Source organism: Xenopus laevis, chromosome 8S (genome assembly GCF_017654675.1).
Source record: "Xenopus laevis strain J_2021 chromosome 8S, Xenopus_laevis_v10.1, whole genome shotgun sequence".
NCBI lineage: Eukaryota > Metazoa > Chordata > Amphibia > Anura > Pipidae > Xenopus > Xenopus laevis.
Window position 1 is genome coordinate 21,621,149 of NC_054386.1, and position 72,089 is coordinate 21,693,237.

At 38.4% G+C, this 72,089-nt stretch overlaps 1 protein-coding gene across 1 annotated transcript; it reads right to left on the bottom strand.

Moving 5' to 3' along the window:
• Nucleotides 1-15,402: 15,402 nt before the first annotated feature.
• On the bottom strand, nucleotides 15,403-55,251 carry kcnk13.S (potassium channel, two pore domain subfamily K, member 13 S homeolog). Its single transcript, XM_018232432.2, has 2 exons — nucleotides 53,700-55,251; nucleotides 15,403-18,544 (listed from the first exon to the last, which is right to left on the bottom strand). The coding sequence occupies exons 1-2, from the start codon at nucleotides 54,034-54,036 to the stop codon at nucleotides 17,652-17,654; spliced, it is 1,230 nt and encodes a 409-aa protein (XP_018087921.1). The 5' UTR covers nucleotides 54,037-55,251; the 3' UTR covers nucleotides 15,403-17,651.
• Nucleotides 55,252-72,089: the final 16,838 nt, after the last annotated feature.

Sequence of the window (72,089 nt, forward strand, 5' to 3'; positions counted from 1 at the left end):
CACTGGCGAAAGAGACCGTCGCTAGCGTTCGTTCGCACTCTACTGCCAGGTGACTTTCGCTCTATTGAAAGGTCGTTTCTCTGTAAATTCACTAAAGTGTGTATTTTACTGGACGTTACCTCTTTCGCCAGAGCTGACTTCACCACCTTAGACCAGGTGAAGTGCTAAAAAGAAGCTACATCTTCCTCAATCTTCTGTCACTTACATCATGTCCTAAGTGCCGAAAATGCATCTAAGTTTCAAAAATGCTGGCGACTTTTTCTTTTTTGAAGCAGGATTGCCTGCAAACGTCCTAACAAACTGGTTTCATACATTTCATAACATATGGAACATTAATTTTACAGTGGGCTCACGTGTAGGGCATTATATTAACTCTTTTGTCTTCATTAAGGTTCCCTGGACATTTGTAATAAAAAGTGGTAACTTCAAGCATTTGCATTTGCACCAACATTTATAATAAAGACCTTCATACAACTTTTAAATGATCTGCCCTTTGCAAATTGACAAATTGACAAGTGCAAGATCACATCACATCTTCAGTAAGAAATGCTCGCACTGCCGAAGTAACGCTAGTGAAAAGTTGCCAGCGTTCGACGCCCAGGAAGAAACTCTGCATATAAGTGAATTGGCGTAGTCGAAGTGCATTTGTGCCTGGCAAACTGGTGTGAGCTGTGCAAAGCTGACGCTGTGAAAATTCGCCTGTCAGCGAAACTACCCTTTGATCCTTCTTACATAAACCTAGTTTATACGTGATCTCTCTGCCCCCCCATCCATAACACTATCCCTATGTTCTTCAATTCCCATGTTTCAAGTTTTGAGGAGCTTACTGCAAAAGCATCAATCAAAGCCTTTATTTTCCAACTTCGTTGACAGTCCCGTCACCTTGCTCGGACACTTACTTAGGTGGGTTTCAGCTTCCCAGAAAAGCTTCTTCAGATTGAGTAGCAGGCCTTAGTGGGTCAGCAGGTCTGGGTTGAGACATGGGTCTGCATCTGATCCCAGACAGCAGGAGGCTGCCTTTGGTAACTAAGAGCTAAATTTACTTTTTTTTGCACTTCTTTTGCAAAGAGTTTATTGTGGCCTCAGTTCTCGTTGTACCCAATACAAAATTGATAAGTATGGGAGGGAATTGAGGCATTGGAAATGCTGGAGGTTGCAGCAGAGCACCCCTGTTAGAGTTTTTTCATATCCTGTCAACCAATGACAGACCTGATGCTCATACACATTTACCCCAAATTGGGAAACTTGCAATGGTTTGCTAAGGTTCTCATTTGAGAGACTCTCATTTGAGACCTCCTGCATATTCAATTAACCACTTATCAAGGAGCACAGCTCTTTGACAAAGTTTAACATTAGCAATACAAAAGTGGTAATCTTTAAAATGGAATAAGAAACTGAAAAAAACTCACATAAAAAATAACCCAAACATTTCTTTCAAGAATGAAAGTGTATACCGTCATCTCTGTGTCAGGCTGCCTTGGCAGCTAAAGTGCTTGTAAACAGACTAGTTCAGTGGTTATTGTACAATTAAGTGAAATAAGTTGGTGCAGTATAATAGCATGCACTAATATGAGTTCTCCTGTGTGATTCTAAAAAATGTAAATAAATGTTTATAAATTCTAGACATCTGTATTAATTATTGTATTTATGTTCATGTGTCCATGTGTTTTTGGATATTGCCAAAATGTAATTGCCCAATAATTTTATAGAGTACATCATTCATTCTGAAAATAGAATTTATTTAGTGACTAAGGCATCAATGTTCCTCTATTTTCATGCAGTTGGAATGAGTTACATTTGTCATTAGTGATAGCTTCTTATTCCATAATGTATTGCAATCACAGGCTGGCAGGCCAGACTATAATTTCCATTTCAATCAGCCACTTTCATCTTGAAGAAATCCACCAAGAGGCCAGATGGTTTCTCGTTGCTCGTCTGCAGTTTATAATTACGGAAGGTGGGGTCCTCAGTATTACTTCTCAGTGAGGCCGAGTCTTTGCACACTTGAAGCATCTTTAAGTCAGTCTAAGTGGAAGAATTAATGAGAGGCCAATCCATAAATATACATCAGCACTCCACCAACAGAGTAAGACAGTCAGGAAGAAAAAATGGAAGTCAAACCAAATGAACCTTGTCATCAGTAACAAGCAGACTCCAGTTGTCACGACTTCAGTTTTATGTGATTACAAGATGAATCATAATGCAGAATGAAGTTCAGCTGAAGTTGTGAATACACAATAAACACAATGCAAAAAATATCTTTTGAAGAGCTAATCATTTCTTTAACTGAACATATAATCCTGCAAAGAAAGATCCTCGGATATCAGGAACATTGTCTCTTTCCCTGACAAAGAGGAAAATGGATAAAACCAATTCTGAGTGTAATGTATAATGTGGCTATGGATATATGCAATATATATAAAAGAATGGTGAGATTTATTAAAGGCTGAATTAGGATTCCTATCTTATATCAGATTCCAGTTTAACTATGATTACCACTTAAAATCCACAGTTCTTTGTAGATCTACTCCTTGATGTCTTAAAGATTGATAGCATACTTTATAATTCCACAATCTGCAATCTCCTCCTCCTTCCTGTCAAGTCAGAATGAAAAATTCATAAAAAAAAAGGAAATCTATTTGGAGGTTAATAAAGAAGAATAGTTCAAACACAGTTAATTTTAATTGTGCTGGTTGGGACTTCAACACATCCGTAGAGAGTACGCTGAGATCTGTAGTTTAGCAACATATGGAAAACAGCACAGATTACAGATCTCTGTAATATATTCCTGAGTAGGGATTTCGCCTTGTTTCGCCAAAAAATGCCGTCTATAGACTTGTGCGTCAAAAAAAAAAAACCAAAAAAACTATTTTGCTGCGCGGCGAAAATTTTTTGACGCCTATAGACTTTAATGGCCGTCTGCGATATATCGCCGGTGGCTAATTTTTGGCTAAACAGAACGGGTCAAATTCAGCCATCCCCCTGAGTATCTGTATAGTATAGATGTATAGAATCTAATTATGTTAAATATATTTGAGCATTGTTTATATGTGTATATATATGTGTATATATATATATATATATATATTGAAGCAATAGAATTCTTAATGAATCAGATAAAATTGAGCATAGGACTGGCCAGATATGGGATGACTTTGACGTAGTTGGCCAGCTTAAATATATTGCAATATATGGACAAACAATCCCTGTTTTGTTTAAAGGGTAAGTCATTTTTTAGTAGCAGTATGCACAAAATGTCGCTGTCTTAAATATATTGATAATGGGTTGAGTGCAGAGGACTCTTGGATTTGACTATATGTATTTTGTGGTCACAGCCTCATTGCACCCCCGCCTAATGGTATTAAAAAATAGTGGTGAGCACAACTTTCCCTTGTTTGTTATAGTTTATACAGGAGCAGTGACCAGCTCCATGTTGTAGCTCCCACCCTTCCCAGCTATAGTCAGGTGATCCCACTGGTGTCTAATAAAAGGGCAGCCAAGTATGGAGGTTTACTTTGAAAGCAGCAAGTTAAGTTGCAGGTAATACCTAGTCCCTTTGTAAAATGTATAATGAAGCAATAGAATTCTTAATGAATCAGATAAAATTGAGCATAGGACTGGCCAGATATGGGATGACTTTGACGTAGTTGGCCAGCTTAAATATATTGCAATATATGGACAAACAATCGCTGTTTTGTTTAAAGGGTAAGTCATTTTTTAGTAGCAGTATGCACAAAATGTCGCTGTCTTAAATATATTGATAATGGGTTGAGTGCAGAGGACTCTTGGATTTGACTATATGTATTTTGTGGTCACAGCCTCATTGCACCCCCGCCTAATGGTATTAAAAAATAGTGGTGAGCACAACTTTCCCTTGTTTGTTATAGTTTATACAGGAGCAGTGACCAGCTCCATGTTGTAGCTCCCACCCTTCCCAGCTATAGTCAGGTGATCCCACTGGTGTCTAATAAAAGGGCAGCCAAGTATGGAGGTTTACTTTGAAAGCAGCAAGTTAAGTTGCAGGTAATACCTAGTCCCTTTGTAAAATGTATAATGAAGCAATAGAATTCTTAATGAATCAGATAAAATTGAGCATAGGACTGGCCAGATATGGGATGACTTTGACGTAGTTGGCCAGCTTAAATATATTGCAATATATGGACAAACAATCCCTGTTTTGTTTAAAGGGTAAGTCATTTTTTAGTAGCAGTATGCACAAAATGTCGCTGTCTTAAATATATTGATAATGGGTTGAGTGCAGAGGACTCTTGGATTTGACTATATGTATTTTGTGGTCACAGCCTCATTGCACCCCCGCCTAATGGTATTAAAAAATAGTGGTGAGCACAACTTTCCCTTGTTTGTTATAGTTTATACAGGAGCAGTGACCAGCTCCATGTTGTAGCTCCCACCCTTCCCAGCTATAGTCAGGTGATCCCACTGGTGTCTAATAAAAGGGCAGCCAAGTATGGAGGTTTACTTTGAAAGCAGCAAGTTAAGTTGCAGGTAATACCTAGTCCCTTTGTAAAATGTATAATGAAGCAATAGAATTCTTAATGAATCAGATAAAATTGAGCATAGGACTGGCCAGATATGGGATGACTTTGACGTAGTTGGCCAGCTTAAATATATTGCAATATATGGACAAACAATCCCTGTTTTGTTTAAAGGGTAAGTCATTTTTTAGTAGCAGTATGCACAAAATGTCGCTGTCTTAAATATATTGATAATGGGTTGAGTGCAGAGGACTCTTGGATTTGACTATATATATATATATATATATATATATATATATATATATATATATATATATATATATATATATATATATATAGAGAGAGTTGGGGTTGGTTTGGTTACCCTGTTGATATTTGTGATTATATACTGAGCAATTATTTATATAGAAGTTGTGTTTGGCTTTTGTTGTTTTGAAAACAATTGCTCTCGTGTGTGAGATGGTTGGTTCAACTGGAGTTGTTTTGCAAAACCAATAAAATGATAGAGAATAAAATTCTGTGTATGCACATTCCCCCTTGAGCCCCCATGACATTCATGGATTCTGTTCTCAAGCTAGCCTTGGTCACTAGTACTGTGGCCTTGAGGGCAGAGCCACCTGCTTGTAGGACAGTTCTTTTTTGTTTTTTCTTTTTCTGTGCTGTCAAGCAATATCTCTATGGTCTCCGATGGTACCTCCTTTTTTACATAAAAACTCTGGGGCAAATTTACTTAGGTCCGAATTTTCGCTTTGGAAATCTTCGCTATACTTCCCACAGCTACGTGTATTCATCAAAAACGCTGGTGTGTTTTCACTAGCGAAAATTTGTCAGCATGAAAGTTTCTTAGCAAATTTTCTGTAGTGTTATTTTCTTCCTATCGAAATTTTGTTAACATACTTATGTCAATTGAAATATGGCAGGTACATACAGGTTATATTTATGTCTTTATTAGAGATGGTGAAATTGCTGGAAGTGGCCATTTATTATAAAAAATGTTCAAGGAAGCAAAAAAAACAAAAAAAACAAACAAAAGAGATCCTCTTTTGTCCTAAAAATGAGCCTACCCTAATACAAATGTGGCATGAACTTCAAATGTTTAAAAAAAGTGTAAATAACATGTATTTAGCATACAACTTTTAAAGATTAAAATATAAAAAAGCCTGCATTTTTTCATTGTTTAAATACGTTTTTTGAATACGGGATATGATGTCACTGACATAGTAATGTTGAGGATGTAGCTTCATCTTAACAATTCACCGGGTAGAACCTAGTGACGTATTGGAAAGTTTATACTTTGATACAGTAACGATCATTTGTCTGAGCAAAAATTCAGCTGTGAAACTGAATATGTTGATCTTTTTTGCTAGCAAATTGTCTTCGTAATTTTTTAGCAAATTGGTGAATTTGTTGCAAATTCTTGCCAAAAAAACCCCACAATTCGCCCTTTAGTAAATGTGCCCCTTTGATTCCTTTGTTTTGGGTTCTGACTTTTTATGAGTTCAGAATCCATGGAATTTGCATCTAATAAATCTTTTACCTCAAGTAGTCCCCGGTAACTGAATTCCTACAACAAAATTTTTTTACCATTGTCATGATCATTCAGCCACTTGGAGTCTGTAGATGAGATTTTAGTCTGCTTTATATTTGTTAACATATTTCTGTTTAACATTATCCAGACAATGACTAATATTATTTCTGCAATTCAGGTTAGAGAATGATCAAACATGTAACTAATAGCTCTATTGAAATAGCAACATTAAAATTCCCTAAATTGTGCACTTACATGTTTCATGTTTATTAGCTTACCATAGTCCACAGATACAGCACTTTCACGTTCTGCAAAAAAAAGCTTCTTTATGTTATATTGTTTGATTTATTATTGTTCCAGTATTTTACCACTGTTGGATGTCTAAACCAATCTCATATGCTCCCTAATGCACTGTTTTTTTAACCTAAAACAGAATATCTGTTATATATTATCCTCTAGTCGTGGGGAGTGTGAAACTCCCTTGTAATCTTAGGTAAGAAGAAGGATGAGGGCTCTAAGAGGCATTTTGTGAAGCAGTTGTAGATGTAGGTTAGATGTCTCTGAATGGAACAGGACAGGAATTAGTGTAGAGGAATAGGGGAATTGTGATAAAAAGCATCCTCATAAGTATAAAGAACTCAGGGTAGGCTTCCCAGATGCAGATAAACATTTAAAAAATGTATCCTAGATTAGATTAGATTAAAGTTATTTCTTTAATGTTAATTCCAGTGACTTGGTCCTAACAATAATCATTTATTTTAACATACTCAAACTAATAAAGACTCCTTATTTTACAACTTTCCTTTAATAAATATAAAAATAGCAGATTTTATATATACATATATAATCCCTTTTTTGTTTTATAATTTACAAACCATTGTCACAGGCTGCCAAATTCATTCAAATGTCACAAACATTCAGCCAATGGATAAAGAAAAAAATAGTACATTCCATGTTGCTCCAATGGATTACATCTTATTGCTTTCAGTTTCACATAACCAATTAATTAGTAGTCATGGCAATATTAGAAATTATGTCAGACCTGGTACCTGCACAATGTTATGAAAAGAATACACAAGTTGAGACAAACTAGCGGTTCTCCTGCTCCTTTAGCAGTGTAAATAGATTATTTTATCCTTTATTTGTAGCTATAAATTCTTTGGATGTTTGGAGAAATAATATTTCATTGCCTGCTGAGACCACTCATAGATTCAAAGACATGGGGAGGCAGATTTAGCAAAATTCTAATTTTTGATCCCAATTCCTTTAAAATGTAAAAAGATACTAGAATGTAGTGAAATCACACTCCGCCCTCCATTTTCGAGTGTGATGAATTTGAAATTGTTCTTAATATTATTATTAAATTTTGAAGATGCAACTGACTTCTACAGTAACTCGCTAGCTTTTAGCTGCCAAGTCTTTTCAAGTGTTACGTTTTCAAGCTTTTTTGCGCTTCATAATTCTTAAATATTCAAGTTTCAGAAACTCAAATTCAGAAATCGTTGTGATCATTAAATATTTTTGAATTTGATTTGAATTTAAATGGCAGCAAATCGACCCCCATAATGTGTGTATTTTGCATTAGTTTAACAGAGGCTGTATATATCACTTCTTCTGTGAATGTTTTCTTTCATCCAGGTTATGGTTATACAGTATCTAATAGAGATCAGTCTAAAGCAACTGGACTTGTTAAGCAATCTTAAAAACATTTAGCTATTCTTCAGTTGACCCAAAAAGGCCACTCAGATGAATGGTGAAATGTCTTCAAGATTGCTTGGTAAGTCCAGTTATGACTACTACATATTATATGTGTATTTGTCCAACAAAAAACAAAATGCAAATGACTCAGATTGATTTATTCTGTAGAAAAGGTAAGACAATAAGTTTGCTGCTCATACAGACCTTGCACTCTTGCAGATTCACATACCCTGTATAATTATCAGTTGAGAACCATCATATTTTAAGTGAGAAGTGGCTTTAAACTTAAACATTGGGGTAATAGTTATACAAAAAGTGATGAATATTTTTTTTTTACAAAAAAGTCACCCAGATTTTCACATTTCAAGAGAAGCAAATGCTCTTGCAAATAACCATTTAGAGATAATGTTAAAACCTTAAGGACATTTGCCTTAATATGTTATTTACCATTATATGTTCTGTGGGGTTATCATTTGATAATGAAGGCCACACACAGATGATTTTGTTTATAATCTTGCATACAAGATTCCAATAAAAATGCCAAGTAAATTAGGCAGACAAAAATTGAAGCCCCCCACCTTGCTGTGCAGTTCTGGAAGTAAGACAGTGGGACAGCTAAGCGGTGCAGTTGGGGTGGTGGCCAGGAGGCTAGTGCACTGGGGCCAAAGGCAAAAACTTGAGGTAGCTTGGAAGGTTGATTACTTGGCCTCTTTGCTACTGATAGTTGATAGCGTTAGCTCTTTACCAGTATCTGGACACCAATAGAAAAAGTTATTCTAATAATATATAAAAGGAACAGTTCTTGTATTAACAAAAAGTCGTAAGTGGAGTATGTAATACATTTTGCTAGTATAAAATAGTTTTGCAGTGCTGCAGCCTTCCCCCCCTCCCCCAATTTATATAGGTAACATTGTCTTGTGGTTATTTGCACTTTGTCTGAATGAAATCTTGAAAATAAATCTTGAGATTGTACTTTAAAAAACAATTTTTTGCAATTCACAAAATGTATAGCTAGATATTTTTGATTAAGCAATCAATACACATATATGGCTAGCTGACACAGGTCGGTTTGTTAATGTCTTGGATAGTGTCTCCAATGAGCAAATCGATGCAGAGGGGAAAAGAAATTGATCAAAAAAAGAAATTCTGTCTTTCAGGTCCATCAGTGCATCATATATATAATATATAAGTTGTATCAGCAGTAAATATTAGGGGTCATTTATTACCTGGGCAGTGTGCAAATTGCATGGGGGAATCATAAATGATCCCTATAATATAATTCCTATTATCTCTAATAAATGATCCCTATTATCCCTATTAAATAATACCTATTAAATGATCCATATTATCCCTATTAAATGATCCCTATTAAATAATCCCTATTATCCCTATTAAATGATCCATATTATCCCTATTAAATGATCTCTATTATCCCTATTAAATAATTCCTATTATCCCTATTAAATAATTCCTATTATCCCTATTAAATGATCCCTATGATCCCTATTAAATAATCCCTATTATCCCTAATAAATGATCCATATTATCCCTATTAAATAATCCCTATTCTCCCTATTAAATAATCCAGATTATCCCTATTAAATGATCCATATTATCGTTATTAAATGATCCCTATTATCCCTATTAAATAATCCCTATTATCCCTATTAAATAATCCCTATTATCCCTATTAAATGATCCCCCTCGGGGTCCGCCGGAGACCACAACACAACAAATGTGGTTAGGAAACCTCACATCTGGAGGGGTTTTGGAAGAGGGTAGTTATATTACTGCATTACTACTGAGTTGGTGCACACCTCTGTCTCCAGAGATGCCATTGAGATTAGGCTGTAAAGTCAAAGCTGTAGCAAACAAGGGAACATTGTGACAACATTCAATTGTTTGCTATAGTTTACACAGGAGTTCCATGCTGTAGCTCCCATCAATCAAGTAATTCCAACGGTTGCCAATATAAAGCGCAACCATATTTAGGAGTTTTAACCTTGGAAAACTAGTTGCAGGTAAAACTTAGTCAATGTGCAAAATGTATAGTGAGGCATTAGAATTTGTAATGAATCAGATGAAAGTGAGTGTAGGACTGGCAAGACCAGGAATGACTTTGACATATACAAATACAAGTTGCTGGAGGGCACTCCCAGTATTGGAAATGGAGAAAAATCTCTTTTTTAAGAAATATGAGGTGAAAATGACAGGGATAACCCCACAGTCAGTTACCCCAAACCATATATAAGAATAGAAAGGGAATGCACACTCAATGAAGGAAATAATACTTTGTAAACAAAGCATAAATATATACATACCACCAAGTTACAAGATCAAGACAAACCACAGGGAGCAGATACACTTGCCAATAATGAGAACACCCCAAAGTTTCGGCACTATAGCCTTCCCCTATAAAATTCCCCTTGACAAAGGCTATAGTGCCGAAACGTTGCTTTCTTCAGATGTCACCTCTTTGAAGAGTTACAATGTGCCGTTGTGATAGGATTAGTGGAAGAGTTTATATGCCAAGAACTTCCCACTAGTGATGGGCGAATTTGCGTGATAAATTTGCGAAACGGCGCCGGCGCCCGTTTTTGACGCTGGCGCCCGTTTTTTTTAACGCCAGCGCCCGTTTTTGACGCCGGCGTCAGTTTTTTCGGAAATTTTTTTTTGATGCCGGCGAATTTTTGACGCAAATTTTCACGGGCGTTTTGCGAATTTATTCGCTGGCGGCGAATCGCGCAAATTCGCCGCGAATTCGCCCATCACTACTTCCCACACCAGTCAGTTGAACTGAAGAAGCTGCTCGGATGAGTAGTGAAACGTCTTCATTGATTACTCAACAAGTCCAGTTGTTTTAAATTTACCTATACTAGATATACCATGACCTGGATGAATGAAAATCTTCAAAGTCATTATTGGCAAGTGTATCTGCTCCCTGTGAACTTTGGGGTGTTCTCATTATTGGCAAGTGTATCTGCTCCCTGTGGTTTGTTCCTTTTTGCCTTGATCTTGTAACTTGGTGGTATGCAGGGCCGGAACTAGGGGTAGGCAGAGTAGGCACGTGCCTAGGGCGCAAAGCTGAGGGGGCGCCAGGCACGTACCTGCTCTGTCGCCTACCCCGTGTCCGGTCCCGTCTCTCCTCGGCTGCCACTGGCATCTTCCGCGAAAATGTGCTTTTGCGCATGCGCGCACACATTTCCCGCATGCGCACTGGAGCGCACTTTCGCGCATGCGCAGTTGAGCGTGCACAGAGCCGGCGCCTTGGCCCGCCAGGCTGCCTAGGGCGCCTGGCCGGGTTGGTCCGGCTCTGGTGGTATGTAAATATTTATGCTAACACTGTTGTACATAATATACCACTATATAAAAGAATTTTTTTTTGAATACCACCTTTGTTTACCAAATATTATTTCCTTCATTGAGTATGCATCCCGTCTCTATTTTTATATATGACTTTGACGTAGTCAGCTTAAATATATTGCAATATATGGAAAAAAATCCGTTTTATTTAAAGAGGAGGACATTTTTGGTAGCTTAAGGCACGAAAGGGGGAATGTAATTAAAAGTTGCAAGAGTTATTTAAAATGGCACCTTTGCGCATGTTAAGCACTGCTCGCAATGTAAAATCAGTCGCTGGCGAATATTACATTGAGCATTTTCACTAAGCAAAGGTTTAGCGTTAACACCTGCTCTGGAATTTCTATTATTCTATTTGTTCGCAAACTTTGAGATGAAGTCCTTGAGGTCTTTAAACAGCCAAAAAGGACACAAACATGGTCACTAATGTGCGCAAGCTTCTGCGCAGATTTTTTTTCACAAGCAAAACATATTACATTCCCCCAAATGTCTTAGGAGCAGATTATCAATTTTTAGGGGCAGATTTATCAAGAGTCGAAGTGAATTCGAAGGGAATTTTCGAAGTAAAAAAAAATTCATAATTCTAGGTAATTTTTTAGATACTTCGACCATAGAATTGGATACTATGACTTGGAAATTACTTCGAATTCGATTTGAAGTAAAATAGTTCGAATATTCAATAATCGAAGTACTGTCTCTTTAAAAAAACTTCTACTTCAATAGTTCGCCAAATGAAACCTGCCGAAGTGCTATGTTAGCCTATGGGGACCTTCTACAACCATTTTCTAAGTCTTCACACATCTAAGTAAAATCGGTCGATCACATGCTAAAACCGTTCGAATCTTTTGATTTTGAACAATTTAATCGATTTTACTTCGATCGTTCAATGGCCAAATTCGGTGAAAAATACTTTGACTTCGATATTCGAATGCAAAGTATTTTAATTCGTGGTCGAATTTCAAAGTATTTTTTACTTCGAAATTCGACCCTTGATAAATCTGCCCCTTAATGTTGAATTTCGAGTTTTTTTTAGTGTGATTCAAATAGGGATAGTCCAAATTCGATTTGAATTTAAAAAAAAATGTGAATTTAGAAAGTTATCATGTACTGTCCCTGCGAATTGGTGTTTTAGCTTATGGGAGACCTCCTACAATCAATTTGGATTAATTTAGTGGACTTTTGAATTAGAATTTTGAATTTGATTCGAGTTTGCAGGTCGATCCTATTCACCTGAATTTAAATTTTTTAAATTTTTACATAAATTTCAATTGGTCATTTCTTTTTATAAACACCCATAAACTCTTTTTTCGACCCTTGATAAATATGCCCCTTAATGCCCTTAATATATTGATAATGAGTGCAGAGGACCTCTTGTCTTTGTAAAGTCAAAGCTGACTTCACCAAATGTGAATGCTTGGGCACCTTTATGCAGTGATATGAATATTCTGGGGTTTTTTTTTTCGCAGAACTGTTTTTTCCCTAGCTCAGTCTATTACATTTCTCCATCTGACCTTTAAGTCTTCTGAGAACTGTCTGGTTACATCACAGCTTATATATTAGAATCTTCCTGAAGTCAGTGATACTTTACTTTTTTTTTTGTTTACATAAAATCCATATACTGATATTTTACTTACAGCCAGCCACAGTTAATATGGCAAATACATACCAATTAAAATGTCATATTATATGACTAATTGACCTTAAAGGGTACATGTTTCCAAGACACAACTGCATGTTAGTTACTGATAATCTTGGCTCTGCACATTGTAAAACTGACTTTTGATTGTCTGTTATAAAATCAGGATCTTTCAAATCCTGATCATTTGCTATATGCTGCAAGTAATCACATGGTTCATTTTATCTGGGCCCCACCATTTTATAACATGTTTCCTAGAATGATGATTAAATATGCCCCACATTTTCATACATATATATATAATATATATATATATATATATATATACATATTCAGTAGTCTTGTATTGTTGTTGCATTGAAATTAGCACAATGGACAAAAGAAATGGCACAAATCTTTCGACTGAAAGGGAGACGTGTTCAAAAGAACGATTGGTGGAATGTCCAATACGTCTGTTCTTATCTAGCAATGATGAATTTATCTGTCAGGCTTTGCCTTGGATATTTGACCTTTTATGTGGTGGTAAATAGCTGCTTCCTTTTCAGGTATTTTTTTTAAATACTTAGAGAATAACAATAAAGCAGTGTATTTAGGACCTATCATTTTACATCTTTTCTGTTATGTTAAAAACAAGTACAAACAAGGCTGTATTCTTCATACAAATGCACACAAAATTAACTCTTCAAATCATTTAAACAAAGTATCCATAAAGACAAATCATTTTGAAAGTAGAGTCCCACAGTCTGCCCATTAAACACACACAGGAGGTCATTTAATCAAAGCTGATTTAGCGCAAAGTTCTAGTTTTTCCACTATCCTTGCACAAAATGCTGAACTTGACTAACTTGTAAATGACCATCTATGTACTGAATTATAGGGGCAAATTTACTAAAGGGCCGATTTACTAACGGGTGCCGGCGTAAACTCACTAGCGAAGTGGACCTACTCTAGCGCTACTTCCTACCCTTATGCCAAGTTGCTCTCTGGCGAAGGGACGTAACTACGCTAATTCACTAAGTTGCGGATTTTACTGAACGTTACCTCTTGTGCCAGTTTTTACTTCGCCAGCTCAGACCAGACGAAGTGCAATAGCGTATATAGGAGTTTCTTCAAAAAAAGTCCCAAAAAACGCAGGCGTTTTTTACTTTTTACTGGGTGATAGGCTAAAAAAAATCGTAAATTTTTTTTGGAGTACCCTCCTTCCCCCTTCCAGTTGGCACATAAACTATACAGTGGGCACATGTGTAGGGCAATATAAGACCTCTATTAAATTTTATTAAGTTTCTCTGGCCTTGTGTAGTGTAATGTAGTTGCTGCAGCATACACGTCCATTGTACTTTAACTGCACGATGTATGCTAATTAGGCATCACTAGCATAACTTCGCACTGCTTATCGTGTTATCGCTAGTGCGACTTCGCAACCGTTCGGTAACCTGTACGCAACTTTGGGTCTGCCTGGCACAGTGTGGCAAAGCCGTTGCTAGCGCAATTTCGGCGCATAGTGAATTTGCCCCATAAGCTCTAGTAACACAAATAGCTCATGTAACAAAGATAAATGTATGGTCAGTCCAGTGTACAGGTTTTATAGGGGCAATGCAACCTCTTATATTATTATTATTTAATGATTTTGTGCCCATACTATATGTTTCCACATACATTTAAAACAATATATTTCCTGTGAAGAGTTGTATTTTCCTTTAATATGTTAAATATGTCCTGCGATGCCGCCACTCCCCAGAGCTTACCTTTTTTGCGCAGGAGTGGGTCCAGGGGAGGGCTCATCGCTAGTGCAGAGAGTGTAATTGCACTCTCTGCACTAGAAGAGCCACATTTCCGGTTTAACGACCAGAAATTTGGCTCTTAAAGTTACCAGGAATGGCTTTTTGGGGAGCTGCTGCCATCTGAGGAGAGTTTCTCAACTTGCCTCATGGCAGCAGCGCCCCTGTTAAAGACTATAGGGTAGATTTACTAAAGCGCGAAGTGGCTAACGCTAGTGACATTTCACCAGAAATCCCATCTGCAGGGACATTGCCAATTTACTAACAGGTGTAGGCAACAATTCGCTAGCGAACGGGACTGTCGCTAGCGTTCATTCACACGTTCGCTCTTGTGAATGGTCATTAATCGCAAATTCAGTAAAGTGTGAATTTTACTGAACGTTACGTCTTTCACCAGAGTTGACTTTACCACCTCAGACCAGGTGAACTGCTTAAATGAAGCTACATCCTCCTCTTGGCGACAATTCATTTTTTTAAGCGGGATTTCCTGCAAAAGTCCTAACTATTAAACATTTTTGGGTTTTTGGGTTAACATTTTTCCCCAGACATTTGAGGGGCATGGAACATTTGTTTTAGGGTGAGCTCATGTTTAGGTATTAGAGGATCTCTTTTGTCTTTATTCAGGTTCCTTGGACATTTGTAATAAAAAGTGGGCACTTCAAGCATTTGAGCCAACATCTCTAATAAAGACGTCCATACGACTTTAATTTAGCTGCCCTATTCAAATTGACCTAAGCGTAAGAGGACTTTCCATAGGCAGAAACGATCACTAGTAATTTCGCTTTGCAACGATTGCACTGCCGAAGTAACGTTAGCGAAAAGTCGCCAGCGTTCGGCACCCAGGACCCAACTTTGCATTTTAGTGAATTAGCGTAATGGTAACGAATTTTCGCCTGGCGAAGTAATGCAAAGTCTGCAAATCAGTCGCTGGCGACAATTCGCCCTTTAGTGAATCTGCCCCAATGTATCAGTTACAGAACAGAGCCGCCACACAATAATGTAACAATATTTCTCTGATAGAGTAATGCAAACAAGCTTAAACAAAGGACTGAAGCTCGGCTGAAAGTTTTTTAACTGGAGCTCATCTTGCTATAAAAGGCCAGCCTATTCTAAGGTAATTACATCATGTGAAAAATCAATAACACTTCCAGAAAACCCACATAAAAAAACGACATACTTTGCATTAATGTAGATGTAATCAGCTTGCAAACACTGTAGCCCAGACACTTCCCTTTGTTAGAAATGAGCCTGATTATTCAAAATCTCTGGACACTTCAGTCTATTATATTGTTTATATCATGTGTATTATAAATCAGCTGAGAAACGAAATATTTTAGTCAGTGATTGGCTTGAGTACTGTTGCTTGTCCCTAGCTCTTCCTTGCTCTCGCTCACCCTTGTGCTGGTGCTGTTCTTGCTCCAGTTTTGTTCCTGCTCCAAACTTTCTTTGGTCCTGTTCTGCCCTGCTCAATTCTGCCCAGTCTGCTCCCAAACAGTTCCTTGCCTTAAAGACTCACCGGCATCTTTTTTGTGCATTGGGGATTTACCCTTAAACAGCTACATATTGTTTATTGTCCATTGTGCTAATTTCAATGCAACAACAATGCCTACTGAATATTTTTATATATGTATGGTATTGTGGGACATATGTAATTATCTTTCTAGGAAAGGTTTTGAAAATAGATATCTGGCTGATCCAAATATCTACCAAGCAGGTTGGTTTGAAATTCAAATTCAAGCAAGGACTGCACCCTAGTGTGTCTGCATGTGGTTGGCAACCTTGCCAAATTAGCAAATCTAGCTTCAAGGAATAGTTCAGCCAATTCAGTTAACAACACCTTATTGCTGTTTTTGTAAAAAGATTGTTTTGACCAGAGCTGAAATGTGTGTAAAAAGCTCCCGAACCATAGAAAAATAAAAACATTTACAGATAATAAAAATGGGTGACAACTTATGAGGAAGCTGCTTATGCTAAATACAGTACAACCATAACAAATAATAAAAGAAAAGGCAGCAGTGTCCCTTTTACAAGTAGAAACATATAGAAGCAACATGGAGTCTGTCTAATGGGTAATGCAAAGGGGAGACTTACAATCTTAACAAATGATGTGAAATGTTCCTTAATTTACTCTCCTTTGGAGAAATATCAATAAACATTATAGCCTGAAGGACCCGACATGTACCACATTGTGGCTTTTAGTAGAAATAGGATCTGTCTAAAAAGTGTTCTTGATTCTTTAGTCTTAGGCTTTAGGCTGTCATCACACCCAGGGTCATTTATAAGTTGAATATAAAGAGCCCTATTTATTCTGGTGCAGGGTTATAAATATTTTCCATCAAACCGAGCAGTTAGTTACTAATCATAAGGTACAAAGCCAACATGGAGCAGCCACTAACAGCAGTTAGAAACCTGTAAATACAATATATATATTGAATAGTAGGAATAAGGTGCTCTATGTAATGTAGGTTACCAGGTAGGTCACAAAGAGCATAAAAGAGCATACCTGTGCAGTGGCTTAGCCCAATTCACCCTATTTAATAAATATAAGTCACAGTGCTTTATATTAAAACATCTATTAAAGTGCTCCTTGATGCAACACAGTATTCCACAGAATTTGCCTTCCCCAAACCAACTACACATGCTACAGGGAATATCAGTGTAGTCTACCCATTTTCAGATCATAAAGTTATATCAATACGTAATTATAGGACAAACACACAAATAGAATATGGACAGATGGGCAGAAATATAGACACATTGATAGCAAAAAAGATATCAAGTCTTTATTTTCTGCCAACACTAGGTGGATTTTTCATAAACAGGGTTGAGTAAATTTGGCCACCTACTACCTGTGCTGTATATCTATCTGGTTCCTGAGTTATTTGAGGAAGGATTATTCTGGGATGAACTGTGCTGGTTTCTCTGTTCATCTTTGTATGTTGTAGGTGTTTGCAGCGATGGATTGAATTTAACAGTGTTAAAGTGTAGAAGAATGAAATGTTATAGGCATACACACAGATTTATCTTCAAAAGACCACCAGTGGTTCTCATTCTGCAACTTAAAAAATGATAACCCCAGAATATGGCACTTAGCATTTATACTATCAATAGAGTCCTACTCAGTTTGCCAAAACTGGAATCCTTACTAGTCACATTCACCTGTCCACACTAGTCTCCGCCAATCTGTTATTCATAATTGCTAATGCCCCGACACCACCTGAGAATCCATTGTGCCTGGAACTTGAGCCAATTTGTCTGGGGCAGCCATTGGCAGTTTCTGAAAGCTGTTTCTGCATGATAGCCAAAGAGACCTTATTGGCAGCCAAAAAGTCTTTCATGGAGATCATCTCACCAGACATTCTTCGTCCATCTGTTTCACTTTCATACACACCATCTGTTTCTATAGAGATGTTTCTTCTAATCCGGACATTTCCTGGCATAACCACATTTCTCTTAGGCCTCAAAAGTTTTCTTTGGCATCTCTGACAGCATCTGCACTCCAATTTCCGTAATATCCAGTTGACACATTGTTTAATGACTATAGATATAACATTAAATAAAGAATAAATACAGCAAACTCCCATAAGTATGAAGATAAAGTTACCAAATCGGTAAATCCCCTGGTTCTCGTATTTTGCTTTTTGGCTACTGACCATGTCCCCAAAACCAATTGTGCTGAAGGCAACAAAGCAGAAGTAAAGGGAATCAAAGTAACCCCATCCTTCGATGGGAGAGTACATTGCTGAGGCACAACAGGATATAATAATTGATGCCACGCAAAGAATCAGCATCACATAATATACAGAAGGTTTCCAACCAGCTAGGCTGTCTACTTCTGAGTTTCCTGATGCCTGTCGTGTTACAGGAGGAAGCCCCCCCTTCCTTTTTAGCTGCCTCTCATGGAAGGATTTCATTATGAAGGCAATTACTGTGATCAGCCGCTCCAAGAAGAGATTGAAGAACAAGATGGTTGCTGCACAGCCAATAAGGCCATAGAAGATGAGAAATATTTTACCTGCAATAGTGGCTGGAGTAGTCATACCAAAACCTAAAAAAGAAAAACAATGTTTAGAAGAACAGTAGAGACATACAGTAGGTAGTTTTGCTTGCATGAAGAGGTAAGCAGCTGGGGGTAACTTATCAGAGAATAAACCTATACCGGTACCACTTACAGTATTTATAGGGATAGAGCAATGAAGTGTGTCATTTATATTTATAATGTATCATTTATATTTGCAATAATCATTTAAGCCAATTTCTCTCTGTGAGAGAAAAAGCAACAGTACAGTTTGGTAACCCTTTTAGTGTGACTTATTATATTATCAGTTCTCTCAACACACATACACAGGCCTCCGACCCCCCCCCCCCCACACCTGCATGCTTCCCAACCCTCCCTCCATCACCTGCACGGCCCCCAGACTCTCCCTCTGCAACCCGCATGGGCCCCGCCACAAATCCCTCTTGCGCACTCGGGCCCCCACCACAAATTCCCCTGAGCACTCTGTCCCCCTTCCCAGGCCCGGACCTAGTGCTCCGGAGTGTGCGGTTGCATGGACGGTGCAGGCGGTGGGTGCTAGGACCCTGCGGTCATGACACGGACGGGCGGTAGGACCACGTGGCCTAGGGGCACCCATGAACCAAATCTGGCCCTGCCCCTTCCCCCCCGCCAGTGTGTAACTTCTTCCATGCGCGTTACTTCCTCATGCAGTGGGGAGGAGGTCAGGAAGGATCAAGGCTCTGGCGAGCGGGTCTGGGCTGGCAGGGCCCACCTGCACGCTTCCTGACCCCCCCCTCTCACCCACAGGGCCCCCAGACTCCCCCCTCTGCCACCTGCATGGGCCCCCAGCCAGAAATCCCCCTCGCGCACTCAGACCCCCTTTACAAATCCCCCTGCGAACTCAGGCCCCTGCCACAAATCCCCCTGAGTACTCTGTCCCCCGCCACCGCGTACCTTCTTCAATGCACGTTATTTCCTCATGTGTAGGGGGGAGGTCATGAAGGAGCAAGGCCCTGCCAGCAGCAAGAGGGTCAGGGCCAGTGGGGCCCTCGAAGGATCGGGGCCCATTGGGTTTTTATCCAGTGTCCGGCTGGCCCAGTCCGACCCTGCACAGGAGCGCTGCACCTATAAGGCAAGTTTCCCCACTAGTTATCAGGTGGCAAATAGCTGCTCCTAGTTACTTTAAGAGACACATTTCTGGTTTTCAAACCAAAAACTCAGCTCTTCTAGTGCAGAGAGCGCAATTCTGCTCTCTGCACTAACGTTATGGACCCCCTCCAGGCCAAAAAGGTGAGCGCAGAGGGGGGGAGAGGGGTAGCGGCAGCAGGAAAGCCGCCTCAGTGCGGCAAAAGGGTCAGAATCGTTAACACATAAATTGAGTAACTGGAATGTGTTTTGAGCAGTCAAACACTGTTCTGTTCAGTGGGGTTGGTTGTGCTTACAACCCTACAACCTCATAACATCTAGAAGAATCTGACATATTTTTTACTTTCCTGAGCTGGAACAAATAATTATAGTGTGGAAAGGACATTGTTACATTTTCAGTTTCTATTATTTTTTCTACAGAGACCATTGTTAATCTGTGGCAGAAAATATCAGAAACGATGCATTTTTATCATCACAGTGTTTTCATATAGAATGGATCAGTCCAAACTCCTCTTTATTTCATTTCACATTGCACAAAGCACCTTGTGTAGGCTACACTTATATCCCCTGTTCTGTAAATGTGCTTGAAGGGGCTTCATTTTGCATCCCTTACATGTTCTAGCACTTTCAGCAGAGAATTTGGAAAATGATCGCCCTAATGTGCCTGTATTGTATTAAACATTATAATATTACAATATGAAAAGTATGATTCATATAATAATAAATAATTATAATAAACAAATAGTATCAATGTTTAATTGTAGTCAAAAGAAAGTGAAATTCACTAAAGACTTGCCCCATTTTGAGAATGGTTTTGTATTTTGGAGCTAAACTGATGCTCTAGAATGCCACTTTGGAATACCAAATCTGAAGTATTCAATTCAACTTCAACTGAAGATTTTTTGGAATTTTTAATTAGTTAAAGTTAATAAGGGCAAATTCAACAAGATGTTGTTAAATTGGTGAAATTAATTGACTACAACTTTTTGAGGTATAAAGAAACTTTTTTGGAGAAAAGTAAAGAACATTTATGAATTTGCCTTTTAATAATTTTATGGCATAAACTAACATTTCACTCACTTTCGTGACTCCCCCCTATAACTAAACTAATAGACCAGTTTATAAGCAGTATGCAGTTCTGAAATATCCCTGATTCTATCAATACAAATTTGTCAGTGTTTTTCTACCTGCTAGTTTATTTATATATCCCCCTCCATGTTTTTGAGAGTTAGTACTCCCACAACAAGCCAAAATAAGATGATTATAGTGCTTTTTACCTACAATCTGAAATGCAATGCAGTCAAAAATGTTTTGCCATTAAATGCTTTTTACTACAAACGCTCAACTACCAAGATGACAAACACTTTCTCAAATGTTTCCACAATAACAGGGCTCTTAAATAATAATGAATGTCAGATTGACAAGGAGCTAGGAAATGCTAGAATAGTGTAGTTATATGCACATGTAATATGTAGCACTTAAAATGTATACCCTTAAATAAAAAAAACACTTAAAGGGCAAAATTTGTGAAGTCAATGAGGAAAGAAGTGCCTGATACAAAGAGTTCCTATTCATGGATCTACAATAGAAGTGATAAAAGCTGATGAATGGACATACACCTAATACTGCAATTATAGCAAATGGATGATACAGAACAAGGAAAAGACAAGGAAAAACGGAGGAGTAACATTTTAGAATCCACTTAAATCTGGAAATAGAAAGAAACTGGAGAATATGCTAAATTTGTTTGTATATTAGGGGAATAAGACAATTAGGAAGAAGGTCTGTAAACAACTGATGTTTCGTTAAACTGGTGGTCATTTCCAGTCTGGTGACAATGTGAAATAAAATGTAATTCTCCTACCGCACACCTGCAGTTCACCAATCCTGCAGTTGGTGGTGCGTTCCTTCCGTTGACCCGACCGGGTCCCTTAGCAAACAATGTGTATAAGAAACGGATCCGCACACACGCTGATTAATGCAGTCGGGGAATATCCCCTTTTATTCAGCCACCAAATATCAACTTTTAGGGGGGAAACACCCACACCAAATAAAAGCTACCAAATTGAATGTTAGCCTATGGGTATATTGTAGAAAATCATTCGATCGATCGCTTAAAATGGTTTGAATCGAACCTTTTGCACTAAAATCCTTCGAATTTGATATTCGAATTGGAAGGATTTTACTTCGGGGGTTTTTAACCCTTGAAATTCGACCCTTGCTAAATCTGCCCCTTAGTGTATAACCCCAGTGTAAAGTGGCTCCTCCATGCTGATCTCAGAGTGCTTATATAGAGATTATAAGCCTTACCTTATGAATTCTTCCTGTTTTTGTTGAATACACATCAAAACTAAGGTAAGTTTTAAGGTATATCCCCATGAATATACAGTAATAATGTGCTGATAATGTCATTTTGTCTCTTTTTTTCTTCTTCTTCTTCTTTGGTGTTCATTTACCTCTGTCACACTGATAAAGATTATTAGCATAGCCACTCTGTATAAATCTTGCTTTCATTTGCTCATATGCTGGTTATTTAGCTGCTATCACTTGCAGTACATGTTTGATCTTATTGAACTGACTTTGCTGAATAGAGTGGAGAGATACATAATTCTGATTTCAATCTGTAGGTTTGATATATAAATTTCTCATGGACTCCTCAACGCCTCCACATCTAAAAAATTAATTTTATATTCATCCCAGTTCAATATAAATAAATGTAATAGCAGGGAATACATTATTTATGTGAGAATGAAATTCCTAAGGAATCCATGTCTCTCCACCACATCATTAATATGTCATATATATATATATCTATATATATATATATATACACACCAGGCACAAACACTGACATTCCAACAATAAATACCAATTTTGGCCCACACAGCTGACAGACAATAGTACCTGCACTGCTTCTTGAATTTGAAATAATTTCAACATAGCATTATCTATAAAAGACTAATAAAACGATAAACGCTCTTTCAGTTTTAGCATGAAACGTGTTAAGAAAAAGGTATATTTAAAAAACATTGTTGGTGATAATGCAGATTATGCATCTTCCATTTGTATAATGATTAATGCAGCAATTTGTTCTCTGCATCACCTAGGGAACAAGCATGCCCTTTCTTTTCCAGCATGCAGCCAAGGGGCAAAGATGGAGGTAGAAGGAAATGATAGGGGATGAGACAGTTATGTATAATGCATTGCAAACAAACAAACAAACCTGGGTCCAGTATGTAGCAAACCTTAGATTTTAAGTTCTACTGGAGCAAGGACTGATATGAACGATAAACAATCTCTGTTAAGTGGTGAGTAAATGTGTCAAAGCTATATATATTAAAGCTTAATAAGTAGGGTTGGACTGGGGGCTTGGGACCCACCGGGGCTACTGGCCCTGGGCCCCCCTCCGGCACCCCTTGCCGCTCCTGCACTCCCGGCGCTGGGTATGTGTAGGTGCGTCAGTGCGCATGCGTGCTGCGCAACCCTAGAGCGCACGCGTGAAATTTTGATTTTGCCACGACCCCTGACAAAGAGGGGTCGTGGGCCACTGGGAAGCGGATCTGGGCCGGCGGGGCCCACAAAAGCCTGGGGCCCACCGGGTTTTTTTTCCGGTGTCCTGCCGCTAATATAAATACAACTTTAATCAAACAGTTGAGAATTACGCTTAATTGCCTTACTTGTTAGTAACAAGAGGGGATCCAGGGTTTTTTTTGTGTTTACATGGCATCTTAGAACTGTATTGACCTGTTAATTAAATAACTGCCCCTCAGCTCAACACATTACTGAGCCAAGTAAAGAGAGTTAAATCACCCTTCAGTGCTTTGGGTTATAGAAGTTGATATCTGCTAGTTGGTGTTTCATATTTCAGACTGAAGAGCTGCTTTAGATTTGTACTTGATTTATCAGCATGGGGATATGTAATGCAGCAATCTTATGTAGCTGAAAACAACTCAGTATAAGAAAGGGATTGTATATTAAATCAGGTAGCTGAAAATCACAGGCCTTTATTTAAGTCATCTATAACTTCTGACAAGGAATCCTCCATAAGTTCATGTAGTGAAGATGAATGTGGCCTTTAGATAAACACCAATATAAAAAAAACACAACCCCAAAGCATGAAAACAAACCAGCAACAAAAAAGCTTCAAGCTTTTACTAGATTTTACTAAACACAAATGTGCCAAACCTGTCTGATCAGAGAATGTATACTATGGATACTATTTTGGAAACAGAAAGAGGGACAAAATGATTTGCCACACAGCAAATTTTTTTTCACCATGTCCATTTTGTGGCCCAGAGCCGGGCCAACTCGGCCAGGCACCCTAGGCAACCTGGCCAGCCACAGCGCCAGCTGAGTGCACTCTTGATTGAGCATGTGGGAAACTGCGATCGAGTGCGCATGTGCAGAAGCGCAGTTATGCAAAAACTACCAGCACCAATTGGGGAGAGACAGGACCGGACATGGGGAAGGCGACAGAGCAGGTATACGTGCCTAGCGCCCCCCCCAGCTTTGCACCCTAGGCACGTGCCTACTCTGCCTACCCCTGGTTCCTGCCCTGTTGTGGCCACACCCCCTAATTACCATGTTCATTTTACAAAATTTGGTAGGTTATGACAGAGGTACTAAGGGAACTAGGGGTAGGCAGAAGAGGCTGGGCAGGTACCTGTCTTCTGCCTACCCCTAGTCCATGTTCGCTGCTTTCCCTGCCTCCCTCTCCCCCGCACTCTTTCCCCTCCCCTCCTGCTCTCTTTTTACTCTTCTTATGACACTCTTTCCCCTCCTGCTCTCTCTCCCCTCCCTTCTGACGCTCTTTCCCCTTCCCTCCTGCTCTCTCTCCGCTCCCTTCTGATGCTCTTTCCCCTCCACTCCTGCTCTCTCTCCCCCCTCCCTTTTGATGCTCTTTCCCCTCCCCTCCTGCCCTCTCACCCCTCCCTTCTGGTGCTCTCTCCCGGCAAGCTCTATCTCCCCTCCGACGTTCCCTCCCCTCCTGCGTTCTGCGCATGCTCTGCACGTGCAGTGTTAGTCAAGGGGGAACGCGGTGGCCGGCCGGGTCGTCCGTTCGGCTAGGCCTGGCACTGGGTTATGAAAGTTTGAACACATTTCTGTGGTTTATATGGGTTATTACAGTTTTGCTAATGAATTGCCCTTTAAGATGTGAGTCTAAGTTCTCCCAAGAGAACTCCTTACCTTAAACTGTTACAAAAGTATCTATTCTGGGCTCTCTGCCAAAAGCCAATTAAGTTAGAAATGTTGTATCTGTTTCTGGCTGTCCAGTGTAGGAGATCAAAAAGAAAGTCGGGACATTTCAGTAACAAACGCGGAACTGGGGGATGGGCTGTCAAAATCGGGACTGAGAAAAATGGGACAGTTGGGAGGTATGCAGTCAGTATTGCAAGTTAGAAAAGGTGTGAGATCTGCATTAGGTGACACTCCTGCAGGGGCACAAACAGCCACTCACTGAACATGTTAACTTGATGGCTGAACTTTCTGTTTCACACAGCTTATTGCTGCAGGACAGCAGTGGTTCAGTTTGAGACCTGCGGGCTTCTAATGGGCCCATCGGGGGACAGGCACTTTCCCCAATAGTTATGCCACTGCCATATCCTTCAATTAGGCAAGAGGGGAGGGTCTAAGTAGAGAGAATACATGGGTGGGGTAAACATGGATCCAGTTCTGACATTTCTAACATTATTTTCCTTTTGCCTGCTGAAGATGGTAAGATTATCATCCATACTTCCCATATTACTCAGCAGGGATTTCTTATATAAACTACAACTCACAACATGATCCAAATCCTTCAGCACAATTCAGCACTTCTAGACCATCTGAACACTGAATCAGAAGGGGCTCAGGATAAGTTAGCAACATTGGGTGATCTGATCTCCGCATAAAAGGGTCTGTTCTGTTTTTCTTCCATTTATATGCATCTTCAGATGGACCACAGTAATTAGAGTGAGAGTGAAAACAAAACCATGATATATTAGTTATTAGAACATTAAAATAATAAATTAATTTATTTAATTAAACGAATAAGAAGAACATATTTGAATATAAGCCCTATTAATCTATCATGTAATATATAAACATATTATCTATTTAAGTGAAAGTAGGACATAAACTACATTTAAATAAGATTAATGATGATCCGATCCTTAGTTCAAGAGTCAAATGATTTGACAAGCCTAATTTGGCTTCCAACTTGTGTGACCAAATTGAGTGAAGTCTTGGTACAAATGGTAAAATACAGCCATTGGGCCTGTGATTCTCTTTACAGTGTGGAATCCAGTAACTTACAGCAATCAAGGTTCGCAGGCTTTGGTTAGGGTTGCAACCAGTCCAGTTTTCACTCCAACCAGTTGTCTGTCTTTCAGAGCTCTAAAACTCAGACAAAACTTTGGTTTACCAATTCCACCAACCACTATGTCCATAAATGACATCATCCTACCCACTAACATCATCCCTCCACTCTCTCAACTTCATCCAAACTCACTCTGTTTTCCAAAACCAGGCAAAAGTGGCAACCCTAGGTCTAGCCTTGAACACAATGTATTTAGCGTATTCAGTTTGGGTACAGGATACCAGATCTAGAAAACATTCAAACTGATTTCCACATTCCATGGAATAAAACATACAGGACATTTTAGCAAAGAGGGAAAGGAAAACCTGAAAATCTAGCAGATATAAGGAATAAATCAGGCAAATTGAAGTATATTCTGTATGTCAAAGAACAGGAAAATTGTCAGAAATTAAAAGGAAGCATAATTTGTTCTGATCATTCACAGCAGGGAACAAAGATTAAGGAGAGATATGATAACAGTAAAGCAATTTAGACTGAGTTGAGCAATCAGAACTGTTTCACTTGAAGATCCGTGAGCACTCAAAAGCTGAGAAATGAAGTGAATAATATGAATATATGAATATATATATATATAATGCACACATATATTTCTTATTATTGAGCTATCTTAATCAGAAGTCATGCATATCAATGACACAAATCAACAATGTGAAAATCTGTAAACATTTTATTTTTTAATTTTCACTCATTTCAATGAAGCAAATGAAGTATATATTATGTATCTAATCAGCCTAGTTCATGACCTCTTTGCTTTATGCCTCCTCAAATCCCTCTTGTTATTTACAAGTATTGAGAGACACCACCAGGGCATGGCCACTAGATATGAAACTTGCCTAAATATTATAATACAATTTTGCACAGTGCTATTCTTTAACTCCTAGTGTGAATGATGGCTTAACTAACATGATAGGAAGCCTTGCAGCTGACCTTCTAAGAGGAGGCACATTAGGAGGGATGTGATCAATACAGTATCTAAAAGGAACTATGAAAATCTGCAGAGTTAACTTATTTTAATAGGATGAAATTCAGATCACAGGAATGGAGGCAGGGGCAGGAAAGTCAGCTTGTAAAATTACCGCCTGAGGCAAGAATGTATAACCTCATACATATAAAGGGTTTACAGTGATTACAGCTAAGTTGCAGAATACTCTTTCAAGAAAAGTGATATGGATCGATTCCTTAGTGGGGTTCAGAAATAGGTTAGATGGGGCTTAACTAAAGTGAATTATGCTTTCCTAAACCTAATATGCATTCAGCCCTGCCCAACTGGCAACCAGTCACTCTTAGGGTGGCCATGCATGTAAAGATCTGTTCATCTGGCAGATCAAAATGCAGGACGAGTAGGTTGCGAGGGCGAGGACCACATTTAATCACAGGCAGCTTTTATCAGCCTGCCCAATGACAATGTTATTTAGAGAGACCCTGCAGCATTTAATTTGTATTTTCATGTGCTCACTTCTGCTTTCTGACATTAACTAATTTTATGCGTCACTGCTAGAAATGGCTATTTTATGCGCGGTTGCAAATAGACGTTCAAAACTTACAAGTACTGGATATATGGAGTGAAATTTTAATTAAACTGCACCACCAATTAGAGACAGATAACACGAATATATATCCATAATCAGCACTCCAATTCATTTAAACCGTCTTTAATGTTTGCAATATAGCAGGACAGCAACACAATGCAACGTTTCGAGTGGCACGCCACTCTTTGTCAAGCATTAGAGACAGATAACATTGAGGGCCTTTAAGAGAAAAAGGAGGAAAGTGATGGATTAAAGAAAATTTTAAAGGAGGAAGAAATAAAGGTGTGAGTTCAAGGGGAGAACAGAAGAGAAATGGATAGGGAGAAAATATGAGAAAAGAAGAGGAAGAAGTTGAGCAGGGTACAACAGCATTAGAAAGGCTAAATGGGTCAGAAAAAAAGAAAGGAAAAGTAGGGAGAGGAAATTGAAAAAGAGGAGGAAAAAATTGCTGTGGCCAAAATGTTGCACCTTGGTATGTTCTGTAGCCAGAAGCTGCAGGCTAAGCTTCATGTGGTTTGTAGCACCCAGGGGCGCTCTACCAATGAGGCGAGTTGAGACACTCAGACGGCAGCGCCGCCCTGGTTGCCAGGGGCGGAAAGTGGGGGAGGGGGGACTGTTTGTGCCGGATCCTCCAAAGATTTTCTTTGCAGGGGGCCTGGTGCTTTCAAGATATGCCGCTGGGCAGTACACAAGGTTTTTATGCAATCAAAGCTTGGTTTTAGTTGCATAAAAAAATATTTTTTGAAATCTGACATGGGGCTAGACATATTGTCAATTTCCCAGCTGCCCCAAGTCATGTGACTTGTGCTCTGATAAACTTCAATCACTCTTTACTGCTGTACTGCAAGTTAGAGTGATATCACCCCCTCCCTTTTCCCCCCAGCAGCCAAACAAAAGAACAATGGAAAGGTAACCAGATAGCAACTCCCTAAAGCTGGCCATAGATGTTGAGATTTTTAAAAGATCAGATCCTGATCGTGAGACCACGATCTTCTCAGAACGATCGTACGAATTTACCATCAAAAAAGAGACCAATTTGCCAGGAAAACAAAGGGTAGATGCCTGCTTGGCCCTGCAAACATAGATAGATAGCACTGGGGCCGACAAATATTTTTTGACTTAGTCGATCAATTTCCTGACAGATGTCGGCCGAAAAATCATAAGATGTATGATCGTTAGAATCCCACTAACCGCACGATAATTTCTAAGGATTGGTCGGGCTTCCCTAAAATCTGTTGTTCGGCAAGAAGAATCGTTGCGTCTATGGGGGGCTTAACACAAGATAACAGCTGCCTTGTAGATCTAAGAACAACACTCAATAGTAAAAACCCATGTCCCACTGAGACACATTCAGTTAAATTGAGAAGGAAAAACAGCAGCCTACCAGAAAGCATTTCTCTCTTAAAGTGCAGGCACAAGTCACATGACTGGGGGCAGCTGGGAAATTGACAAAATGTCTAGCCTCATGTCAGATTTTAAAATTGAATATAAAAAAATCAGTTTGCTCTTTTGAGAAATGGATTTCAGCGCAGAATTCTGCTGGAGCAGCACTATTAACTGATTCATTTGAAAAAATTGTATTTTCCCATGACAGTATCCTTTTAACCAATGCACAGCAAATTTGTTGGCAAAACTGCTCCTGGCAATAGTTGAGGAAGCTTGAAGGTTTTATACCCACTGCTTCCTCTATAAAATATAGAACCATGTCACTGACTTTCCCAAAAGAAGCCGAAACCATACTAGCCATTGCTGCAAAAGCTATAGCTAGCCACATATGGCCTAAAATCTTGCAAAACAATATGCATGTTTGTGTTTATTATGCACTTATACATATTATTTTGCATTACTGAAGCTCAGAATATCTAGTCTGAGTAATGTTCAGGGCTAAGGCCATAGATGGTTACATCCTAGTCAAGATTGTGACTATAATGGGTGAAATCCATGACAAGGGTGATGGGCATACAAAAAAGACACAATTCTTTGTGCTTCTTAGTGTTGCATAGAACAATGGGTCCCTTTAATTGCATCCTGCCATTCTGTTCATTTGTGATCCCACACAAGCTGAAGAACTAAAAACTAGCCATATATGTAAAAGTTGGCCGAGGTTAATGGGTCTAGAATTTTTATAGGAATATCAATCAATTTGTCTACTAATGACATCCATTTTGCAGTAAAAACTTGATATTCTAACAGTTTTTCAGCAGTCTGGCAGATAAGATTCAGGGAAGATCAAGGCAAAGTGAGTGTGGGGTGTAATCACTTGCTTGAAAATTTACAATTCTAACAGGACTACAAAAATACTTTGTTGGGGAAGAACCTAGGAATTAACAGCCAGCAAAAGTCTATGCTATTAAGTTAAAGAAAGAAAGTACACAAAAAAAGTCAGTATGGAACACTTAGTAAATTTGCTTCCTCTTTATGCTCTAGAAGAGCTATTTGAGTGGTATCATCATCATCATTAAGATAATACATAAAGGAAAATTATTGCCTTCCCTTGCATTAATTAAGAGACAATCAGGCTTATTGGAGCATGAGGTAAAACATAAGGGCCGTGTTTCTTTTTTAGCTTTATTTCCTAACAAAAAACAAAAAATGCACAATGCGGAGCTAGATAGACACAAAAACACATTTATACTGTAACCAGGCAGAACTTAAAATGATTCCTCTTAAGCCTGTCACTTACAATTTTTTTTTCACTTTTAAAAGAACATTATAAAACACATTGTGCTACAATATACAGTATAAAACTGAGGCCAGAATAATACGAATGATGAACTGATACAGGGTTTGGCTAAAGCACCTTTGAAAATGATACAATTTGCTTATGGACAACACTTAAATTTGTTCTTGGCACTAATCGGTTGCCCAGTTTTTCAGAGATAAAGCTCTTTATACTCTTTTATTCTTTAATTGGGATTCATGAATCAAATGTCAGAGCATTCTTCCTTGGTACAGTTGTATCATCGTTCACAAATATTTTGCACACAGTCTTTGGGGCAAATTCACTAAGCGCAGAAGCGCCTAATGCTAGCGTCAATTCGCTAGCGTTGGACATTTTCGTTACTTCGCAAATTCACTAACGAACACTGGCGTAACTTCGCTAGTGTTACTTTGCACCCTTACGCCTGGCGAATTTGTGCAACGGACGTAACTACGCAAATTCACTAATACACACATTGTACTGAACGCTACCTTTTACGCTAGACTTCCTTCGCCACCTCAGACCAGGCGAAGCGCAATAGAGTAGATAGGGATTGCTTCAAAAAAAGTTCAAATTTTTTCTAAGTCCCAAAAAACGCTGAAGTTTTTTCTATATTATGGGTGATAGGCTGATAAATTCGAAAAATTTTTTGGGGCTCCCCTCCTTCCCCCCTACATTTCCTAACTCATGGCAACTTAACTATACCGTGGGCACATGTGTAGGGCAAAATAAAAATTTTATTTGATGTTTTGAAGGTTTCCCAGGCATTTGTAGTACTGCTACATATTCCTCCATTGAAATTTTAATTTGGCGCCGTATGCAAATTAACCATCGCTAGTGTAACTTCGCTTCGCTTAGCGAATCAACGCTAGCGCAACATCGCAACCTTACACTACCCCTGAGCCCAACGGCTCCTTCGGATTTTAGTGAATTTGCGGAGCGCTGGCGAAACTATGCCTGGCGAAGTGTGGCGAAGTGTGGCGAAGTGCGGCAAAGTTACGCCTGGCGCAACTACGAATCTTAGTGAATTTGCCCCTTTGTCTTTAACAACGTTTCTATTCTATATGAGCTTTATTTTATTTTCTAATACAAAGTAACATAGTAAACTAGGTCGAAAAAAAGACCCTGCATTAGATCCTCTCCTTCTGCAAATCAATGTCCATATTAATAGTTCAGAACAGTTCCGTTTCAAAACGTTGTCCTTGCTGCTGACTTGAATTACCTGCTATAGGTAAGTTTTTTTTTTTTTAAGGACCACATGATTTGTCTGACATGACCTATCATATATGGGATATGGCATACCAATTATTACTTATAATGACATTCTCCAGAACATAATCTTGAACATAATCACACAATATACTTATGAAGAACACACAAAGATGAGTTGCTATACATATGCAGGGCTTGTATTTAAACACTAAAGCTGGCCATAGATGTTGAGATTTTTAAAAGATCAGATCCTGATCGTGAGACCACGATCTTCTCAGAACGATCGTACGAATTTACCATCAACTAAAAAGACCAATTTACCAGGAAAACAAAGGGGAGCTGCCTGCTTGGCCCTGCAAACATAGAGAGATTGCACTGGGACCGACAAAGATTTTTTGACCTGGCCGATCAATTTCCCGACAGATGTCGGCCGAAAAATCGTAAGATGTACGATCGTTCGAATACCACTAACCGCACGATAATTTCGAAGGATTGGTCGGGCTTCCCTAAAATCGGTCGTTCGGCAAGAAGAATCGTCGCGTCTATGGGGACCTTAACACTATCACTAAAGAAGAGCTCTCAGGGATCCAAACATGCTCCTGAAACACACATAGCCACTTCCCTGAACTTGTGAGGTCACAGAAGATCCCTAGATAAAGTAATCAAGACCCTAAAGTAATCTGGACTCCTTGTATAAGAAATTGCAAGACAGGTACACAACTTTCTTAACATTAGTAGTGATGGGCGAATTTATTCCCCAGGCGCGAATTAGCGGTGAATTTGCGCGATTTGCCAGAAAAAATTTGCCGCATCAAAAAAAAAATTTCGCAGGCGTCGAAAAATAAAACATTTGCCGTTTCGCGAATTTCGCAAATTTTCCGGTGAAGCGAAACTGCGCAAAGTCGCCCATCACTAAACATTAGAATTACACTAGCATTAGTGATTAATTGACTTATGGTCAGTAAGCACTTTAGAATTAGTATCTAAAAAAGCATCTTAATCTTATTGCTATCATTGATTTAGGTTTTATAACTTTTGGACTGCAATTTGTTAAATTGAGAAATAATCATCCACTTTCCCAAGAGCAAGTTGTGTTTGATGCACTCAAGTCAGTGGCAAACTCCACCACTGTTAGAAACAAAGCAAAATACAACTGAATGAGCTTTGTAGACTCTGTGTCACGTCTCCAGAAAGAGCTGCAGAAATCCTTTCCCTGTGATCAATTTGTGCTCTGTGTATTGAGGCTAACGGCCAAAGAATAAGTGATAAATCTATAACCTTAATTTGATTAAATATTTCTCGTGTGTACCCATCATCAGGGAGAAGGAAACATTTGCAGCACGGAAAACAAGACATCCAAACAGAAAAAGCAGAGTAGCGAATTCATCTTGTACTAAGTTAAAGTTCTTCAAACATGTTCAACTTTTTCATTCAATAGTCAGGTACCCATTTATTATATTTTCCTTGTCTATATCCACTTAAACATAAGGGATGTCATCCACATCTACAGTCATTTCAAAGTTAGGATAGGAAAGGGAAAAATGTCAAGGCAAGGAAAGTTGAGGAAAGCTAACACAGCAGGTAATTCAATAAAAATGTGTAAAAAGTATAAAGGTGTGTGTATTGACATAAATAACTTTTTTGCATGGATGAAATTTTGTGCTTTGCACCCTACTTTAGTAAATGAGCCCTTATTAAATTATTGTTGTAATTGCCTCCCTAAAAATCAGTTGTTTTCTATTTTATAACTTGAAAACTTTTTTTAATGTTACCTTTTTCTGTGGTCCCTGGTGAAAATGCTGTTGTGTTATGATTTCCCATGAAACACACAAGATTATGTTTCTGTTCCCAAGCTATACAATTCTAATTCTCTTCTGTTATTGTATAGCCCAAGTATTCATGATTATAATCTTTAAAAAAAAAGGCAATTTTGTTTGATTCATAGTTGTGCAACAGCTGAAGAGTTGATTGCTATTTTTTCTTGCCTACAGCATGCAGCATAAAGCAAGCTAAGAAGTACTCAGCACATGAGCATAGACAGATGAGAATTCTCCTGACTGGAATTTTGTTTACTTCTGTCCACAGTATAAGCTTTTAGATGATAAATTCTTGTTAAAGCAGCCTTGCGGCATTGCCATTCCTCTGCATGAATTTGTACTGACCTGGACATGAATTTGTATGGTGTTAATCTTTACAATGTAACACTAATAACTACTGGTAATATCTCCCATCCCCTAAAAGCAAGGATTATATATTTCTTTGGATCCCCTCATTGCCTCATTGCCTCAGTGTTTAGGATGTATAAATTAATCAATTTTTTCTTTTTTTTCAAGAAAATTGTTTTTTATGTTATTAAGGAAATAATGCCATTAATTATGCATTCATGTAAATGTTCAGCCAAGCTTTAGCAAATTGCCCAAAAAAAGGGTCCATTATCTACCAGCTTTGTTTCTTGCTGAGCCAATATTAGTTCTGTTCAGAAAATGATAGTTATTTCTCCGCTCCAGGGTTCCCTCTGTGCATTTTGCAGATTATACATCTGGCCAAGTGCACGCTTGTGTAAATTGACAAATATAGATAAACACATCTCAAAGAAGGGCTTAAGGACCTAAAAAATATTTTTTTTAGATGCAACCACACCTCTGGTTTAAGATTAACCCTCAGGACTTATTCTTAATTCTGCAATGTGTAAAGATTCACACTGGACACTGATTATAACCTAACTGCTCAACCATGTAATTGTATTCAGTAGGTACTTGGGACTGGTAATAATTCTTCTGGGCGACAATCTACCCGAACTGCCTCTGCGTGTCTTCCCATCCGCTATAATCAAAAGTTGCCTGCGCTAAAGCACACGCGGCACTGCGTTTTCCATAGTCACCCTCAGTTGCCTCACGAGGAAACTTTGGACGACTATGGAAAAAGAAGTACCGAGTGTGCTTTAGCGCAGGTGACTTTTCATTATAGCGGAGGCAGTTCGGGGAGATTGTCGCCCAGAAGAAGAGGCGATTAGTCGACAGGCGAGAAAATCTCCTCGTGAACTAACCCTAAGGGTAAGGCCACACTGGATGTTTTGGGGAGATTTGGTCGCCTGGCGACTAATCACCTCGTCTTTGCGGCGACCAATTAGCGCCAGCGATTTTTCATTTTAGCCAGCGCAGAGTGAGGGAAGGCATTTGGGGAGATTGGTCGCTGCAAAGACGAGGCGATTAGTTGCCAGGCGACCAAATCTCCCCAAAACGTCCAATGAGGAAGCCTCTGAAGAAGACGAAATGCGTAAGGCAGGTGTCGTCACTGGAAGGCGCCCAGCATCGCACACGCGGAACGAACGTAAAGAAACGCTACCACATCTTCCCAAGTTACTTCTGACCCTCTTGGGACTTTCTTTGTGCGGAGGGGTGCATACAGGGGGAGCCTCCAGGAGGACGGTGCATAGATATGCTTTTTATAAACTTGTGCCATGTGAGTGCATTTAAAGTTTTGTTTTTAAGAATATTAAAAAGGTATTTTTACACTATTTGCTGCTGCGTGTTGATTCACAGTTTATACAAGGAGAAGCGCTTCATGATTTTACGTGCGAGTTGATATTCCCTGTTTGTGAGTACCTACCTAAACAAGTTTTTAAGGAAAGTCTTTTTAACTCTTTGGTGGAGGTCAATAGCAAATGAGGGTAACACATATATGGTGAAACAATTGGTCTGTTTCTCACACAAGAGGTGGCAACAACGTAAAACAATATTACCCTATTGGCTTGTTTGTCTGTCTCCCGTGCCTTTGGCGCTGGCTTTTTTATTTCAGTGACAAATTTGCGGACTTGGAGGGATACAAGTGGGAGCCGGCTGGGATTTGTGGACACAATTGAACCTTGGGCCTACCTTCCTTCTAGGATACTTTTCGACTTACCCAAAGGCTGCTTACCCTAGTTCTTTGATGCTAAACATCAAAAAACTAGGCACACACAAAAAACAGACACATCACATAATAAATAAAGTCTGCAGACTTTAAATGCAACTCTTAAATGTAAAGTACATTGTGCCACCCAAATTAAATTACAGCCTTTCAGCAGTGAAAACCTTATCTAATTAAATTTTATCTCTGGGAAAAAGCAATTCTCTGTTTGCACTGAAGAAGACAGGAGTAGGCAGACTAATGCAGTTGCATGAAAAGGTGTTATACCAATTTCCAAATGACCCAAGTTAGCCTTGCTGAAAGTTCTATCTATCGTCATTATGTGAAAAGAGCTTAAACAGAAAGTTATATTCCGTGACACCGGTAGTTATGAGAGGGTCACCGATGAAACAGTTAGACTGTATAATATATATATATTAGTATCAAAGACTAAAAAAACCGGACAAGATGTTTAAGAATATGGCATTGGGTACATTTTCAATGCACAATATTTACTTTTCATGCAAGAAATTTATGCTTTATTCTTGTTTTTCTGATTTAAATGGACTGCGTTTTTCATGATGAAAGAAAATGTAATTCCAAGCAACTTTCCAATATACAGGGTTTAAGTTAACATTTAGTTTATTATAGAATTGCCAATTCTAAGCAACATTTCAATTTGCCTTAATCTTTTTCTTTTCCAAATTATTTGCCTTCTTATGACACTTCCCAGCTTTCTAATGGGTGTCACTGACCTCAGGGTTTCTGAAAAACAATTGCTCCAGACCCCTCAACAACTAAGGAATACTCTTAGGGGGTTATTTATCAGAATCCAAAAAGTTCTCACAATTTTCAGAAAACTACTCCGCACGGACATTTTCTCTTGTGCGGGAAAAAACTCAATACAATCGTGAAAAAATCCAAATCATGTGACTTTTTTGGATTTGACGCCTAAAAACCACAAAATCTTTGGATATATGAAACCCAACGCAGATCAGGATATGAACGGGATATCTGTCATTGACTTCTACATAGGGTTACAGCAAACACCTGCCAATGCCGGGGCTGGTATTACAAATTTACCAGCAATGTAGCTGCCGGTAAATTAGCAATACACCTAACAAAAGCCTGTGGCCTGCCCCCAGTCTGGTAAAAACGTGCCTTTCCTCCGGCTTCGCGAGCCGTGGCTCCACCCCCTTTGACGTCATGATCCGCCCCATCCGATTGCGTACACTGGCTCCGCCCCCTTTGCCATCACACCCAACCCCATTTGACATCACAGCCCGCCCCTTTATCCCGCCCCCTCCACTGGCCAGTGGGAAGATTATTAAAAGGTGGCAAATGTACTTCTACATGAACTACATGAACTTGGCAGGTCTGATTTGAAGTACTTTTTTTTCCTGACTTTTCAGTAAGATTCATCAGAAAGGCCTATATAAACACACCAGTAAACCCTCAAGTAATGCTGCTCTGAGTCCCCTGTTAAAAGAAACACTGCATTTCTTTCCTTCTATTGTGTATACACCGGCTCCTGTATCAGACTTCCTGTTTTCAGCTTAAACCTCCAGGGCTAGGGCTTGAGCATGCTCAGTTTACTCCTCTCTCCCCCTCCCTTTTCCCCTCCCTGCTGTAATCTGAGCCCAGAACTATGAGTGACCAGGGAGACTCGGGCAGGAAGTGATGTCACACCAAGCCAATATGGCAGCTGCTATCCTAAACAAACAGAGGGCATTTCTAGAGCTGTTTACTCAAGTATGGTAGAGCATTTTACAGAATAGATATAGTCTTATAGCTTGCACTATTGTGGCTTATCTATTGGCAATAACTGCTTCAGTAGCTTTCCTTCTCCTTTAACACCATCTGGGTTTAATAAATCATGAAAATTTTACTTTTTTATGAAAGATTGTGGCTTTCCCCTTAAAAAGTCTGACCAGAAAAAAATCGGACTTTCATAAATAACTCCCTTAATGTTTATAGTAATACATTTATACAAATTCAGTTATAAGTGTCTTATGGAATAGTCCAGTATGGATTCGATAAGTATCTTCATCATCATCATTTATTTATATAGTGCTGTCAAGAAACGCAGTGCTTATCTTGTATCTGATGAATAAGACGGATAATCAGTCAGCTGTATATAAAGCATTGATACTCATATTTTTCTGTATGAGAAACAGATTCCATATATGCTAAAATATATGAAAGTAAATGTCTCTTCTATTCATTGAGCAGGAAAACCTTACTGTTAGGACCTGTATGTTTTCTAATGCAGTTTGGACTAGATAATAGTTATAGAGGGTACTTGGTCAAGCTGTGAAAACTGTATAAGCTGTATGAGAGTGCTAAATGTTTGCAGGTGTAAAAAAAGACAAAGACAAACAAATTGTCTTATATTTAAAACATGCTACAATTTGATTTTAGAGTTAACATTAACATAAAAAAGATTCTACAAAACTGCTTTTTTCTAGTAAAATATTGGTTAGTGCTAGTACCATGTGTATGCTTTCGTTTGATGGAAATCACTGCCATTTATTTGCATGTCAAAAGAAACTTCCAGTGTTGCTTGGAAAATGCTATAATTTTGTTCCAGCTGACACAATGATGAAATTAAACTCCAATTTTCCCAATTCAGTCAAAGCCTCTACAATTAGTAAGGACATGTAATTACTCGAGAAATGCCCAAAGGGCAATCTCTGATGGATATCAACAAAGTATGCTGATTATATTTCAAAATGCCTCCAAAACACGTAAAGATTTCTCAAACCAATATATTGCAGTATTGCCAACCATAAACCATGCTAAGCAAGAGCTTAAAGGAGAACTAAACCCTAGAAATGAATAGGGCTAAAAATGCCATGTTTTATATACTGAACTTATTGCACGAGGCTAAAGTTTCAGCTTGTCAATAGCAGCAATGATCCAGGACTTCAAACTTGTCACAGGGAGTCACCATCTTGGAAAGTGTCTGTGACACTCACATGCTCAGTGGGCTCTGAGCAGCTGTTGAGAAGCTAAGCTTAGGGCTCGTCACTAATTATCCAGCAGAAAATGAGGTTGGTCTGTAATATAAGATGATGCTACAGGGCTGATTATTAAATTCTGATGCTAGTTGCACTGGAATCTGTGCTGCCATGTAGTAATTATCTGTATTAATTACTAATCAGCCTGATATTGTGACATTTCTATTCTATGTGTACTGTATATTGTGAGTGGGCCCCTAAGCTCAGTAAGTGACAGCAGCACAGAGCATGTGCAGTGAATCAGCAGAAAAGAAGATGGGGAGCTACTGGGGCATCTTTGGAGACACAGATTTTTACTGCTAAAGGGCTGTGGTTGCCTGGAGCTGGTACAGAAGCCTAAAACATAACATATGACATTTCTAGCCTACTTCTTTAGTTTAACTTTCTTGTCCTTTAAAACAGTAAGTTGTTTGCTGTACTCAGTCTGTAACCAACAAGTACATAGCCAATAGCATCTCACAAACACACTCATTTATTTCCTTCAACAGTCCTACCATAAAGACCAAATTCAACAGGATCCATAAAAATATGAATAAAGAATGCTTCATACATGTTTATGGATCCTGTTGTAACCAGAGAGACAAACATAGGGGTGTGTTGTGTTACTATGATCACATATCCCCCCCCCATTCTTCAAAGCACATGAAATGAGACTGAACACATTCAACTCTTAACCCCATCATTATGGAAAATTGGATTTGTGCCTATCCACCCAAACAATGTCAAAAATAGGTCTCAAGCCCAGAAGAAGTGCATGCGGTTTCTAAATACGGCCAACTCCAGGCATGATCTACAGACTCTTGTCTAGTTTAGAGGCCTAGGTTCACAGTTAGGATGTGGCACTTGCAAGTGTGATAGTAATTTCAGGAGCAACCCCAATGAGGCACAGGCCTCCCATGCGACCTTACACAACCCCCTCAGTGCCAGTATTATGTAGCACATGAGCTTGTGTTATGTTGCATATTCTCCAAGCCCAACTGTGTGCATTTTACTTTACACAGCCCACAATACAACTATCCAGTATCGACAGTATATCTCATTACCAAGTTGGGATGTGCATTGAAATGCTGGAAAACAAATAATTATAATAGGGTTTCTGAACCTTTTTTCTCAGGGTACCACAAATTAAGATGCAGAATTAGCTTTTTCGAGACAGCTCCTCTTAACAATGGTTCCTAAGCAGTTCTGGACAAATCAGCCAATTGATTTAGGCAAGTCAAGCTTAACAATATTTGTTTTAACTAATTCTGCAGAAGGTTTATCTCACAGGTACACTAAGTATGAACAAAAACAATCACATAGAAATGCCTAGCAACTAAAAGAGAGATAACCCCTGACAAATGACAGACAAAGGATGGGAACACAGTTTATGCGTAAGCAGATGAAGAATATATAATGACAAAAGTAAGTGAGGGCTGCCACCCCCAGTACAGCAAGTGGGATTCAGAATTTATAGTATTAAAAAAAAACATGAATTCTTCGAGTTTTTGGCATTCACACTTTAATAAATAACCCCCTAAGTCTTCCTCTGACAGCCTACATAGGTCTCAGCTATCAGACAATCATTTCAATTTGGCATATCATGATTGGGTACCATGCCAAACAAGCAGATCATGATTTATATGGCCATCTTAAATCCTTGCCCAACAGAGATGTAGGGAATCAGAGGTAAAGGGTCACTTTAGTGCCCCTATATTGATGCATACATTTATCAGAGTACAATCAATTTGCCATAGACTGTACTAACCTTTTTACAACATGATGATCTTATTTTCAGATGATTTGTAAGTTTGCTAAATGATATATTAGACAGGATAAAAACACGGGTGCATGTGAAGACCACCCTACGCAAAGTGATGTCTTATCACCTACCTTCTGCTCGTTTGTCTTTTTAGAGGCAAACTGCATACATTACAACACACCAAGTGGTTGCCCCTGAACCCATGGACAAATGTTTATTCAACATACTGATTTACATTGAATATTCTTGTTCTTGTGAAGGTCTCTCAACAGTAATTAACAAAGGAGCCATGGCTGCTTAAGAAAAATAACTGTGAGTCATACCTCAGTGATAAATATTCCGCGAACTGTTTAGTTAACATCAAAAGGTTTGTTTATGGTCTGAAAGCAATGTGTAGCATTCAGCACGATTGAAATATTATTTATTGTGCTTACATAATGAGTATAATTTAGATTTAAATTTAACAACTACTCTAGGTAAACAAGATATTAAAGTAAATTGACTGCTATTAAAAACCTAAGCAAAGGACTAGAACCAAAATTGTGTTAAAACATATATTGAACTTTATGTCCATTTATTGTTAAATGTAAGTATACATAGGACTACTGGGTATGCCACATTATCTTTTTCAGTCTACAATCTGCCCATTTAATTTTTAATTTTTATTTTTTTAGATGTAATGCTATAGAAATGTGTTTGTCGTTTGTACATTTTGCTAAATGTGTGTTTTTTTAAATGTAATTTCATGCAAAAGGGTTCTAATGAAGAAAATATATATTTTATTTAGAGCTATTCATTGATTGTAATATTCTGTGCAGGATTCCATAAATATTACAAGAGTGTTTAATGGGCATATCTGATTTACAGGAGGCTCTGTTTCATGTCCTTGAGCAGCAACAGAAACTATTAGCTATTTCAAGTAGATCCAACCTGAGCAGTCATGGAGTTAAAGAAAGTTGAAGCTAGAGGATTTTTGATGTCCAAGGAGTGGTCCAAAAAAAAAAAAATTTCAGGGCAGATAATCCATTTAATACTCAGTTGCTATAGCAATCAAGCCCTGCGTACAGTTACTATCTTAGGCCAGGGAGATAACGCACTGGAAAGAAACCTTATCATTTTTTAAATAAATTAAAGTAATTCTATTCTAGTAGGCAGAAAAGCATGAACCTACTTGACTTTTAACCATTTTTTTGTCTGAGAAACAAAGCTCTTTTAGTAAGTGTCTTAGTAAGGGTTGTAGGTATTGCTGTTTGATAGGACATACAGTATTTAAGGGACATGCTCAGCTTCATTTTAAAAGCTCCTTTAAGGATACAATTCTACTATTACATAATTTTTTGTTGTTTGTTTTACCCGAGGAAGGCTTTGAGTAAACTGAAATTATGTTGTGCCACACCACAATAAAGATGATAAAGAGCTGCCCAGGTAATTCTTTGGTTATTACTTGTTTGCTAAATGGCACTTGGCTGACAGTAGATAGGAACAGCACATCTTCACAATGAAAAACCTGTCAATAATGTAAATTATTTACAATGTGCCACCAATAAGTGGTATCCGTGTTGGACTGGCCCACTAGGATACCAGGAAAACTCCCGGTGGGCCCAGGTGTCAGTGGGCCTCTTGCTTCTAATCATTTGGCCTATTTCATGCTCATTCCCTATTTCTTTATTGGAACAGGTGTCAGTGGGCCTCTTGCTTCTAATCATTTGGCCTATTTCATGCTCATTCCCTATTTCTTTATTGGAACAGGTGTCAGTGGGCCTCTTGCTTCTAATCATTTGGCCTATTTCGCGCTCATTCCCTATTTCTTTATTGGAAAAAAGAGGCTTAATAAAGGAAGTATGCAGAGAAAAGAGACTAAGAATAAAGAGGTTGAGTGAGGAGAAGAGGTATAAAAGTTTGGAAAGTGGGCCCTCAGCCTAAGGTTTTCTGGTGGGCCCCTGGTATCCCAGTCCAACACTGTGTTGGTATAATACAGATGTGCCCCCAAGTTCATAATATAGAACTAGTATAGAACTAGTATATCTAAATGGTAAAGATTTATTAAAGATTTTGAGAATTCGGGTCTAAAGATACTTTCTATTAGTAGGAAAAATAATTAACTGAGTAGTAGCCAAGTCCTAATTAGCTGTTTTTAGCCAACTGAAGGTAGAACAAAGAATGCAAATATTTGATTGGTTGCCTTCGGTTACTGTTCAGGTGCAAATTTTCCCAGCATTGACAAACAAGCTTCAGTTGTCTAGAAAATGGAATTATGTCATTTTAAAGTGATTCTATTGTTTCCTATACTTTATGTATCTGATTCAGATGCATAAGAAATTTAGCAGGCCAAATGGGCAATCAGGTTCCAAATGAAAATATATTTGATGTACAATGTTCCTAACATGTACAGATGAACCACACTTACAGATTCTATATAAAAGCCACATTAATTTGGGCTTGATGCAGACCACTAATAACAGGGAGGGGCGGAAGTGGCAGGTTTACTTTGTTTAATAACATTTTCCACTAAGAATTCTGTGATTCAGGGCCAGTGTTTTTTTTCAGCCTTACAAGATTCCTTTATTGGAAAGGCAATTCAGTTTTATAACAACATTTAGGACATCTCTGCATTCAATATGTTTATCTATAGAGATCCACTGACCCAAGGAACATTTCTGTAATATTTTCTGGGGATGTCCCTGCATTGTCAGTACATAATTTTTTGAATTGCTCATAATTTCCAACATCTTATTTTATTTGCTGTTGGTATGACCCCCCTTTATGGGGGGCATTGGCAAAACCAACATAAATTGACTTTGTTGTTCATGTTCATAGTAATCCAGTTGACCAACCATGGACTGATTAGTATAGTGTGCCCATACATTGACTACTTTAATTAGTAGCTTATGAAAAGTAATCCTCTCTCTTCATTAGGTCAAGGTTAGACACATAAGAATTATTGTTCAGAGAGGTTTATTATCATCTCTCTAATTCATATTAAAGGGCAAAATGTATATTTGCCTTTGGTATGGGAAGTGCACGTTTTGCATTATATATCTATAAATTAATAAATATAATTTATTAATATAAATCGTCAATAGTTCACATTACTTGAAAGTCCCTTTTTATTCTAGTCTGCGCACAACTCCAGTAATATTATATGGCCATCAGCTGTGTGTTTCTCCTGCTTGTCCCACCCATTTAAACTTACTGAGGATGTGCACAGGCCAGAAATAAAGGGGCTTTAAAGTGTTGTGAACATCATATAGTGGCATAACTAGTGTTGGTCAGGCCAGGGTGCAGGATGTTTGTTCTAGACCCCCTACAAACTTGCGCCCCCTGCCTGCAGATGCACACATACCAGAAATCCATTTGCCATGCATGTCTATCGCAGCTTTGACTGGCCCCAAGGGGGTGTGGGCCCAGGTGTAATTGCACCCCCTGCACCACCAGTAGTTACTCCACTGGCTTCATACTAGGGATGCATCAAATCCACTATTTTAGGATTCATCTGAATCCCGGATCCTTCACAAAAGATTCGGCCGAATATCAAAGAGAATCCGAATCTAATTTGGACATGCAAATTTAGGAAACAAGGGGTGAAAGAGAACCGCCTGATTGCTAGTTCAATAAAAAGGTGTCACTGTACTAATCAGCCAGCAAGTAGACCAATGATGTTGCTGTGAACATACATGATCATGGAAAAGCCTTTTCTTTCATTCCCTTTGAAAAAAACATTGGGTGTGAATCACAGTATTCTATAGTGGAAAGTATTGTTACGACAAAGTAAACCTATCTGCAAAGCCTTGAACTAATTTGATGAGATTGCTGTTTTGGTCTTTGCAACTCTGCTCTGTGAGGTACTTGTGAGTGTTCCAAGAATTGATTAGTCCTGATTATGTTCATTTCCAATTAGAAAGGCAATGTTCTTTGGGGCACAAGTGCAACAAAATAAGGCTGCTAACAAAACAGGTGGCAAGTATAATTTAGTAGAGATTGTTTGTGAGATGCTGCCGGTCCCATGCTACTGTATCCTTCAGTAATAATGGAAGTTTATACTTCTATATAAATATAAGCAGATAATCAGATACAATACACTCATGCAGTTATGGTAGAATCTATGCATGAATCTGTATATCATATGTACCTCTAGTCTCAAATAATACAGTGTGTATTAATTACAGTGATTACAAATAACAGCAAAATATGCCAACCATGAATTAGAGCCAATGCTTAAAAGTAATTGCTCTAATGGTGTCAAATATTTTCCCAACAAGCTACCTGGGATTGTTTCTATTTTTTATACTGGTAAAAGAAAACTGGTTGTCCCCCTCTATACTGGACTGGGACTGGACGACAGCAAAGCTTTTCAAACGTTACCATAAAACTAAAAGAGGACCGGTTGCTTATTAATTCCCTTTACCCATGAAATCCAGTAAGAAAAAGCACTTTTGTTTCAGTATAAAGACTTCCTGTTTTCAGCTTAAACCTCCAGGGCTAGGGCTTGAGCATGCTCAGTTTGCTCCTCTCTCTACCTCCCTTTTCCCCTCCCTGCTGTAATCTAAAGTTATCTCTTTTGCCAGACTTACCTTCGCCTGCTCAGACCAGGCAAAGTGCAATGGAATGCATAGATCTACTGTTACTTTCATCATATTCTGTGAGTGGAAAAAGCATCAAAGTTCAAAAAACGCTGGCGTCTTTTCCTTTTTTCAGAGTGATAGCCTGCAAAAGTCCTAACATTTTTTTTTTGGGTAGCCGGGTTCCCTCATACATTTTTCTAACATATGAAACATTAACTATATAGTGGGCTTATGTGTAGGGCATTATAACAACTCTATTGTCTTTATTAAGGTTCCCTGGACATGTGTAATAAACAGTGGAAATGTAATGTATTTGCAGCAACATATAACATAAAGATGTCCATTCAACTTTAAATTTCCCACCATATGCAAATTAGCCTGAGTGCAAGACTTCTAGCGAATTTGCGCTAGGCAGAAATGAAGCGAAAAGTCAACAGTGTTCGAAGCCCTGGACGAAAATTCGCACTTTAGTGAATGAGCACTGTCTGAGCGAATTTTTGAGCGATGGGTGTGAAGCAGTCGCTGGCGACTTTTCGCCATTTATTGAATCTGCCCCTTAGTTGGATGGATTTTTTTTTAATCAAGAGCTACATATTTTTTTCCCACTATACACACACAAGTAACTCAGATGTGAACATATCACACTTACTACTCATTACATTCTGTATATACTTAAATGACTTTTTTGCTTATAAAAAACATAATCATTTTCTCATTTCTCTTCACATGTTCTTTATGATATCTTCTGTTGTCATTTCTCCCTTAAACCCCGGTGACTTCTTTTTTCACTTCTACTTAACCCCTACTGCTCCTCTAGTCTAATTATTCTCTGCTTTTTGTATTTCTGGAATAAAATGTGTTATAATTGCCTATTATTCTATTGTCTGAAGGTACATGTTTGAGAGCATACGTAGGAACATATAGGTTACGTGATACTGTGATTAACAAGCTCATTGGCAATAATACAACAATACGAGAGGTTTAATGAACCCTCCTACTCCTCCTATCTCCCCACATCTTTCATTATCTTCTTTGGGTTTTCTCTTTCACACGCTCACATATACAGTACAGGTTCACAGTCTCATGTTGTCAGCTGATTGCATGAGCACCGAAAGTGTCAGTTTAACAATGTTAACACTAATCTTGCCTAATTATAAAATTTAACTTGTACTGTAGCGATGGGCGAATTTGGGGCGTTTTGCTTTGCCGAAAAAAAAGTAACGGTGAAAAATAAGACGTCTCGTTTTTGACGCAGGTGTCCGGTTTTTTTTGATGCTGGACAATTTTCGCAACAGTTTTGCGAATTTATTCCGCCGGTGGCGACTCACGGGAATTTGCCGCGAATTTGCGCCTGGCGAATAAATTCACCCTTCGCTATTGTACTGTTCTTAGCACTGTATCACTTTCATTATTATAAGAAACAGTATTTAGAAGTTATACATCCACTAGGCTCTTTGATGTTCAGATGCTTTTACAATAGCCCAACCAGTCATTTCAATTTTATGTAAGCAACTAATAATTATTCTTACAAAGACAAGGGATTTCATTGCTATTCAAATCTGTAAATTGCTGGAAGGACACTTGCTGGGTTGAGTGCAGAGGACTCTTGTATTTGTCGACTTGCTGACAGCTGCCATAAAGGTTTTATTTTTATTTTTTTTAAAGGTACGTTTTATTTCTTATTTTAAACACACACATCAATCATACATACAACAAATAAGTACACTCGCAGACTAAACTGTAGAAGTCAGGCAGGAAGAAAATATGGCACAGGCTGTCACCAAGAACAACACAATACAGTTATTGAGAAGTTGAGATGGACACTATCAAACTCAGGTGAACTTTACATCTTAAGGCTAGGTTGGGACCCTCGAGGATAGGTAGGAGAACAAACCATGAAGGATTTCATAATAGGAGATGGATTCAATTAAGACGTGCTATTGAGGGGTCGGGTCAATGTCATTCCAAAAGCCCCAAATGTTATCAAATTTTGTTGGTGTTCCCCTAACTTCATAGGTGAGCTTATATAGGGGTACTGCTTTGTTAACCAGTTGTATCCAAGCATTATCTGATAGATAGTTTACGACTTGTGTCCAAAAGCTCAATATGTAGTGGCATTCCCAGATTAGATGGAAGAAATCCGCAGCTTGTTGGTGACACCTGGGACAGGAGTTGCAGGGGATCTGGCCCATCAGTTTGAGTCGTGTGGGAGTTATGTAAATATGATGCATAATTTTATATTGTATTAGTTTGTCTTTCAACGATATCAGGCCAGTGTATATGTGTTCTGGTGCTTCATCCCAGTTATCTTGCTCAAGGCCTACAATTTTGGAATTCCACCAGTGTTGTGCTGATCGAAAAGGTTTGGGGCCGGATAAAAGGAATTGCTGGTAGAGCCGGGACACCATCTTTGCTGGATTGGGATCATGAAGAATTTCTTCTATGACTAGGCAGGATTGCTGGGGGGTAATTCTGTTAAATTGGGAGTAGAAGGTATGTCGTAATTGTAGGTATTTGAATAGTGGAATTTGCGTTGGCTGGCACTTTTGTTGTAGTGTGCAATGGGTGACAAAGGTATGATTCTCAAGGAGGTCCTTCAAGCATTTAATGCCTTGCCTTGGCCAGAAAACAGAGTTTTGCAAGGATCTAAAGTGATTTAAATAGGAATTTTCCCAGAGTGGGAGGTGAGGGGATAGGAGGGGTGGTGAATGGCCCAAGATTTTGAGGGCTATCAGCCAGGCTTTCTGTGGGGTAGTCAGTGTCGTCGGTAGCAGGACAGAATCCCTGGGACTCCGATATGGAAAGTTGCGGAGACTCTCCCACGAGGATAGTAAAAGAGCATGTAACTGCGAGTTAGGGTTATACGGGTCAGGGTTAAAGCACCAGTGTAGGTAATATATTTGTGAAGCTATGAAATACCAATGGAAATTGGGGAGGGCCAGTCCTAAAGGTTTTATTTTTTAATCAAAATAATAATCAATCAGGGGTTTCACTATGTTTCACACAGTCAACAAATGCTGAAAAAACTATAGTTTATGTACTATAATGTACAGAAGCTTAGATAGATAGTATACAACTGTATATGGTAAGATGCTTGGAGGAAAACTTACATTAGAGACATCTTCTTCTATGGCAGTGGTGTTAGTGACAATACACAATGATCTCAATTTTTTGTGACAATGAACACAGCACCAGATAATAGTACTCGTAATAGGAATTGCAATTTTAGGATGAGGAAAATATAGTTATTCAGATTACCGGTCCATAAACAAAGCCATAGTATAACAAACTCTCCATCTGTATGCCTGAAGCACAGGCTACATTCTGAAGGATGGAAGGGTTTGTTTATGCAGATCTCTCAAAAAACACTCTTGGCTATAGGGTGATGAAGGGGTGGCAGTAAGTGGTAAAAGCAAAACAATCCTTCCCTAGTTTATTATAATGGAAAACATATAGAAAATATCAATTTGTTTTATGTAAAAGAATAGGTAGAATAAATGTTCAACACCTATTTATAGTGCTTATGCTTAACATTGGTGTATATAAATGTATACTGCTCCTTTATGAAGCACCAATTTCCATGTGATGACAAACAATTATTTCTTTCCCGTTAATTTTTCTGCTGCTGCAAGGAAATGTTTAAGGGTTGATTTATAAATGCCTAAGATTTACTTCTTTTTTGCTATTTAACAGATTTTCTTGTGTCTTCCTGCCAGCTCTCGGAAACATTTTGAGAGCCCAGAGAGCCATTAAAAACAATGGGCACATCAGCATGGGGTTCAATTAAAATATTTCTGTATCATGACTTACTTGACAAATCTCAAGAGTTCTTCACGCTCAAGAAAATTGATGCGAGAATTGATATATAGAAAAAATTTGAGAAAATGGAATTGGGAGTTCTCACTGGTGAGTTTAGGTGAGAAACACAAATAACGTTTCTTGTAGGTATTGGGTTTCTTATAAATCTGCTTCTGGTGTTGTAAAGAAATCTTGTCAGATCAGCTTTAATATTTTTGATGTAAAAAACCCAAATGCATTCTAGCATGGGAAAGTGTAGATGTTAGACCTAGAACATGTCCCATATCTTTCAAATTCATTTTCCTGGATATTATTTTCTAGCATTTTCTAGTAAATGAAATGAAAAAATGATTCTGTTGCATGAGTCTTCCATATTATTATTTATTATTATATAATACATTGTAATATTATGATAAATATTTATATAGAACTAAGACTAAGTTTTAGTGAACATTGTGGTTGTAGAGGTTCTGCTGGTAAACCTGCTGGTATTTCATAGTGAAGAATGGAAAAACAGAAGCATGTGTGTGTGGAAGAAGAGTAAGGGGGTTAGGAAGACTGTCAGGTTGCTGAGGGCTTAGGTTATAGAAAAGGTGGATTTTACGTGATCATTTGTTGGCCTGAAGGTGTTGGAACACAGTTAAGTGCTTTGCGAGTACATAAATGTTAATGTGAATTCTCTGTATGACACATAGTATGTACAGGGACTGGCAAAGAGGCACAGCATTTGTGGAGTGAGAGGAGAGGTATAAGAAGAAGAATAATAATCAAGGACAGGCAATGGTCAATAACTATAGAAACCAGCAAAAATACAATAACAGGCTTAAGCAAGATCTGACAAAACAGCAGTTGGCATGGGCATGGTAACAACACAGGGAACAGTGTTTTAAGGGAAATTGGTGCCAAGAAGAAAGGAAATTATGTCAGAACATTAAAAAAACAACAGTGAGCTCTGGCATTATTATGTGCATCCAGGAATCATCATTCAGGTCTGTAGCATTATTACATATCATGACGCACATCACATGGGGTCTACAGGCCTGGATTTGTGGTGAGGCCACAAAAACCCGGGCCTAGGGCAGCAACATTTTAGGGGTGGCATCCTAAGCCGCATCTTAAGGAGCACTGGCGACTCAAAGTTCCCCAGTGCTCCGGTAGTTGACACCGCACTAACACGCCCGCAGAGGCTAGGACCATGCAGTGGGGGAGAGGGCCTGCGATTGCCCGGCGCCGGGACCATGCAGCCTCGGGGCAACGCACCATGTATTCCGGCCTTGGGGGTCTATATATCATGCCGTGTAAAAAGTGGAGTGAAACATTACCGGTGATGTTGCCCATAGCAACCAATCAGATCTTGGCTTTTGTTTTCTAACTGTTGAAATCTAATTTTTGATTGGTAACTATGGGCAATATCCCTGGTAGTTTTTCTTTCCATTTTTACAAAGCATGATAAATAGGCAAGATAAATTGTGCATGCATTGAAGGACAGAAGAGTGCACCTATCAGCCAGCATGTCTGGAGAAGGAAAAACAGGCTGGATGAGAGGGAAGCGAAATATCCTCTTAAATTGGTCAAAGTGCCCAGATTTGGCAGACCATCTGGACATATATGGCTAGTCAGGGGGCTGTTAAGACTGATCTTGAATTACGGGTCCTGATGAAAGTGTAATGTTGCTCAGCCAGTGAAGGGTGAGTGCAGCTCTGTAGTTCTTCTTCGCTTCCTGCTGTTCTGATTGGAAGTCAGTTTGGAATAAACTGAACAATACAAAGGCAGTCGTAGGGTCACATGGCCTCTTGCATGGTACAATTGGTACACATCGACCTGTACGTGGCCACATTTAGGGGCAGATTTACATAGGGTCGAATATTGAGGGTTAATTAACCCTCGATATTCGACTGCCGAATGTAAATCCTTCAACTTCGAATATTGAAGTCGAAGGATTTACCGCAAATAGTTTGATTGAACGAAAAATCATTCGATCGAACGATTAAATCCTTTGAATTTGATTCGAAGGATTTTAATCCATCGATCTAACGATCTTCGACCTAAAAATTTATATAAAGCCTATGGGGACCTTCCCCATAGGCTAACATGGCACCTCGGTAGGTTTTAGGTGGCGAAGTAGGGGGTCTTTTTTAAAGAGACAGTACTTCGATTATCGAATGGGCTAACGATTCGAAGTCGTAGTCGAAGGTCGAAGTAGCCAATTCGATGGTCGAAGTAGCCAAAAAAAAAACATTTGAAATTCGAAAATTTTTTTCTTCTATTCCTTCAATCGGGTTAAGTAAATGGGCCCCTTAGTATTAGAAGCCTTACATCATTCAATTCTTATTGCCAAGCACATTTTTTATGCACAGAATAAAAATATACCAGGTGCTAGAATATAAATGTTGGAAATAGTCCTCATGAACTATTTATGAGAATTATAGGTTCAGTGTATTATGTCTTATTTTTGACTGTTTAGAATGCATTTATGAAGGTAGGCCAGTTACTGACAAAAGTATAATGTATATATCAATTGTGTGTTTTTTAAATCCTTTGATCAATTGTAGCTCTTAACAGAGTTGACACTATTAGTAGAGTACTAGATGCCTGTAATTGACCTGAAAGAACAACATTTGTTGACTGATACTAAGCTCACTATATTTTATTATTAACAAAACAAACATGATCTGTATTATGTAGTTATAAGATACACAACATATATGGTCAGTGGAAATCTTCAGAGAACAAAAAAACCCCACCACCTTCAAACAATCTAATCAATGGGAAATACTCTGCCCTGTAAAACACAGTAGCTCCATTAGTCGAGCATCACTTGGCAACATGGAAGCCAATGTTCAAAAGTGATCAGCAAAATAGGTAGTAAAGTGCACTAGTGCAGTAACCCATAGCAATCAACTACATGGGTGTTTTCATTCTCGGAATTGCGATAAGATCAAAGTTAATTTCTGGCTTTAAAACTACAGCTCTGTTGGAAATTAGCACTTTTGTAAATACGCTTTGTACTCTTCCTTGCAACTGCTTTGAACATGATTGCCTCTGTTCTCACTTCTCCCTGTAACTCTCACTTCCATTTTATTCTCTGCCTACTCACAGATTTGCTGACCATGTATTATGCAAACTGAATGAAATATTGGAAATAATTGGAGCTGTTAACTTACAATTACCAATTATATCTGAGGTAGGGGCTAAGCTTCTCTACATTTCCCATGCAGCCTAATTATGGGAGGGGTTGCCCGCAGTAAGTTTTTGGCGCTAGGACCATGTGGTGGGGGAGGTGGGGTTTGCGCGTGTTGTAATATTGGTGTGTAGGCACCATCTCAGGTCAATTTGCCTGGTCATGTGATTTCAGAAAGAGCCAACACTTTATGATGGAACTGCTTCCTCGCAGGCTGTTGTTTCTCCTACTCAATGTAACTGAATGTGTCTCAGTGGGACCTGGATTTTACTATTGAGGGTCGTTCTTATATCTACCAGGCAGCTGTTATCTTGTCTTAGGGAGCTGCTATCTGGTTACCTTCCCATTGTTATGTTGTTTGCTGCTGGGGGGGGGTGATATCACTCCAACTTGCAGTACAGCAGTAAAGATTGATTGAAGTTTATCAGAGCACAATCTGTTTGCTCTTTTGAGAAATGGATTTCAGTGCAGAATTCTGCTGGAGCAGAACTATTAACTGATGCGTTTTGAAAAAAAAAAAAAAGAACATATATACAGCTGTTCAAACTTTAACATGTACTTGGAACATTATCTGATATGCACACATCACAAATATACTGGAGGGCTGCAAAGAGCAGGTGGGCCCAGACAAAACCACTAAAAAAACAGCAGATACAAATTATAAGTGTACAGAAAAGTGAACTCTAACCAATATATGTAAACACCTGTTACTATGTCCCTTTTGTCAAATGCAGTTATGTGAAAATCTAAAGAATTAAAGGACTTCATTGTAGAGAGCTGCCTAACTGATATATTAAAGGGGGACTATCACGGAAATGAAAATTTAATACAAGCTTCAGCATACTGAAATAAGATGTTTTCTAAATATAATCTATTAATAATTCTGTGCTGTTTCTGAAATAATTAAGTTTATCTTCACTTTCCCTCTCTCAGCATCTGTTTATCTTCATTCTCTCTTCATTCAGGAGTTGGGTGTCAGATAATCATTGACCGGTAGATACAATATTTCTTCTTTTGCCTATAAGATGTATTAGAGCTCACTCTATTAAAATCACCAGACATCATGTCTCTCTACATGCAGGATTTGTGCAAAAGGCAGTGATTTTGTTTGTACTGGAATCAGTTATTTGAGTGATCTCTAATACATCTGCTAGGAAAGGGAGCCCCCACTATAAGATATATTGGATCTAACTGTCAATGATTATCTGACACCCAACTGCTGAATCAAGACAGAATGAAAAGAAACAGATGCTGAGAAAGGAATAGTGAAGATAAACTTGATTATTTCAGAAACAATTGCGAATATTTTATTGATTGTATTTAGAAAAGTTTCTTATTTCAGTGTGCTGAAGCTTATATTAAATTTTCATTTACACGATAGTTCTCCTTTAAGGTCATTTATCAGGCAAACGTTACACTCCTGTCTAGATGTCTCCCTTTCTGTTACTGCATTACAGTGACTCCTATTTAGTGCTCAGTTGTGTCACAATCCTTCAGACAAGTAGTGGTAAATTTCCACTGAAATAACGATTTAAGTTAAGAAAATCTTCATCTAGGATTTACAGGTTACAATATAAATATAGTACCAAAGTTGCTGATTTTTATTCAAACTATGCTTCTTGTGTAAAACAAATGATCTGATGTTTAAACAGCCCACCATTAAACAGAAACAATCCTACTTTCACGCCAGATGGTGATCACATTTATCAGTATATAATACACCAAAGCCATGAATATCTTGTAAATTATATCCTTATAAACGGTGAGTTCTGATGTCATCAGTTATAAACGGTGAGTTCTGATGTCATTTCTGTCACATGACTCTCTAAAACGTGTGTATTATAATAAATAAAGTACCCCCAGTTGCAAAATATTATAATATTATAAGTATTATATTAGAAGTTACCTTGTAGTTCCATGATCTGTCGGCCTCGTGTTTTTATATGGTCATGAAACTCCTCGGTAACTTATAATAAGAGGGGGTACTTTATTCACTATAAAGGGCTGTCATTGTGACTTTAGCAAGTAGTATGTACCATTGCTAACCACTCTGTAATCATTAAGACTTACCAATCGTTGAGACAACAGTTCCTACAAAGTAGAGTGCTCCAGTAAAATCCCACCGTGGCCTTAAACTGTCAACCCTAATCCCAGCCACATTTGCCTCCTCGTAGTCCCGGAGGAAGTTTCGCAGGTCACTTAAATTGAGATTGTATTTTTGACTAAAAGTGTCGAGTTTTTGCTGCCATCTGTCCTTGGCTTCCTTCTCTTTAGGTTGTTCAATGGCAGAGAAGACAGCAGCGCCACACAGCAAATAAAGAATAATCAGAATCGCCAACAAAAGGAACCGGCCGTTGTCTTCATTTATATGACCAAATCCACAGCAACAGCAACCGCGACAAGCCATTATCTGCCCCTTGGCAGCGCCGACCAGGATCCAGATTTAAACCCAAGGTCTCTCAGTTTGTTCCACAGAAATTCATTTACTGGCAATTTGTAAGTTCTGGCTAATGCTAGATGGGCTACTGTAAGATCCCATAGTCACTATTTAATGGGCTAGTGGAGGACCAGGGTCTTTTTTGACTCCCAGTCCAGACCTGCTGGCTGTCCTGCATTAAAATTTAAGGGTGTACAAACCTATAATACACTAATAGTACTATACTTTAGGGGATTCAAAAATGCTGCCAATTGTGGAATTCTCTATACATACTGGCATTTTTAAATTCAATAATTATATTGTGTTTACGCAATAAGAAAATATCTCTCTAAATCTCTACCAGAGGGGTAGATGAACTTTAGGGCAATTCTTGTCAACCTTTGCCCTCTGTTTACATATTTTTGGTTTGTAAGTTCCAAGAAGGGGGCTCATGGTTTGGACATATACAGAGAAAAATCACCCTAACTCCATACCGAGGTGAAGAAGGTGACCAAGCTGAGCGCAGACTGGATGTCAAAATAATAACTCAGTTTCAGGCATCTGCTCAGGATAAAGGTAATGTTTCTTGCCAATTAGCTGAAAAGGCATGACTTACAGTACAATGGTTGGTGGATCAGGGTCTGTCCATTGTCTGTGCTGCAGAAAAGATGAATAAATGACTAGGAGAGCGGATGGTGGAATAAATCCAGACTCTAGAAGATGTAAGCACATAGCTTGCTGGAACTAGAACATATAAAATGCCCCCAATAGCGACAACTGTGCTTCAATTGATTCTGCTGCAACTATTTGCGCCGCTCAATAAATCGACCTCAGATCATCAGCTCCTCGGCGCATGAAGTGCAAACAGAAGAGCTCATGTCGCGTTTGCTCCGATATCTCCTGTTTGCGCTGATCTATTGCACGAACGTTAACTTTAGCTCCTCCGACACCAAAGGGTCTTTTGAAGAGCCCAGTCCCTGCGCTAGTGAAAAGCAGAATAGGGTTCAACTGTAAAACATAAATGCAGCAGGCTTTTCTCACTGCCCTCAAACGCGTTCCGTGATATAATTCGTATGTTTCCAGTATTTAGAGCGAACCTCGATCCTCTCCCCGTAATGCTCATTGACTCGATAGGTCAGTACCCCGCGCTCCGCTCCAGCCTCTGCTGCTCTCATCTTCTCTCATCTTCTCTCCGGACTGGAAAGCTCGCTCGCTTTATCATCAGAACACGTGCAGAGCCCCTAGTGGTGAAAGGAAGAACTGCAGCGCTAAACACATATCCTGGATAAATGGAGGAACCTGCTTTGGTTTACTGAGCTAAACACATATGCTAAACACTAAATTATATATAAAACAATTATAGTGTGTGTATGTGTGTGTGGGTAGGATTATACAGTAGAAATATTCCTTTTAAGGAGTGGTTCACCTGTAAGTTAACATTTAGTAGGTTATAGAATGACTAGCGACTTTTCAATTGGCCTTCATTATTTTTTTTTATAGCGTTTGGATTATTTCCATTTTTATCTGACTCTTTTCAGCGTTTCAATGGGGGTCACTGACCCCATCTAAAAACAAGCTGTAAGGCTACACATGTATTGTTATTGCTAGTTTTTTAGGGATGCCCCGAATCCAGGATTCGGTTTGGGATTCGGCCTGTTTCAGCAGGATTCGGATTCAGAAATTGGTTTTAATTTTTTTTATTATTGCTGTGTTTTTTTTACTTATTTAGCAGCTCTCCAGTTTGCAGTTTCAGTAGTTGAGTTGCTAGGGTCCAGGTTACCCTAGCAACCATACATTGATTTGAATAAGAGACTGGAATATGACTAGGAGAGGACCTGAATAGAAAGATGAGTAATAAAAAGTAGTAGGGATGCACGGAATTCACTATTTGTGATCTGGACCGAACCCTTCACAAAAGATTCAGCCTAATACCAAACCGAATCCTAATTTGAATATGCAATAAGGGAAATCCCGTGACTTTTTGTCACAAAACAAGGAAGTAAAAATGTTTTCCCCTTCCCACCCCTAATTTGCATATGCAAATTAGGATTCCGATTCGGTTCGGTATTAGACAGAATCTTTCGTGAAGGATTCGGGGGTTCGGCCAGATCCCAAATAGTGGATTCGGTGCATCCCTACTTTTTTTTACTCATCTTTCTATTCAGGTCCTCTCCTAGTCATATTCCAGCCTCTTATTCAAATCAATGCATGGTTGCTAGGGTAACCTGGACCCTAGCGACCCAACTGCTGAAACTGCAAACCGGAGAGCTGCTGAATAAAAATCTATAATAGCTGCTGAATAAAACAAATAATAAAAAAATGAAAACCAATTACAAATTGTCTCAGAATATCACTCTCTACATAACAACCCCATTAAGAATATCCCTATTGGACATGAGAGAGGCTAAAAGAAACTGAAGGAACATGGAACATGAAAGGCTTAAAGTCTGGTCACCAGTCTCCCTAGCCATTATATTTAGTAAGCCCTTTAACAATCCATTAGTAAGCCTTCACAGAGAGGAACTAGCAACTACCGTATACAGCAACTTTTGTTATGTTTTCACAAGCCAACAAAGGCTGAAAATAATGTTAGCTGGGTGAGCACAAAAAGTGTCTTTGCGATTTGGACTAATCCTATTTTAGATGGTGCAGCTCCAGCAGAAAGATATTTCATGTGACGACTCAAAAGTACAGCTCTGCGAAATGTGTTGGCGCTCTATAAATACATGTTAATAATAATAAAAATAGTAATTCTGCCAAAGCACCCAATCGCCACCCCACCTAGTGAAACAAATTGGACGGGGCAGTTAGCACCTGTGGCAAATCATGGCTACAATGAAGTAATACTGGTTGTGATGTTGGACTGCAGCCCTACAGTGCTCTACATCCCATTATCAGTGTAGCTCTCCTAGGTGCTGAAACCTTAGTGTTTGCCCATAACTACTATAGCTGTCCCAGGTCCTGACACCCAGTATAAAATAATGCTTATAAACTTGGCTGTATGCAATTGCTGATATGTTCAGCCTGCAATCCCGGCTGTTCTTTTTATTATAAGTACCAGTATCCATGAACAAAGACTGTATTAGGTAAATGTTGGTGGAAATTAAACAGATGGAGTTCCACAGGTACTAAGCCAGGTAAACTGGCATCTAATTAAACTGATCTTGTTGAGTTTTTTGAGACTGTAATCGCATAGGAGTCATCATTTCATCATCATCATCATCATCATCATCATTTTTATCATTTTATTTATATAGCGCTGTCAAGATACGCAGTGCTTTACTGCAGTTATAGCAAACAGGCAATAAATGGCGGATAACAAACAAGGATTACAGAGTACAAAAGGGTTAGAAGGACCTAGAGATAAGAGTTTACAAACTAAAGGTTAGGGTACAATTGAGACATTAGGATTATATAAACACTTTCAAGTCAAGTTCTAATGTGAGTAGGTTGATGTTGGTGCTATAGCAATTAAAAAATAACCTACACACATATGGAGCTTAGAGCTGTTGAACACACTGCGACTGTAATACCCAGTTAACAAATCCAGGGAGCTCAGCTAAATCAAGTTATAAAAAACAAAAACAATGAACAAAATGTTTATATATATATATATATATATATATATATATATATATATATATATATATATATATATATATATTGATTAGCCCTATATGATTGGCTATGGGGAAGTTTACTAGTATGCACATGGGTGGTTTAATACATTAGTTTGACGCAGATTTTATAATGAACCTAGTGATATATTTTGAGGTTTCAATTAATTTGTATTTATTGGGGGTAAATTAAGTATTTATTCACATATGAATGTACTGATTATTGGTAATACTATTTTGGATATTTTTTACACAAATGGGTATTATTGAGGAACAGTTAGATGAGAAATACAGCTTTTATGTTTAGATCATATGAACTATAGAAGTGTGGGTTCATGGGAGGTGGTTCACCAATCGCATGAGTAGAGCATTTACATCCACATAAGATAGCGCAAGTACGGCAGGATTATATAGCAATACAATAGGTGACAGAGCTTGCGCTATTAATCAACAACACACAATAGCATTATAAATACAAAGAGAGTGCTAAGAGATACATTTAGCTATCAAAGTAACCAAGAGCCGTTAATAGGGTTCGAGATAACAGGTGTATGTAGGTTAAGTTTAATATGATGTAGGGCGGTATGATGCCATATCCATAGTACATGGGAAGATGATTATTTTTAGAAACTGATCTAATGACCAATAGGTATATACTTTGTGCCATTCTCAATTTCCAATACATTTGTAACATAGTTTGGTCTGTTTAAGATTAGGCAGGAGGAAAGTACAGGATGGTTACAATTAGAGCAGCGTTACTTTGTATTTAATTTTTATATAATTTTTTCATCCTTAATTTTTTTCTTTTTGATCTTTTTATAATTGTTTATTTGTTTGTTTGTATAAATACTGAATAGTAGTACAAATGTTTAGTAAACTTACTGTCTGTTTAAGGTTAATGGAAGCTATTAAATACATAGTTGGAGCGATATTTGAAACACCGGGCGCTTGCATCTGATGAAGTCTACACATCATCCCTACTTAAGCCGTTTTCCCGCCAGTATGTAGATGTCATGGCCGGCACCCAATGCCAGAACAAATGCCAAGGACCCTGGTCTCTGCTCGGCTTCACCAGTAGTGTGACCACCTTTGGGCTTCGGGAGGAGCCCTCAGCTTAATTGGGTGCCACCTGGACTTAACGAGGGGTACAAGGTGAGGTGTTCTGGCTGGCAAAGGTGCACGACCGGATAGCAAGAGTCTTTGGGCAGAAGGTCAAGGACAAGGCGTCTGGTGGAAACGGAACAGACCGGATCAGGACAGGCAGATGACAGAATCGTCAGGCAGGCAAGGGGTCAAAACCAGATAATCAGACAGACTGGATAAGGCAGAAGGATGGTCAGACAGGCTGGGTCGAGGCAGGCGGATATCAGAATGCATAATAGTCAGGAACAGGCAGGGTCAAACACGGATAATCAGTCAGGATAGCAAATTCAGGAACAGGTAGCACAAAGTTCAGGAAACCACAGAATATGATCCTATAATGGGCACTGGCTACAGGTCTGAATGGGCCTTACATAGGGATCCAATTCACGTCAAAACGTGTGCAATTTCGCGCAAATGCGAAATGCCTTTAAGAGACGCGCAGGCGCGCCTCGTGCGCCCTAGGAAACCAAGATGGTGCCGGCAAAGGAAGGATAGGAGTGGCGCAGCGGGCTTCCATGCCAAGGACCCCACTGCCCACTAGACCACCAGGGTAGGTTCCTTACAGTAGATATAAGGCATATCCATTGTTTATTTGATACTTTGAGAAAGGCCTTAGTGGGGCCAAAATGTCAGTCTGTAGCTTTTATTAATAAAAAAAGTTCTACTTTTAAGACCTGAGAGTGTGGAGTCAAAGTATATATATATATATATATATATATATATATATATATAGGCTTTTATTGGAGTATTACAATCTACCCCACATCAACGCGTTTCGGTTCTCTCTGAACCGTCGTCAGGATGCACACAGAAGTCATCACGTGATCCATAAATACAAACATCAACCAATCAGTGAACAGTGTTAATTAAATATTCATGATAGTGTTCTGCATTAAAGTGTTAGCATCAATTACAATATTCATTATCAAAAATTATTATTATAATATTAATAATGAAATAATTAGCGGAACCAGCGATACAGAGGAATCGGGTGACTTCTTCATCCGGCTCTGTAGTTTCCGAGGACTGAGGGGTCGGCAGTTAGTGCGGCTAAAGGGAAAGCAAAGAGGGGTTCGGCTTCAGAATATCTTCTCCTCTGCAGGCTATGTCTCCTGCACTCAGCGCCGTGCCCAGATAGAGAGGCCAGACAGCAGCAGCATGTCCAGCGGCAGCCCCCACAGCCTCCTTCACATGCTGTCAGTAGCCAGGGAGGAGAAATCAAACACTGCAGCATGGATGGTCACCGTGTCGCCTGTTTTGAAGAGGACAGGAAGTAAAGTTTCGGTAAGTTATTTCTTAATAAAGGCTTTGCTATTTTAAAGTTTAATTTGTCTTGGTGTTTATTTTCTGTCGTATACTAACGAATTTTTTTTAAAATTTTTTTGATGTTACTGGTCCTTTAAGACAGAGACATTTTGTGCATACTGCTACTGAAAAATGCCTTACCCTTTAAACAAAACAGGGATTGTTTGTCCATATATTGCAATATATTTAAGCTGGACAACTACGTCAAAGTCATCCCATATCTGGCCAGTCCTACGCTTAATTTTCATCTGATTCATTTAGAATTCTATTGCTTCATTATACATTTTACAAAGGGACTAAGTATGTATCTATCACTGCCTTCCGTTCTGGATATAAAGGGGCAGATTTATCAAAATGTGAGAATAGAACCTGTGGTGAACGCCACAGCGTTAACAGGGATCTATGGTCAAAAACTATTATCCTCCTTAGCCTTTGGGGAATGAATATAAGCATATTTGCAATTATTTTTTTATTAGTCATTTTTATGCTGTAATCGTCGTTACATTGCTCCTCTCTCTTCCCCTACACATTCGCTCAGTTCAGTATTGCTGAAAATCTTCTTCGCCAGTGGCCGTCCCTTCTGCTTGTCCCGCCCAACAATACAAAACAAGTAGGCAGTTATGTTTACAGAGGCCAGCTGAATATACGTGCACCTCACTTTAGCTACAGTAAATACATCTTGTCAGGTTTATGTTTAAAGAACACAAAAGACAGCATTTGGCTAAATAACTACTGCCAACTAGTCTATAGTCCGCAACAATAATGGTAAACAATACTAAAATTGTTCAAAGACAGTCTCATTAATATCAGGATAAAGTAACAAACCTTTCAGAGTTTCCTTCAACCACCAGATCTTATAACAAATCTTCCATTGTAGCAATGCTAGGACTGCCGTGTATATTTCCACCTAGGGATTTCAAAGGACTGTAGGCTTTCATTACTCAAAGATGGTATATTATTCCAAGAGAAATGGTCCAAAATGTTAATAACTGTATTCCATTGGAGCTGTTTTGAATAGAAATTCTGCCTTACTCCTTATTGCCCATCTCTATGTAGAAGATTCTTGCTTAAACCAGTTCTGTCGAGCAAAGAGTCACTTGCTAAGTATAAAGCTTTCTTTTAGGTGCAAAGAAAGTCAAGAGTTTCTTTCGGAAGTCGATAAGAAAAGCTGGGATGTTGTTTTATATCACTTCATCACTATGCAGGCACATTGCATTACCAAAAGCTGAGAAGTGAAAGTGAGATTTTCTATTCTAATTGCAGCAAGTGCTAGATAATAAATCAGCATTTTAGGCTTTTTTTTGTCCCTTTCCTATTCGGCAAGAGAAATATCAAAAATAAAATACGTTTTGCAAATTGCATGGCTAGGAACAGTAAATCACATTTACAATTTTATTCTTTAAAAGAGTAATTATTTCATTTCAATACAACATTACCGTCTACACTGAGCTGCATATGCTGAGCACATGCATCCTTTAAGTTGGATGGCCAAACTTAGCTTTCCCGGAACTGATGATCAGTTGTGAAAATTGCACTGTTCAGTCTTATGTAAAAAAAATATAACATTTGTAATGCATTTGTAATTCTTAAAGCAATCTAACAATATATTGAAGACTATCACTTGGTGATTCCCCATGATCCATGACAATGCTGACAAATACTAAGCAAAATACTCCAATTTAGGGTGTTACGGCTTCTTCCGGAAGGAAAGGTACCTATTTATTCTGTAGAATGCTTTACCATACCTGAGTAAACAGCTCTAGAAGCTCTCTCTGTTTGTTTAGGATAGCAGCTGCCATATTAGCTTGATGTGACGTCACATCTGGCCTAAGTTTCCCTGCTCACTCATAGCTCTGGGCTCAGATTACAGCAGGGAGGGGAGGAGGGAGGGGGAGAGGAGCAAACTGAGCATGCTCAAGCCCTAGCCCTGGCGGTTTAAGATGACAATAGGAAGTCTGATACAGAAGCCCATGTGTACACAATAGAAGGAAAGAAATACTGTGTTTATTTTGACAGAGGACTCAGAGCAGCATTACTTTGAGGGTTTACTGGTGTATTTATATAGACCTTTATGATAAAGCTTACTTAATTTTAGCCTTTTCTTCTCCTTTAACAAGTAAATATACGCATCCTAAATATACTCATCCAGGGGCTGCATTTACCATTTTTTTGGGTTTTGTATGTCTTGAGAATGGTTCCCTTGGTGCAGTGATCCCCAACCTAACTTGTTGCTCACCAATCCCTTGGATATTGCTCCCAATGGTCTCAAAGCAGATGCTTAGTTTTGAATTCCTGGCTTGGAGGCAAGTTTTGGTTGCATAAAAACCAGATGCACTGCCAAACAGAGCCTCTTGTAGACTGCCAGTTCACAGAGGGGCTAGCAAATGGCCAACTGTAGCTCTTACTTGGCACCCCAGAGTTTTTTTTCATGATTGTGTCCCTATAACTTTTTTCATTTGAATGCGGTTCACTTGTTTGAAAGGTTGGAGACCCCCACCTTAGTGGAATCCAAAGGTTTACTGTGTTTTTTAAATTTATCATTAAAGTCTGAAGATACTATATGTACAGTATATATAATAAAGTATTATTTTGACACAGAGAGCCACAGAAATGCATTATCCACTGACAAAATATAACAGTATAACAGTATCACAGAAGTCATTTAATAAGTGAACTTTAAGCCATGAATTAATACAAAACAAAAGCATTCGAAGAGAAACTGCTTAGTAAGTTTGCTTGTCATACAACGTTTCATTGTTCTGTATTTTTACATTTTAACATGTTCAATTAATTGAATGAAAACATTGTTAGTTCCTTATCTTTACTCCATAGTGACACTCCTTTAGTGTTGGCTGGCAGAACCTCATGGAAACACAATGAGCTTCAGTTTGAACAAAACCTTTTTTCAAGTACCGTGACAGATGGTTCATGTTTACATAATAAACTGTTTAGTTTCCCAATATTTTCAACCTTCTGTCTTTAACGATCACTGTTGCTGATTAATTTGCATTCATTTGTTTTAGAAATTATAATATCTTGCTGGAAAATTAGAGGCTCGTAGTACTTAAATGTCTAGCATTGGAGTCAGGTTAATTTTGAATGGAAACAGAGAGAACACTGAGGTTTTTAACTACTTGTTTTCCTCTGTTTACCCCGATGAACCAGTTTAAAAAAAAAAGCTCAAAAGAGAAGAAAGTTCAATACATAATTAGAAGGTAACAAAAGGTCTAGGGTATTCACCCCAGAATACCAAAGTAGCTTAGCTCTGTGATTGCCAGACCAATTTACTTTATTTTCTCTTGTTCTATAATGACTGGTAGTGGCCCAAGAAATTGATAATAAAGAGCAGCTATATGAATCAAAATGAATGTCATTGTAAACTGAAGGGCTGAGAGTGCCCATATGGTCCTATGTGCAATAGATTTCTCCAACCATAACTAATTAAAAATTCTACATGGAGGTGAGCAGAAAATTGGATCTTGGGTTTGCAATGGATGTGATTTACTTTTGCTAAGTCATTTGACACAGTACTGTAAAGAAGGCTATTAATTAAATTATGGAAATTATGGAAAAACTGACTTTTTGTGCCTTACAGCAAACAAGCTAATGGAACGTTTTCTAGTTGGACCACTTTTTTCATAGAATGCCTCAGGGGTCTATCTACTGCCTTTTAATTTATTCATAAATATCATTGAGGTTGGCATTGTAACTGCTTCATCACCCATGTTTACTGTGACTGGGCTCAATATTGAGTTCCAAAATGGTGATCTCTTGATTTCATGAATTCATTCACAGGTTCAGGTCACCTTATTCTAGGGGCAGCAAAACACAGCAAAACATCAGTAAAAGTTTTCCATGTATGGTGTAGTGATAAAAAAAAGATTTTGGCTAACTTCAGTTAGATTTTCTCATGTTTCTCTGTCAACAGTGGGGACTTACTTTGTCTTCCACCATAGGGCTTTTGTTGAGTTTAACATTCTATAAGGTGGTCACAGGAACAGGAAGATCTGTTTGGCAGAACTGGTGCATTTAAAAAACAAACAAAAAAAGCCAAAAGTGCTATTATTTTTGGCCATGGCTGCAGCTGTTTCAGTCTATGGTCTTTAGCAGTGGCGGAACTACCGGGGGTGCAGGGGGTGCGAGCGGGCCAGGGCCCGCACCCCCTCAGGGCCCCCCAGCAGCTTGCGCACCACTCAGTTCTGCGGGCGTTTCCGGCCGTACGGAGGGGGGCGGGCCCGGCTGCACGTCCCGCGCCAGGGCCCGCCCCCTCTAGTTACGCCTCTGGTCTTTAGACCAGACTCTGTATCCAGATAATGCAGAAATATGTATGCAGATTGCAGCACAAAACACAGACAATATAGACAGATATTATATTCTACCATCAGCACTGATTTTTGCTGTACAACATTAGAAAAGAAGATCCCTCAAAATGGGCAGGCTATTTTGGTAAACAGGAGCTACAGCATCTTGTGGTCTTGCATTAAAACTCAAATGTGATATATTTTTCAATTATGTTTTAACTTTTTATGTCCTCGTCTTGAGCTATAGATGATTGTTTAGCTTTTTTCCCCCATATATGTTGGCTAACGGAATGATTGACTGGGGGGTTGCGGTTCATTATGCTTTGGCAAGCTTCAAAAATGAAAAAATCATGAAAAATACAAAATTTTTTTGGATTTTCCACCCGAAAACTCATTGTTTTGGGGGGGGTTTTCGCCTGAAAACCCCGAAATCTTCAGGTTATTGCACTCATTTCTCCCATTGACTTATATGTAGTGATGGGCGAATTTGCGCCGTTTCGCCGAAAAATTCGCCAATTTCGCGCGAAATTCGCGAAACGGCGAAAAATTCGCGAAACGACGTTTTTGACGCCAGCGCCCGTTTTTGACGCAGTTTTTTCGGCGAATTTTCACGGGCGTTTCACGAATTTATTCGCTGGACGCGAATCACGCAAATTCGCCGCGAATTCGCGCCTGGCGAATAAATTCGCCCATCACTACTTATATGCAACCTCGGCAGGTCTGAGATGCCAGATTTTCGGATTTTGACTTTTTCCATCCATCCTCGGGGGTATAATAAATCCAGAAAAAAATGTGGGTTTTTTTCCCACTACAAATTCAGATTTCATGCTAAAAAAAAACACCTTTTTCGGGTTTTCTGCATTCAGAGTTTAGTAAATAACCCCCCTAGAAGTATAACAAATACGCCATGAACTATTAGGGTGTAAACTGGATCACCACAAAGTGTTACTGAAAAAACAATGCAGGTTTAAAAATGTATTAATCTTGGGCATAAGGTGATAAGAGGTCTGGCTGAGCGCCTTTAAGCAGGACACCAAATATTCCCATGTCTGTGTCAGGAGGATTCACATAAGGGATATTCCAGACCCAGGGCGTCTCTGAGAGATGAACATAGAAAAACAAAACAAAAATAAAAAATCTCAGATACTTTAGGCTGTAGAGTTCAGACAAACATGCAACATTAGAAGAAACAGCAGTAATATCATCTGGTTGCCTGGGTGAAATCACTTTCATGATGAAGAAGAAGGTGCTTGTGGGGGGTGGAGGATTAGTGGTGGGTGGAATGGCACTAATTATTCAACAGTTCTTAGTGAATAATCAAGATGAGTTGATCACCAATGTTAATGAAGAAAGTAAATGATATATGCTGAATCTAACACTATGGTTAGCTTAATGTGTAAATTTCTTATAATATACTGTATACGCTTAATGCTATATAAATCAGTTGGTGGTGGGGGACTTGTTACTTTCTCCCATGTGTATTTCCTTTATAATGAAGTATAATTCCCACATTAATTAATATTTTAATATTTTTGTATGAAATACATAAAGATGCATCATATAACCAGATTAATGTGCAAATAAGCGCAAAACGTTAAACATGGAGGCTATTCAACCGCCTGCTCAATGAATCTATTATACAGTTAAGAAGTACACAAGCAGATAATGTATTGCAGCATTAAGAATTGTATTTTAATATACACAAGGGTATTATTTGGGTACTATTTACATTGCCTTACACAAACATGCAGACTTTCCATCTGTCAATTTACTGGTGTGTTGAATGTTATCTGCTGTGATAAAGAATGTGACATGTCTAGATTCCTGCTTTTTTCCCCCATATATGTTGGCTAACGGAATGATTGACTGGGGGGTTGCTGTTCATTATGCTTTGGCAAGCTGCAGCTTTGCAAATACAGGTATTGGACCTGTTATCCAGAATGCTTGAGATCTGGGGCTTTCTGGATAACGGATCTTTAGGTAATTTGGATCTTCATACCTTAAAAATAGCAATATAAACTAATATAATATTTAAGGAATATTTTCCATGGAACAGAATGCTAACCATGCTTTTATGGATCATAATTAAAACTAGACCTCCTGTATTAGAGCAAGCCAGCTTATATACCTAGTAAGTTTGCCCTTATGGATTAAAAATTATACCTACATGTTTGTTTGTTTTTTTGAAAATGCTTCTACTACTCAAATGTTTAAAAAAAATATTCAAATTCAACAGTTCTGTGTCCGAGCATTTTAAAGGAACAAATAAATGTTCATCTATATAAAGCATCTATGGTTATATTACCAGGGTTCGACTGGGCCGGCAAAAAACACCGGGTGGGCCCCCGGCTTTTGTGGGCCCCGCCAGCCCAGATCTGCACCCAAAGCTTTCAGCGGTTTCTTCCTGCCGGCAAAAATATTGCGCACATGAGTGCATGCACACACACGCGATGCAGAGCGCCGGTGCGTTGGCGCAGCAGGGGGGGAGGGGGCCCTAGGACAGCCTGGGCCCCCTAGTCTGACCCTGTATATTACTGTTACAATAACGTTTCAAGTGCATTGGCAGAAATTTGGGTTAGTGTAAAAAAAAAGTCTTGCACCATATCTAGTAAACCATATCATTTTTTAGTCACCTATTTAAGGGAAAACGTATTGCTACAGTTGCTGGTAATGTGACTTTTATCATATTACCCAATTTTTTCACTAGTTAAACCCATCAGTACATTACATATATCTTGGTTCTGAAAAAGACAACTAATATTAAGTGCTCACTTAGCACACACTCTCACAATATAAGATAAGAAAATGCCCAGTATATTTTACATAGTCACTCATACTAGCTAGAGTAAATAAAAGGGGCAAAATTAGGTTTTCATCCCTGCTTGATTTTGAGGACAAATCTTATTTATGAAGGTTAGTGTTTCTCACGTGTATGAAAAGTTTTAAAGACTTTTTTCAACAATGAAAAATGTGAATGTTTTTATACTAGTTACAAAACTATTTTCAAAATATGAACATATTTCTTTGCGTGTCTACTATAGCAAAAAAAAAAAAACTTTAAAGCTATGGGCAAAATTGTTGCAGATATGAAAATGACACCAGTGGACACTGGTAAAAAATAACATACATTTTTTAACTTGTGCATGGTAAATCGTTACAATGGAAGCCTATGAAAAATTTCTGAAATTTTTGTCTGTTTTTATTCAAGAAGAATTTGACGCAAATGCTGATACATTTTGTGCCTTGCAAAATAATGTAAAAAGCTCAAGATGTTTCTTTCCTGCAGACTCTACAGGCTAAAACATGAGATCATTAATTACTGAACTGTTTTGTAAATATGAAATAAAGCTAGTACGCAGTGGGTGTCTACTACTGCATCAAACTCAGATATACTTTCTTTTATTATCCACTAAATTACATATTGCAGGATCCTCCTCCCTCCCACACACACTGGAGGTATAATTTACCACAATAAATTAATTGAAACTAATGGCAGATAAAATGGTCTTATTGCCCTGACATGAAGGACTTGAGGTCACTAGGTAACCTTGGCAACTGCTTTCAATTAATAAGAAAAGTTTACACCATTATATTCCTCAAGCTGAAAAGCCCCAACACATCTATATGGCTAGCATGACAATTGCTGTTGATTATGTAAAGCATTTCCTCTATTCTATCATCTGTAGCGATGGACGAATTTATTCACCAGGTGCAAATTCATGGCGAATTTGCGCGATTCGCCGCTGGCGAAAATGCGCTGGGGAGAATTCGCCGGCGTCAATTTTTTTTAGAAAAAAACGGACGCCGGAATCAAAAACGGACGCTGGTGCCGAAAAAACGGATGCCGGTGTCAAAAATGAGACGCCGTTTCGCGAATATTTCGCCATTTTCAAATTTTGCTGGAAATTCGTGAATTTTTTGGCCCATCAGTAATCATCCGTTATTTTGCTCTGTACTTAGATTCTCAGTTTCACATCCCATAATAATCCCATAATCATAATCCCGGGTCATGTCCTCAATGCACTTTTATTTATTGTTAGCCAAAAGAGAAAATAAAGACATTATCCATCAAAGCCTCTACAAACAATTTTTCGTGCACAAAAGTTTATATTTTCTGTTTCCTGTCCTCAGTTCTTGGCTCTCTAATACTGTCAGAATGAAAATACCACTGACATAATGTATCATAATTCTGTTGTTACAACTGGGAAGGTACAATTGTTTAGGAGTGCTGATCTAATATAACAGAACAAGCGCATTTAATACTAATCAGCAGAATACTAAAATTTTGTAATGTAACAAATATAAAAAAATACTATGTAATCATAAGCACAGAAATTATGGATACTGTCATGGGAAAAAATGTTTTTTCAAAATGCATCAGTTAATAGTTCTGCTCCAGCAGACCTCTGCACTGAAATCCATTTCTCAAAAGAGCAAACAGATTCTTTTATATTTAATTTTGAAATCTGACATGGGGCTAGACATATTGTCAGTTTCTCAGCTGCCCCCAGTCATGTGACTTGTGCTCTGATAAACTTCAATCACTCTTTACTGCTGTACTGCAAGTTGGAGTGATATTACCCCCTCCCTTTCCCTCCAGCAGCCAAACAACAGAACAATGGAAATGTAACCATTTTGCAGGTCCCTAACACAAGATAACAGCTGCCTGGTAGATCTAAGAACAGCACTCAATAGTAAAATCTAGGTCCCACTGAGACTCCTTCAGTTACATTGAGAAGGAAAAACAGCAGCCTGCCAGAAAGCATTTCTCTCCTAAAGTGCAGGCACAAGTCACATGACCAGGGGCAGCTGGGAAATTGACAAAATGTCTAGACCCATGTCAGATTTCAAAATTGAATATAAAATAATCTGTTTGCTATTTTGAGAAATGGATTTCAGTGCAGAATTCTGCTGGAGTAGCACTATTAACTGATGCGTTTTGAAAAAAAACATGTTTTCCGATGACAGGATCCCTTTAAGCACAACACATAGCCTACTTTTTAAAAGTTACTGTAAGGTCACTTTGATTCACTTTGACAGACAATAGCATACATAATGTAACCTTAATTTTCAAAAGAAAAAAATATTTTGCCATTGTGTCTCATGTGAAGGAGGACAACTTCCAAATTAAGAAACAAAATGTGGGCACCCTCACTGGCAAAAAAACCTGAACATTAAATAAAGTATACATTAATTTCTTGCATAGTTTTGACACACATACAGTATCCTGTGATAGAAGATACTTGTTAGAGCTGATGAATGTTAATAGCTTATACATTAATTATGGATCATATGAAACAACATCATGCATTCTGCTAAATAAAGGAAGCAATTTTTCAATGTTAATGTATTTAAAAATAGACTTTGGCATATTTTCCAGCACATCCTATGTATCAGACAATTGTGAACATTTTAAGGCAGTTTTGCTGTCAGTGCTAAACATTTTGAGATTATTTAAGGGTGCTGAAAGCCTGTCAGACTCTTGTGAATCCTGTAATGATAAAGACCTTGCTTCACACAATTTGCATTATGATTTTTCCTCCCACGTTCTTGAATTATTCTGCTTTCAGCGGGGAAGCTTCCAGTTAACTGCCTAGATGCCATCAGCATTCACTTACATAGTAGATCTGTGCCAACTTCTTGCCATGTTGGAAATTCCACCTTATTACACTAGAAAAGCTCAGTGATTAGATGGAATGGAGTTTAGAGCACTTTATAGGAAAATGTGTAAAACTGCAATAAGATTGCAATAACAGAAGATTGAGGCTATTTGTAATAAACAAACTTTACACATTTAATCCTTTTTTAAAATGATTTAATATGCAGGCCAAAATGTAGACTTTATATTAATTTATTAGTAATAAATATACATCATTCACCATTATGTGAACAACTAAACATCTGTATTATTTGCACTTATACAGGTAAAGATTTAAATTATTCATAGATGGCAATAGCAACAACATCCTATATAGTATTTATTAATGGATAATGCCAAGGATAAGTGATGGGTGAATGTATTCCCCAGGCGCTAATTTGTGGCAAATTTCCGTGTTTTGCCGATGGCGAATAAATTAGCGAAATTGGCGCAAAAATTTTATGCTGGCGTCAATTGTGACGCCGGCGACAATTGTGACGCCGGCAACAATTCCAACGTCGGAGACAATTCTAGGCGCCCATTGACTTTAATGGGCGTCGGAATTGTCGCCAGCGTCCGAAAATTTCGAACGGCAGCATCAAAATTCCAGTTTCGCAAATTTTTCGCCATTTCACGAATTTTGCGGGAAATTCATGAATATTTCGGCAAAGCGAAACGGGACAAATTCGCCCATCACTGCCAAGGATTTACTCAAGCTAAACAAGTAATACTGTAGCTATTAAATATATAACATTCTGTACATATTACATAGAATGTCATTATTCCATATTTACAGGAAGATGATTTAAAGATAAAGCCAAATCATATGCAGTGTTATATTCGTTCTGTAAGCATTAAATAAGCGTTGAGTAAAAAAGGAAATTTCTATTCATAGGTGGGCAACACTTTATGGGGCAGATTTATCAAGGGTCGAATTTCGAATTTGAAAAACTTCGAAATTCGAATTCAAAAAGACCAGCCTAAGTTAAATCAAAGTTTTTGGCCCGATAGGTGCGTTTTCGATCAAATAGGTCCATTTTGGATCGAATTCGAATCGTACGAATCAAAGTAATAGCACATTCAATCGAATTTGAATTTTTTTCAAATTCAAATCGAATTGGACCATTCCCTAGTATTCCCTAGTACACAAAATTAGCTCAAAATTCGAATTTTTTAAATTCGATTTTTTAACTTCGACCTTTGATAAATCTGCCCCCTATATTCCCTGTTATGTGACATATTTCAGAATGCCAAAGTAATTTTTAAATTATACTGATTGGGGTGGAGGATGAAATGCAGTGTGCTTGACTAGAAGGGAAACCATTAAAAAAAACAAAAAAAACAAATTCCAGCCTCCATTAATTAGTTTACTTTCTGTCTTAGGTGACCAACCCTGGCTTCCAGATACCATGCTACAGCACATAATGATTTCAGTCATGAACTAGCCACCGACTTCTGAGACGGAAGCCTTTAGTCTAGAATACAGCCAAACATAACCACTGAAGTACACAAGGTATTATTTGATCGAATAGGTTTGTATTCGGCCGAATTAGAATCGTACGAATCGAAGGAATAGCTCATTAGATTGAATTTGATTCAAAGTTTTTACCAAAAAAACATAGGTTTTTCAAAGTCTTGTAAATTGGACAGATATGAGTCACACCAGAGTCAAAATTCTGTGGCATAGGCAAAAATCATTTTCACCAAAAATTTGAGAAACAGTGAAAATTTGGCAAAATGCATTGAAGTCTATGGGCAACAAATTGTTGTTAATGCTCGAGGTGGCTCGACAATTTTTTGAAGTGTTTATGGGCATAATATTTGTGGCAAAACTTTTCACTCATTACTAGGGATGCACCAAAACCAGGATTCGGTTCGGGATTCGGCCTTTTTCAGCAGGATTCGGATTCCATCAACTCAAATAAAAAAAAAATCAAAGTTTTTAACTTCGGGTGAAAAGGCTGTATTGTTCAAATCAAAGTTTTACTGCATTCGATCGAATTTGAATCAAAGGATTTTCCACCAATTGACTCCAAATAG

Bases quoted from the DNA above. Each gene is read 5' to 3' on its own strand.
- kcnk13.S (XM_018232432.2), bottom strand. From the start codon at position 54,036: ATGGCTTGTCGCGGTTGCTGTTGCTGTGGATTTGGTCATATAAATGAA. The intron at 18,545-53,699 runs GTAAGTCTTAAT...TTTCTTTTTTAG, and splicing joins AACTGTTGTCTCAACGATTG to GTTTTGGTATGACTACTCCA.